Source organism: Clytia hemisphaerica, unplaced genomic scaffold (assembly GCF_902728285.1).
Source record: "Clytia hemisphaerica strain Z4C2 unplaced genomic scaffold, Clytia hemisphaerica genome assembly, whole genome shotgun sequence".
NCBI classification, from domain to species: Eukaryota; Metazoa; Cnidaria; class Hydrozoa; order Leptothecata; family Clytiidae; genus Clytia; species Clytia hemisphaerica.
The window spans coordinates 825,773-894,176 of NW_027104233.1; the positions used below are offsets into that span (position 1 = coordinate 825,773).

At 34.4% G+C, this 68,404-nt stretch overlaps 3 protein-coding genes across 3 annotated transcripts; 2 read left to right on the forward strand and 1 right to left on the reverse strand.

Moving 5' to 3' along the window:
- Window positions 1-486: 486 nt before the first annotated feature.
- LOC136815973 (ras-related protein Rab-11B-like) lies at window positions 487-9,288 on the reverse strand. Its single transcript, XM_067072394.1, has 6 exons — window positions 8,983-9,288; window positions 3,350-3,511; window positions 2,512-2,545; window positions 2,108-2,301; window positions 1,792-1,872; window positions 487-1,625 (listed from the first exon to the last, which is right to left on the reverse strand). The coding sequence occupies exons 1-6, from the start codon at window positions 9,020-9,022 to the stop codon at window positions 1,486-1,488; spliced, it is 651 nt and encodes a 216-aa protein (XP_066928495.1). The 5' UTR covers window positions 9,023-9,288; the 3' UTR covers window positions 487-1,485.
- A 177-nt stretch (window positions 9,289-9,465) lies between these two features.
- On the forward strand, window positions 9,466-42,550 carry LOC136815970 (CCAAT/enhancer-binding protein zeta-like). The gene is made up of 32 exons (XM_067072392.1): window positions 9,466-9,657; window positions 15,580-15,669; window positions 18,285-18,593; window positions 18,770-18,878; window positions 19,099-19,191; window positions 19,486-19,573; window positions 19,850-19,914; window positions 20,061-20,183; window positions 21,355-21,400; window positions 22,421-22,464; window positions 22,743-22,827; window positions 23,195-23,279; window positions 23,404-23,500; window positions 23,814-23,913; window positions 24,119-24,198; window positions 26,641-26,675; window positions 29,066-29,144; window positions 29,282-29,344; window positions 29,754-29,834; window positions 30,468-30,515; window positions 30,929-31,048; window positions 31,616-31,792; window positions 32,204-32,256; window positions 32,608-32,677; window positions 32,830-33,013; window positions 33,449-33,482; window positions 34,019-34,113; window positions 35,372-35,422; window positions 39,329-39,381; window positions 39,911-40,089; window positions 40,377-40,410; window positions 42,143-42,550. Exons 5-32 carry the CDS (start codon window positions 19,180-19,182, stop codon window positions 42,374-42,376), a joined length of 2,415 nt encoding a protein of 804 aa, XP_066928493.1. The 5' UTR covers window positions 9,466-9,657; window positions 15,580-15,669; window positions 18,285-18,593; window positions 18,770-18,878; window positions 19,099-19,179; the 3' UTR covers window positions 42,377-42,550.
- Window positions 42,551-45,005: 2,455 nt separating this feature from the next.
- Window positions 45,006-48,475, forward strand: LOC136815975 (uncharacterized). Its single transcript, XM_067072396.1, has 3 exons — window positions 45,006-45,949; window positions 46,762-46,896; window positions 47,612-48,475. The coding sequence occupies exons 1-3, from the start codon at window positions 45,586-45,588 to the stop codon at window positions 47,998-48,000; spliced, it is 888 nt and encodes a 295-aa protein (XP_066928497.1). The 5' UTR covers window positions 45,006-45,585; the 3' UTR covers window positions 48,001-48,475.
- The last annotated feature ends 19,929 nt before the right edge of the window (window positions 48,476-68,404 follow it).

Sequence of the window (68,404 nt, forward strand, 5' to 3'; positions counted from 1 at the left end):
AATAATTTTTTTTACAGAGAAAATGTTTTTCATATTTTTCATCGATTGCAAGACATATTTCAGTCACATTAACATTAACTTTCACAACAAAATAATAACATCAAATATGAATGTTTCTATGATAAGTCATTATTAAACTTGGTCGCCGTCTTCTTCCTCCAAAAAAATCGAATTTCGCGATTTAGCCATTTTGGTGAGTTCTGTAACTTTAGGCGTACAAACTTTCGCGAGTTCAGAGAAGTGTAATGTGATGGAAAAACAGCTTCTTGAAAACAGGGCTCTTCATGTACCAGGTCCTTTGCCCTTGAGAATGGTATGTAAAATTTGTTACTTCACAAAATCTTAAGGCTTCACTTTTTCTTGCTTGAGAAAGGTTGAAAATTCATCTTTAGCCCTTCGGGGCTCAATTTCAAAGTTATCAAGAAGATAGGCGTGCAAAGTGGAGTGATTTGGTAACTAAAAGCCTCGAAAAGATGACAAAATACATTTTCATCGTATCAACACGGGTGTTTTAAAAATCAAAGATATTTCATGAACATTCATCAGACAATTAATCAATAACAATAATAATAGCAATAATAATAGTACAAGTATAACAATATAAAAAACAAAAGGCAATACCCAGGATTCAATAATAATTATAAACTAATTTCTAGAAATAGGAATAATTTCCGCTTGTCGAATTTTGGGTCAAGCTGGAGTTTTTACAAGTTCTTTGATGACTCTGTTGGTCGTTAAATGTTGAGACAAACGATTTTATTACTTTTTCTAAAGAACGCGTCATCCCTTTTGTTTAAAAATAACCAATCAGTTAAGCATCTTGTAAAAACTCCAAGGCATCTCCGAATTTTAAATTACATTTTGAGAAGGGTGTGGTTTAATTGATGAATGAGCAGATTTTCAACGCTTCGACAGACGAAATAAAGAATCAAGTACCTGAAATTAACATAAATTAGTAAAACGGAACAAAACTTAAAATAATACAGCGAATATGTGGAGATTTCTATTAGTCAGTACTTGATTCAATTTGCTTACTTTATCTAAAAGAAAAGGGAAAAAATAGCCTAAATTACTACTGTACTAGAAATAATAATTTCTATTAGATATTCACAACTAACGTAAGCAATTCTTTTTGTTTCTTATAAAAAGTGACGTGTAAAAAATTCGATTGAAAAAAAGGAAAGAAACAAAAACAGAAAAAAACTTTGCGAATCACGAAGTATTTAAAATTAAACGATAGGTGTTTTGCTTGATGGAAGAGTAGTTTCCCAATATTTTGCAGCCCTCTTCAGTCTACCAGTCGCTACAGCTTTCAAATGGAAAAATGTGTAAGAATTTCAAGCAATTCTTTTTTCAAATGGTAAAATTGAATTTACGATCGCTCAAAATTGCACCAAAGCAACCTTTGGAACCTAAAAGTTTAAAGATTGACTGATTGAATTTAGGTCCAAACAGAATCACGAGGAATTGTATTCAAGTCTTTTATTATTGGCAACATTTGACTTGTTTTTTAGTGTCTGATTCGGTAGGAGCAACTTGGATGGTTTGAGTGTACTCGTTCGGTTGTGGTCCAGAAGAACTGTTAGCGTCACGAATTTGCTTTTGTGAGACGATGTGATAAATTTCTAGAAAAATGAAAATGTCAAGGTTTTAAAATGGTTATGATATCAGAATTATTCTTAAAGAAGTCGAGATTAGGTCACGACCAAATATGTATTCACAACTTCATATTATACGAGTACCCGTCAGAACATAACTGTATTTTACGTATTTTCGAGATAAATCTCTTACCTTCCAGAATATTCCTAAAAGCTACTTCGACATTAGTGGAATCCAACGCAGAGGTTTCGATAAAGGATAATTCATTTCGTTCTAAAAAGGAAAAACAAATAAATAAAATTCAACATAAAATGTGCCATAAAAAGATGCAATATCTTTCCGATAAAAAAACTTGGTTGCTAAAGTTGTTGAGAAGCTACTGAAAAAGCGAAGAAATCAAGTTGTAAATCCAACATAACAGTTTTAGACAGTCTTTCCTCGTTTTGCCATTGATTTAATTTTAAAACAAAAGCTTAGGAGCTGAATTTCCAAAAGAAAATATACATACCGGCGAAAGCTTTGGCTTCTTCTGTTGGTACTGCCCTTAAATGTCTCAAATCAGATTTGTTTCCGACCAGCATAATAACTATATTTGCATCAGCGTGATCTCGCAATTCTTTTAGCCACCTTTCGACATTTTCGTAAGTTATGTGTTTTGCGATGTCGTAAACTAATAGAGCTCCAACAGCTCCTCTGTAATATCTGAAAATAATAAAGAAAGTTAGTCAGTATCTGCTTTAATTAGCATACGGATAAAGGTTCGGGAAAGTGACACAGTCAGCGACAGCAGGTGTGCAACAAGCTTTTGGCAAGGTGACCAAAAGTTTCTCCACGAGGAAAAGGTCTGAGTTGGTAATAAATTATTGTTTTAAAATACAATGCTACTAAAAACAAAGTAGATAATTTACTTACGCACTAGTAATGGCTCTGTATCTTTCTTGACCAGCTGAAATTGAAAGACATACAACGTTTAAAAAGACGCCAAAAGAAAACTAGCCAAATTTGAAAATATGAAAATTCTAAGACCGGAAAAAAATAAAACAGGTAATCCTTTTTCAAGAATGGGAGCAGAGAAATGTAAAGAGATGGAAAAACAGCTTCTTCAGAACAATAGACAAACAGCTTGTCATATACCAGGTCCTTTGCCCTTAAGGGAGTTTGTTTCGAGCTAATGGATTTCTTTTGTTGTTGTTTAAAAAAAGTTGTATAATTAGCGTGGCATGACGAAATTCTTTTGTTTCAGGTCAAATTATGCGCAAACTTTAGGGGCTTATATTTTGGGGAGACCTCTTTTATACCAAAAGATACCTATATTTTCTTGCTCAGAATTTTCTAGCGATTCTAATGATATAACGGCATCATGACCGCATAATTAGATTAAAAGCTAAAGTGCACGAAAATAAGAAATCAAATCTGTCTTTGATGAATTTCTATCAAATTTTTTAGAAATAATTTGGTATCATTGTGATGAGAATTTTTCAGACTATAAGTTAGTGTAAAATTTGTTACTGGATACTGAAAGTTTAAAAGTAATGGATCAAAAACGAAAAACATAAAACCACTTTTATAAACACAGCATATAGAAACCAGCCCTCTTCGCATGGCGAGCCGTTTTTTTCTGAACTTTTTGTAACGACCAAATTATAGCTAAAACAAAGAAGTTTTCAATAGACACGATCAGTACACTTCAGTACATTTCTGAAATACTAATGCTCCTCTAATAGTGCTACAAAAAAAACAACAATAGTACCTGTATCCCAAATTTGTGCTTTTATAACTTTTCCACCAACTTGGATACTCCTTGTGGCGAATTCAACACCGATTGTTGACTTGGATTCCAGATTGAATTCATTTCGTGTGAATCGCGAGAGAAGGTTAGATTTACCAACACCAGAATCTCCAATCAGAACAACTGAAAGATGAAAAACTAAATTTAGCTTAAACTCCAAATCACACACAATATCAAAAGTTTTAACGGTTGAAATTATAAGATCGATTTTAATGGTAAAATAAGTTCATTGCCAAGATGAATTCATACTTTCCTAAAATTGTCAATGTAAAGAAAAAGTACACACTTTCTTAAGAACAATTCTATAAGAACACAAGAACGTTTTTAAAAAAATAGCTCAGTCAAAATTTATTTGTTCTTATTCAAAAAGTTTGTAACCTAAGGAACTGTTTAAATGAGTTTAAATCACAATTTAGCCTACCATATAAAACATAGTACTAGGCAGTAAAAGAATAAAATGTCTAAACATTACAATGACAAAACTCACCACCTCATGAATTTTTTTTTCAAGGATAAGAAAAAGAAATGAAATGCGGGTGACAAAAAAAAACTACCACACTACCCTACCACAAAATATATTTTTTTACGTTCTTAGATTTTTCCAATTTTTTCTTAAACTTTTAATTTTTCGTTATAATGTTTGTTTTACTTGGTGGTTCATTGATTTTCTTTGTAGGAAAATATTTTTTTTAAGTTTAAAAGAATTTAATAAGCGTAAGACAGTGTAAAACAGGCTGCATCATTTGATGAGGCGAGTGATAGCACAAGCACACCTCCACACACCTAAAATGTCTGTGGAGTGCAATCAATCACACTCTATAAGTTAGTTTCACAACTAAAAGTTGTGTATAGTACTCCTTATCACACACCTAAATCACTGAAATTAAGGTCTTGTCTTACCTCATTTTGCTATGAAAGTTCAATTTGTGTGTTTTGAGATTTTTGAAGAATTCTTTGGTTCAGACCCAAATTATTTTTCAGATCATTGTCTCTCTTCAAAAGGGCCTTCAAAGTTAACACATGGCTATATTTAGAGGACTCAGGGTGTCTACAGATTTTTTTTCTTGAGATTTTCAAGGTTTTCAAGGTTTTTTTGGTCATTTTTAAGTGTTTTTTCAAGGTTTTTTGGCAAAAACTTTGGCACTTTTCAAGGTTTTTTGATACTCAGTTGATATGGCTCTTTACAGGATTTTTTTTTTCAGAGTGGTAGGTGAAAGAAAAATAGAGGACAGCAAATACAATTTATTTACTTTGGGTGCCCGGGGAATTACTTCCACAGTTAAATTCCTAACTCCCTCTCGAGAACAATACCAGAAAAAGAAGAACTCCAGCTCCCTAGTCTTCCAACTGTAGAAATAAAGAATTAGAAGCAAAACCAATTGTTTACAGTGACCGAAGAGGTGCAACCATGGTTTGCGCAGACGAGAGAAAATCTTGATTTTGACTCTTTCAAATGGCCAAAAAACGCCTTGTTTTTGATTTTGTTTTTTACAAAAATCAATTGCCAAACGAGTTGTTTTAAGGAATCCTCAAAATTTTATTGATGAACGGCCATTATTCCACAGACGCCCTGAAGCGATTTGAAAATTGGGGAACAATTTCTTAGGGCTCATGCGAACGAAAAATTAGTGACAAAAACTCAGCTAATGGTAAAAGAATATGTTGCATTCGTTGCAACAGAATCGCAACAGAATCGGGAAATATGGAATTCTCTAAATGTTATAAAGGTTTAGCGCCGCAGGTGGTTTTTTACTTATTCTTACTTTTCGAATGACTGGATAGCGCTTTTCAAGGTTTTTAACGATTTTTCAATGTTTTCAAGGTTTTTCTCAGAAAATTGATAGTTTTCAAGGTTTTCAAGGTTAGGTGGTTCATTTTCAAGGTTTTCAAGGTCCCGTAGACACCCTGGGACTTGTAAGTGGTCCAACAAAAATAAAATAACAAACAAAATACAAAAAAAACAAACAGTTCTGTCTTCTTTTTGACAAAGACTATTCTAACAGAAAACTAAATTTCATAACAGTGCTTGAAAATAATCTACAATGTATATGTATGTATGCCCCCTCTTTATAAAGTATCCCCCCTTTTTCATGAAAATTTCTGATACCCCTTCTTCATTTTTTAGGAAGGTGTCATCCCCCCATTGATTTTGGATGTGAAAGAACTTGTAAAAATAAGTCTCTGCTGCAAATGTCAAAGATCAATGATGTCAAGCAACTATTTCAAGAGAATTTTTCTACCTTTCAGCAAACAATTTTTTACAATAGAGAGAGGGAAGAGAGGATGCAAGCCATTTTGAGTGGGGGACCAAGATTTTTGAAAAAAATGTCGCCCACCATGGTTGGGAGACGAAGAAAATGTTTTCACTTTTTACACCCTCAAAACACCTTAATAAAACACTATCTAATCAGGGGGGGGGGTCGAAAGTAAAATCTCAGACATAACTTTAAAACACTTAGACACCTTCCTCACAACTGTTCCGGACGAACCTCTGCTAGCCCACTATTTTAACCTTAGGCAAGCTGACTCCAACAGCCTCAAGGAAATGTCGAAGCATCGGACTCAACGAGTTGGATGAGCTGTTCAAGCAAAAGCCAAAAAGAGGTACAAAGAGGTATAATTAGCAAATTTTAGCTATTTTTGTAATTCTTTTAACTTTTTGGATGACTTTTCTCAAAAAATCTAAAAAATTTATAATTTGAAAAAATTTTCTGTTGGAAAGTTGTTTGCTGCAAACAAGAAATTCTCAAAATTTTTTGTCAACATAAAAAAGACTTTAATTTTGCATTAAGTGAAAAATGTGTCACAGAAATAATCTTTCACAGAAATAATCATTTTAATACTACTTTTTATACTACTTTTTACTACATTTTATACTTTAATACTATTTCTTAATTTTATGGTTTGGTTTGGTCTGTTAAAAGTTGTTCTAATATGCACATGGTTTCAGCCCACTTTTCAGGTGCCCCCATTGAGCATGGTGCCCCCAGCAATTTAGGTCCCCTTGAAAAATTGCTTTGAGTTAGGTACCCGAATTCAGCAGATAATTTCTTTGAATTGACACATGTTCTTTTGTCATTCCTAAAATCATGCTCACGCATGAACGCCTGCTAATAAGCTTTGTTGTTATGCTATAAAGATGGCGGCTGTAAATCAAAACAATCACATTAGAAAAATATAGCAAAAGATGGCGTGATGGGAAACGAAAGAAAAATTGGATGGGAAACTAGGTGCTGGGGTAAAAAAATTCAATAATTTGAAATATTTTGAAATATTAGATTCAGAAAATATAACCAGCCCCCAGAGCCTCCATCAAGACAGCTAGGTACCCTTAATGAATAGGTAACCCCAAAGAATTGCAAGGCATTAGCCCCCCCTCTACTAACCTGGCCTAGGTGCCCTTCAGATTTCTGGGGGGGGGGCTGATACCATGATGCATAAGTTTCAATATAGCATGGTCTGCAAAAAAGTGGGCATGAGATTGTGAGCACAAAAATGTGAAAGAAGATATTATCAAATCAAGAAAATTATTGCAATAAAACCAAAGACATAACATCTGAAATTCAATCAACAATTTTCAAATTTTAGTCCCCCTTCTTTTCATTCTTGCAGCCCTTGATAAAGGATCCCCCTTATTTAAAAAAAATTACAAATATCCCCCCTTTTTAAAAAGGTAATTTTTTTGCTTCCCCCTTTTTAAGGGGAGGGGGCAGAAACCATGCTGAAACCCATTGATCGAACTTAATTGAACACTCAACAATCTTTTAAAAAATCTCAGAGTTCGATTCGTTCGACAAGTTCGATTGATCAGGCCTGGAATAGACCTTTTCGCCTTTCCATCTGCCATCTTGAATTGTATGCAAAAATAGAGGAACACAAAAAGCTGTGGTTGGATTTAGTTGGAATGTATGCAAAACATATGCAAGTTTACGCAAAGATTAAAAAGACAATAAAGCATCTTATAAATAAATATTATAACAGATTATAATCATTAGAACAATAAAAGATGGAATTCCTTAATCCAAAAAGAAATATTTACAGAACAATAAAAGCCTTTTAGAAATTTGTTCTTAAAGACATAGCATATTCTGTTTTCATGCCATTAAGAAATTCCACGAAGACGGAGTACACACATCAAACTTTCACAACACCCAAACTGAAAAGCAGTAATTATGATGTCACATATTATCAATGTTTTGATTTGATCATTTGGCGGCTCTATTCCCAGGAGAATAATTTACCGTCAGCCGAATAAGGATTAATTTTTACCTTCGCTGGTGATTTTTCAGTTTGAGTTTATGTCTAATGTTATGGATTTTTGAAGGGCTTAAGTTCTAAGAGATGAGCGAATATAATTAGTTTTAGTTTTCAAGAGAAGCAAATTTAATCTTTCTTTTACAAAATTACACTTTAATATAATGCCAATTATGCATGTAAGTTTTATATTAATACTTATTAATACTTAATATGTTTTGCATACTTTCTAAGGGAATTACACCACGGCAATACACCTTTCCCGTAATTCTTAAAACTAATGCGCGCGCATTATTTTGATGCTCTCCACCGTTTAGTCTCTGGAGGTAAACAAACCCGTTTTTACCTGTGTTCCCTTAGGGAAAGTTGGTTTTTTTAGCTTTTCTTAAGTTCTGTCAAACAAAATCCCCTCAAAATTTTAGTATGTTCATGATCTATTCATGATATTATACCACCCTGAAAATATTTTGCCAAAAGAAGGTCGCTGTCAAAAGTTAGAGGCTCAAATCCCACTTTCCCTAACCCCCGCAGGTAAAAAACGCAAAAACAATTTTATACACAACGGTGGAGCGCACATTTTCCCAGGCCATTTCTGAGAAATTTGAATTACGGGAAAGGTGTATTCAGCCACTAATTCCACTCAATTTTTAATTTAACCTTTGGAAATTCCATAGAATTTGTTAGAAATTCCAAAAAATCTATTTTATGTGGGAAATCCAAGAGTTCCAATTGCTTTTGTTAATATTGGAAATCCAGGAATTTCATGAAACATTTTACCTCGGAATTCTGCTGTTGTCCACCCCCTGTAATAGACTTTCACTGGAAGAGCTCATTAAAGAGGGAATATTAATATTTTAAATTTCTTTCCTTTTAGGAACTAGAACCCACTGACTTTTTTGGAAATTTATTTTCGGCTACTGTAATTTTTTCCTTGATATCTGACAGACATGGTTCGGAAAGGATTTTTACAAGAGAAGAGGTACAAAAAAATCTTGTGTTGACTACGGTTGAAAAAATTTCAACTACCCAAAGTTTTGGTCTTTTTCTGCTAGAAAAGTGGCAGTTGAATCTTTGTCCTCCTGTTCAGTGCAATCTTTTACCATGGCGGTACACAAAGGATTCTTTTATTACAGTCTAGCAGTCCTAGCAATGACCAAACTTAAAGTTAACTTGAGGAATGTCTCAGACTTCATACTGCCAGACAAAAACTTTTTCAAACATCAAAACAGTAAGTTGCAACCCTTTGTAATATGCTGCTGAAGGTGAGCACAGGTTTTCTAACTTGCAAATGGTGGAGAGTCACAGATATGATACAGTCACAGATGGATAAGTCCAATTACCTTTAAACAAATAATCATATTCATCATCTTTGCTTGCCATTGTGGCCAAAAATATCGTACAATAATCTTCAAAAACAAAGTCCTTTTAAATCGAACAGTGGGATATCACCCTCTTTTTATTTACAAAATAATGTCTTGAGTGTTTCAACGGTTAAAAATCATAGCCCTGCTAGAATGTCCAATGTTCGATGATCAATTTTTTGTCCCAAGATTTACCAGTAAAATAGAGATAGCGATGATGTAAATAGATTTAAAGTGTCAACAATATTTATTTAAAAATTCGCCATTTTGTTACACTGACGAAACAAGACGCCCAAGTAAAATCAATTACGTCAGGGTACACTTCCGAGTACGATCTATTGGTTTGTTTTGAATTTTTGTAGTTCAAGCAGAGATCATCATTCACACTAAAATAATTTCTTCTATAATTTTAGTAACTAGCAAATTGCGGTTTAAATGCTACCCTGGTACAACACTTATTTTCCCGATCCGATTTAGTGTTCACTAAAACTCAGCGTGCTTTTCAAAATGGCGGATGTAGAACATAAACAAAAGTCCAAATCCTCTAAGAAACCAATAAAGAATATTATAACAAAGCCAAAAAACAACTTACCAAAAGAAGAATTGATTGAAAAGTTCAGTCTTCAAGAAGTCTTAACACTGGGTGGTGATAAAGTAATTTTTCATTGAATTATTTGGTTTGTTTGGATTTTTTTATATGTATTTGAAAAAATTTCATTAACCCTCGTTTTGGCCAGACACCCGCGCTCGATAGGATCGATCATCGGAACTGCTCAATGACGGATCGATATGTGATCGATGGATTACTTAACGATCCGGATAGGAGATCGATGGAAGATTCAGCCATTAAAAAGTCTTGAGTATCGATCCTGACTTCGTTGATCCCATTATCGAGCTAGTATTTCAATAGTCAGAAAGATCGTAAATCGAGTATGAGTCGATAGGGTCGATAAGATCGATAAAAGATCGATGATAGATCGATAAATAATCGATAACTATATCATAAGCTTAAAAAAATATTGAGTATCGATCCTCTCTATCGATCTCCTATCCGGATCGTTAAGTAATCCATCGATCACATATCGATCCGTCATTGAGCCGTTCTGATGATCGATCCTATCGAGCACGGGCGTCTGGTTTTGGGTAAGACCTCTTGGACCAAAGTTTAAGCAAATTTTCCAGAAATTCTTCTGTTGTCATTTGGTTGGCAACCAGTCGGACAGCTGAAGATTTAGACAGGTTCTGATTTACAGTCAGGCACATCCTGGCAAATGAACGGGGTATTTTTCACTTGTGATTGGTGGCAAATGCAAGGGGTCGAAAACAAAAGTGATGTAATAGTCCAGACCCGATCAATCGAACTTGTCGAACCAATCGAACAATCGAACTAATCGAACTCCATCGAACGATTAAAGTTCGATTAAAAAAATTAATCGAACCTAATCGAACACTCACAATTTTTGAAGCAACAGCAGTTCGATTAGTTCGGTCAGTAAAAAGTTCGATTAGTTCGATGATATTAAAATCCTCATATCTTCCCTCGCTTGCAAAAACTTTGTCCTGGCACGCGATTGCCAATTTCGACAGTTCCCGGACTTAACAGCTTGATGTTTGTTGTACCCGGATATTTGTCTATCCGGAAAAAAAGTCCGTAGCCCCTCTGTTGCGATTTCGCGCGCGGCCGAGTGCGGAATACTACGCCCGCCCCAACAAAACCGCTTCTTTCTGGCGCTAAAAGCTACAGAAAAGGTGTGTTAATCCGTTATCGGAAGTAATTTCCCGATTTACATTCCGAATTTGGCTTTGAAAAGAAGCTAATATACGGTGGCGGAGCAGCACAAACTTGTCGAACAAAATTGGTTTATCGAACTGATCGAACCGAAACCCATTGATCGAACTTAATCGAACACTCACAATCTTTTAAAAGATCTTAGAGTTCGATTAATTTATTTAATCGAACTTTAATCGTTCGATGGAGTTCGATTAGTTCGATTGTTCGATTGGTTCGACAAGTTCGATTGATCGGGTCTGGAATAGTGCTGAAAACCCCACACAATTGAACCGGGTTTGAAATATTTTGCTTCATTTTTGAAGAACTGCATAGATGAAATTTTTTTCCATGGGTCAATTTTGTCTTCGAAAATTGAAGAAACTTTTAACGAAAAAATAAAGTTCCCAGTTTTCTTCTTTTTTTTCCCATTTTCAGTTTGAAGTTCATTTTTATTCATTTTCACGCTTTTAGCCTGAGATGTCCTATCTCATTTAAACTGGGTGACGAATACCCCATGCAAATGCTCACCCCGTTCATTTGCAGTCTGGGAAATCCTCTCAATTGCACGCTTATGTTCCGAGGACGTAAGCGCGTAATTGCATGGTTATAATAGACCTTTTCGCCTTTCCATCCGCCATATTGAATTGTATGCAAAAATTATGGTGGCAGAATTGCCGTGGTGAAATTCCCTTAGAAAGTATGCAAAACATATGCAAAAATAAAGTATTAATATAAAACTTACATTAAAGGGGAATTAACGTTTCAAAATTGTCAACAAATAAATTACAGATTCAAATAGAGCTCATTGAGACAATTTCAAATATATATGGTTTATAGGGCTTTACTCTTCTACATCCGGAATAAGAGTTGATTGAAAATTCCCTTGCGTTGCTATGGATACGAAAAATGTGACGTAGCACACGCCCTGTGTTTCTCTTTTTTATAAGGGAAGAGTGGTGAATGATGATTTAAAATGCAGTTTTTGAGTTTCTTTTTACCGTTAGAAAGTTCACTGCACCTTTGGAATACTGGAATACTAACTAGACTCTCCTAGTATTATTTCTTCAACGTTTTGCTATAACTACTCTAAAAAAGATTAATTTTTATGTTTTTTTATCTCTTTTACAACCAAATATAGTGTAACAGTAAGAATAGTTGGAGCACACGTGACTTCACAAAATCAACAGAGGGGGAGTTTTTCTCCATTGTAGAGTCAAAATCGTGAGAAATTAAAGATTGAATAACTCAATGAATAAAAGACATTATGAAGTGGTTCTTTTTTTGTTCGATCACATTTTTCTTCCTCTTTAATGTTTCGAAAAAAAATCTTAGGGTTAATTCCAAACGTTAATTCCCCTTTAAAGTGTAATCTTGTAGAAGAAAGATTAAATTTGCTTCTCTTGAAAACTAAAAATAATTATATTCGCTCATCTCTCAGAACAAGCACCTCAAAAATCCATAACATTATACATGAACTCAAACTGAAGAATCACCAGCGAAGGTAAAAAATAATCCTTATTCGGCTGACGGTAAATTATTCTCCTGGGAATACAGCCGCCAAATGATCAAATCGAAACAATGATAATGTGTGACTTCATAATTACTGCTTTTCAGTTTGCGTGTTTTGAAAGTTTGATGTGTGTACTCTGTCTTCGTGGAATTTCTTAATGGCATGAAAACAGAATATGCTATGTCTTTAAGAACAAATTTATAAAAGGCTTTTGTTGTTCTGTGAATATTTCTTTTTGGATTAAGAAATTTCATCTTTTATTGTTCTAATGATTATAATATTTATTTATAAGATGCTTTGTTGTCTTTTTAATCTTTGTGTAAACTTGCATATGTTTTGCATACTTTCCAACTAAATCCAACCACGGCTTTTCGTTCCTCTATTTTTGCATACAATTCAAGATGGTGGATGGAAAGGCGAAAAGGTCTATTTACGCCCGCTCCCGCCCCGGTTGAAATTGCTTAGGGATTTCAAGGGGTTCAGAATTCTCTAATTCGGGTGAAGGCATGGTTTAACGGGCAATCCATTTTTACGGAATCTTCTTCTACGATAAATTTTGAGTAAAACTGCCCTAGGCTTTTGAAATTCAACAGAGCTTTCGGAAGGAATTACGTGTCAAAAATATAGGAAATTTTAAATTGACGCTTACCGCAAAAGCCGTCACCCGTCAATCTTGCTTAACGCTTACCGCCCGTTTCAGAACAATTTCGATAAGCGTGTAATTACACGCTTAAAAATTCTGCTGAGATTCTCTGAGGATTTCCCAGACTGATTTGCCAGGATGTGCCTGACTGATTTAGACAGGAGAACCTGTCTTTTTGTATAAATCTGATCAGGGGGGGGGTCGGTACTAAAATCTCAGACATCATGACTTTTAGTGACGTGGTGGTACTGCAAAAAAGCTCAAAAATAATTTTAGTACCATGTGTACTAAAATACCAAAAAGGGTGGTCCCTTAAAGAAATTTTTTGAAAATCTAGTCTTTTGTTCTAAAATCAGCAAAATGAGCTTTTTCAATTTGGAAAAAATTGATTTTTTTTTCAGGAATTTTCAAAAATCTTCAGATCTTTCAGAATTTTTCCAATTTTTTACCTATTTTTTAACAGTTTCGTAATATTATTTTTGCAGATTGCTGCACTACATCGCTAGGTTGTAACATGACCCATTTGTAATTTAAAGCGTAACAAAGGCAAAAATGGGTGGTATCTCTGTTAAATTGCTCAAATAATTTTCGTACCTGTGTACTAAATAACATTTGCGAACAATGGTGGTGGTATGTCAAAACTAGCGAAATCCTTTTAGTACTCATGTATTCTTACATTTTAAGACTTACCCCCCTGCTTGATGTTTACTTGCGGGTCAGCGTAGTGCTTTTCAGACTCAAAAACAAAATAGCTTATTTTCTCACTGGACTCACTTACCTTAAAAGTTTTACCGTCTAACTTGGGCTATCTGACAAAACATTGGACGGCAATTCCAACCTTTTCACCAAACCTCCCTTTGATTTGACCGGCCCAAATTTGTTTTCGAAGAGATTTAATAGTAAGTGAAAATACAGACCAGATATACCAGTCCCATTCGACCAATTGTCCCAAGTTAGAGCAGTTGACGGTATATACATTTTATAAATTTTGTTCTGAAAGTACAAGTGAGTGTGACCCAAGACAATTAATTAAAAGTTTTAAAACTTGAAATGATCAATTAGCAACGTGCAGCAGCCAGTTGGATGTTTAAGATAAAAATGGCAGTTATTGCACTTTTTGGAAATTGGGCAGTTCTAGTGGGGAAATCCCACTTGTTCGACAGTTTACTTGTTCGACGGTACATTTGTTCGACAAATCTTTAAAAATATTGAACTGATGTATTGTCGATCAACTGATCGCTTAGTTGTTCGACAGACCAGTTGTTCGACAGTTATTAGTCCTTGCTACAAAATCCTTTACGCGGTCTTGCAGAATTCCAGCTTTCAGATGTGAAAATCTTTCCGAAGATAGCTAACTCGAAAACTTGTGCGCGAAAAATAAATTCCTAGTTAACTAACTCAAAAAAAGGTTTTGTGAAAAAAAATCCGAGTTAGCCAACTCTAAAATTTTTTTTGCGAAAAAAAAGATTCCAGTTAAAGGGACATAACAGTACTTGCAAAATTTGTAAACAAACTGTATGCAGCGAATACAAAATCAAAACAAATGACACATGTCAAAATAAAAAATCAAACCAAACATGGCTAATTTTGATTGTTCAATTGTTTTACAAGTTTGTTTTGGACACGTGATTTTAATTGTTCTCTTTAATGACACGTGGTTCGCGCAATGTTTACATTTTACTACTTTAATGTCCCTTTAATTCTAACTCGAAAAATCTTTTTTGGAAAAGAAAATCCAGTTAGAATTGAGTATACGTCATAATTTACATTTTTATGACGTCATAATTTAGCTAGCTCGAAAATTGCTAACTCAAACTTTTCTAACTCAAACTTTTCTAACTCAAATATACGGGCCTCCCTTCAGAGCTTTACCGTGTCGGAAGAAAATTTCTGCATCTGGGAGCCAGATATGGGCAAACCATAGGCTACGATTTTATGTGAAATACACTTTGGTACAGGGTAATATACAAAGGGCCTACAAACTGTCGACCATCTACATTGTCGAACAACTGGGCTGTCTATTTTGTGAACAATCACTTGATCGACGCCCACTTGTTCGACAATCAATGTATCGTTCACTTGACTCTCAAGCAAAATAATGCGGCGCAAAACTTCTAAAGGGATTCATGAAAAAATAACCCGGCGCTTTTTAATGAAATTAACATTTTCAAAAACTTTTAGAAATTGCCTAAAATTTGAGCCATAGATGAACAAATTTGAGCCAAGCCAACCTTGAAAACTAATTTGAAGATCAATTTCCCAAGAAGAAGATCTACAGGGGAGGCCGAACCCACCTAGATCTGCGCACCACCGGATAGGCTGTTTCCCAGAAATTTTGCCGGACCTCAAATAATGACCCATTTACATATGCGAGATTATTTTTACTTTAGCGTATAAAGCATGACTTAAAAATCAAAGTGCCGTCTCGGGAATTGAATGACAAATTTTGAGAAATTGTGTATTTTTTTAATACGCTCTTCATTAACTCAAATCAAATGACTTTGTATAATGTGTATGGTATGAAACGGGAACACTAATGTAAAAATAAAACCTTTCATTTCAATTTATTTTTAGGCAGTGGTAAAAGTACTTAATGAATACTATAAGTTAATGGAACAGCTACTTTTTCACTGTAATTTCTTTATTCATCAGGATGATTTTGAAAGATTGATGAACATCGATGAAAATGATGACAATATTGTGGATGATAATACTGTCGATATTGAAAATTTACAAAATGAGGTTTGTTAATAGCTGCAGGCATGCATATATACAACAACAGCATTTGTCTTAAAATTCAATTCATCATGTCGGCAAAAATTTTAAAACGTCATGTATACCTGTATATACTGACGTTAGCAATTTTTTAATTGATTTTTTTAGAATCATTGATTTATCTTGGATTCCTTAAATGGTTATAAAGTTATCGGTGTTTTTCGATAGTGAAAATATTGAAACCATTACTTTGAAGTGTTTTTTTTGACAGATTCTTTAGCTTAGATAGTAATGTTTTGCCAATATCTTGGGTTAGGATTATTTTGATTATTTGACACAGCACTTTTCGGAATCCTCTCGTTAATGCGCTTCTGCTCAGCTATACATGAATTATTGAAAACAATAGGAACCACTGAGCGTCACACAAAATATGTTTTGTCACAATTTGGACATACCTTAAAACTCATCCAACATAGGGTCAGCTCAGGTCTAGGTCCCAGGCAAAAAAATAGGTCCCCCCAAATATTTAAGTCCCCCAAATATTAAAAGTTTTTTAAGCAGCCCCCTGTCCTATACCTAGTATGAAATATTTGTTGATTTGATATCGTTTTTAGGAAAATCACATCTCTATTCTTTTGCCATTCTCAAAATTTTAACGGTTTTTAAGATGTATAAAGCCCTTTATTTCGTGGATGAAAATCACTGTAGTATAATGCGCAGTAGCGTGGTGGCTTGACTAAAATTCGGCCAAACTGGCTGTAGGCAATTTCAGAAGATTTTGATTTTTGGGCCTACTAATAAGTTAATAAGTAGTAAAAATCTCTTAAAAATAACATAAGCAAAACAAGCACAAATATTTTGGGGTGTTTTCTCTTTTTTGGCCAAAAACTGCCATATCTAGTAATCAGTGGCATCTTTTTGCGCCCTTTGTTTTTCAGCATCCCTTTGAAAACCTCCGCTTGGGGGCATTTGCCCCGCCCCCCTGCCACCACGGTACTGTATAATGGTAAGATAGTGTAAGATGGTAGACACATGTAAAGAGAAACAGAATCAATGGAAGGTTTTTGGATAAAAATGTGGTGATATAAAGAAAAATAATAGAAGAGATACACAGCCCCAAGCTTTGCCATTGAAATTCCAGGCCCCCCCCCAAAAAAAAATATCAGGTCCCCCAAATATTTGGCTGTATTTTACCTCCCGGTTTTCATTTGTATTTTTTTGGTGTAACCTTCCCCCCAAAAGTTGGGGGGTTAACGCTATGGTCCGAGACCAAATATAATTGACTTCTAGTCTTGAAGTATAGTTCTATTTACATTACAACAGTTTAGAAGTAGAGCAAATTGTTGCTTCTGCTAGTTTTTTGCTGTTGTTTTTTTATGTATAATCATATTATTATTGTGGAATGTGATTTTTGGACCTACCTTGGAGGTCCTATAAATTAACCAACGTTCGTTCGTTCGTTCGTTCGTTCGTTCGTTCGTTCGTTCGTTCGTTCGTTCGTTCGTTCGTTCGTTCGTTCGTTCGTTCGTTCGTTCGTTCGTTCGTTCGTTCGTTCGTTCGTTCGTTCGTTACCAGCTTTTCTAGAGATTGGCTCATTAGTTTTTTCTGATTTTTGGCACAATGATGCAAATTGGTAATGCCCAAAATGTGACGGAGCCCAATTTTCAAAAAAAAATAATTTCCGGCCGAAAATGCCAGAAATATGCTGGAAAAACCAGTTTTTTGGCATTTTCACGAGATTGGCTAATCAGTTTTTTCAGATTTTTTGCACAAAGATGCGTATTAGCAATGTCCAAAACATGGCAGAGTCCGATTATTTAGAAAAATTCATTTCTGGCTGAAAATGCCGGAAATATGCCGGAAATCGCAGTTTTAGCAGATTTTCATCAGACTTTTTCCTTATAATTCGTTGGTTTTTCACACAAAAACATTGTTAATAGCAATGTCCACGATCAAGCATGGTTCAATAGTCAATAAAACTGATTTTTGAAGCCGGAATGTTCTAAAAATCGTCGGAACAGCCGATTTTCGCCTGAAAAACGGTATTCCTTGAATTTCTCGAGCTGTACTTTATTTTATGAAATTTTGCACACTGATGTAAAATGACAATACCTAAAAAGTGACGGAGTTCGATTTTCGAAAAACATTTTTTTTTCAGCTGAAAATGCCGGAAATATGCCGGAAAAAGTATTTTTTGGCATTTTCTCGAGATTTTATCATTAGTTTTTTCTGATTTTTTGCTCAAAGATGCGTATTAATATTGTTCAAAACATGACCGAGTTCGAATTTTGAGAAATTTTTTTTTTCGGTTGAAAATGCCGGAAATCGCCGTCTTTGCAGATTTTCATTAGATTTTTTCCTTGTATTTCTATGTTTTTCACACAAAAACATTATTGATAACGATGCTCGCCATCAAGCATGATTCAATTGTCAATAAAACTGATTTTTGCGACCAGAACTTTCTATTTATTTTTCCCTTACAACCCTTCCTTCTCCCCCCATCAACAATCAATGATGAATTTATTGCGCTATGCATTTTCGCTAAACGCTATATTTTTTGACTGATTTTTTTTCTCCTCGCATTGCTATCCAACTTTCATCATCAGGTAGGTCCATTCAGCATCTAGCTTGTTACTTTATAGATTGGTTCATTGATCAAAGAATTGGGATTTGAAAAAATTATAAAAGAGGAATCAAACCAACAAAATGATACAAATGAAACAAACAACAACACTATTGACAAAACTTTGGAAAAAGAATCCTCAAAGGAATCAACAAAGAAAAAAGACAAAAAGAAAAAGGAAAATGATAAAGAATCAAAAGAAGAGGATGAAACAGTTTCAATAAAAGAAGAAGAAATAAACTTTGATATTGAAGAAATTCTTAAAAAGTACCCTTTGGTTGCTTATGATAAAATACTACTCAAAGACTGTGTACCTTGGCATGACCAGGTAAAAATGAACGAAAATTTAAATTTTAGCAATTTTCTAAATTAAAAATCTCACAAATGAATCTTACTTTTCATCATGAAAATGCTACGTTTTAAAATTTATTAAAAAGCTTTTTTGCTGGAATATTTGTTCTTAAAACATCAATTTTTTTACTTTTATAATTTTTCTTTTTCAAGGTTTCTAAGATTCCAAAGCAGCAATCAAAGCTACCTGGTGACCAAATTAATTCAATATCAAATAGAATTGAAGATTACTGGAATAAGGAGGTTGAATTATACCAAAAAGGTTCGTTATTAGATGAAGCTGATATTGCCAATTATTTTTGTGGTATGCAATGTTTCTTCAAAATATACTGCAAAAATATGACAAAAAATGCAATGCCGTGATGTTCTTGATATTATACACAAAATATAGTCCTGTTATATATGATGTCAACTTTAAGTTGTTTTTTACAGACTTTTTTGGTATTTTGGATAACAAAGTAATACGTTTCTGTTATTTAAAGTGAAAGATAAAGATACTTCATCAGACGCACAATGGTTGAGCACTGTTCTCAAATCAGGAACACTTTCGGACAAAACTCACCATGCTTACCCAGGTATATTTTATAAATTCTCGATTTAGGAAAGGAAATAAACAATTTTGGTTGTAAAAATTTTCCTAGGCCTTATTAACGTCCTCAGAAAACGAGTTTTCAACTACAATCAATTTTCTAGTGAATATCATTGGCTATTTGTGGAAATATCTTAAATTTTTTTCTGAAATTGATGGCACTTCTTATACTATTTTTTTAAATGAAGAAAGATGTATTGGAATATTGTGATTGAACAGGCTAATATGTATGCAAAATACTAGTTGAACTATTCCTTTTGTATCCCATTGTTGTTTTTAGGAATCACCTATTCATTGTATGAGAAGTTTGGATGCTCTAATGTCCCTGGCAAAGAAGAAAGCAAGAAGAGAAGCATTGATTGCTGTTGGTAAGAATCTTTTTTCTGTGCGAGTATACTTTCTTTCTGACAGGTTAATACATAGTATGTAGGTAGAAATTTGCCTAGTTGAATAAATTTCTACCCTAAAAACAAGGAATTGCGAAAAAAGGAATCAAGGAATTTCTTTTATTAACGGAAGTCTACCTTGACATATCTGCCCAGATTCACAAAGCTGGTTGCAATTCAAATATATATAATATAAGTATATAATATAAGTATATCACAAATAATTTTATTGATGATTTTATTATCTTTATTATTTAGATTCACTTAGACATTTATGGATCTCTGATCTCCTACCTCCAGTGAAACTACGCAAATTCCAACAGGTTCGACAAGACATTCTTTAAAATTCTGACTTTGTCTGTTTTCTTTTAAATTAGGCCAAGTTTAATATGATAATATAAAGACATGATAAACTTATTACGTGCAAACTATTTCAAATTTTCAATTTCTTTTTGATTTTTCTTTTCAGTTTCCTGTAGAGAATATCACTTCATATGCAGAGGGATCCAAATCAGAGCTAAAAATGTTGATTGTCATGTTCTATGAAGATAAATTGAAAAAAGTTTATCAAGAGTTTCTTGAGATTATCAAGGTAATCAATTTTCTTCATATAAAAAAAGATGCAGCTGAGTAAATTATCTACCTACATTAAGGCTCTCCTGGATATTTTCACTTTAATTAACTTTTCAATAAAACTTCAATTGATGTAATGATGAAAGCTCCTCAACCTGATATTGCCAAGTTAACCCTTCGAGCATCTTCCCTTTTTTTACTAGAGGGGAAACATCTTGGGGGGGGGGGCGGGTCTTAAACTCTCAAGATTGACAAAAGCAATGACCTTGAAATTTTAACCAGTGGTAGATATGGATAATTGCAGATGATTTACAAAATTTTGGTTTGGCTACCTGTTTGGTTGGTATTTTACAGACCAGAATGTAAGCTTGACCAAAATCATGACTGATTGACTCGTTTGATTTGACTGAAATCTGTTCTTAAAGGCTAATTTGTCAAATAAAAGAGACTAGTAACAGAAAAAAATTGTTCCCATGAGTATTTGGTATTTCACAGACCAGTCTGTAAAATAAACATTGACACCACCTGCAGAAACTCAGGAACTACTGGAGATTTTGACTTGAAATTGACTTGAATTTTCACAAGTGGTAGATATTAACCATCTAAGACATTGTGCACAAAATTTCAATTTGTCACGTGAGTGGTTGGTATTTCACAGACCGGACCCAAAATGCTCACTTTCAGAATAAGCACTTGTCTGATCTTGCTGAAATTTTGGCTGCAAACTTTTATCATCAATACCTAACACTTATACCAATACCAATCACTAGATACAGTATCCTATGCCTGTTTAACCAGGGTCTGTAAAATACACGTTGCCAACAGGTTGTGAAAAATTGACCCTCTTCCCCAAAAATACATGTCATGTGGAGTTTGATTAAGAAAAATAAAGTGAAAAAAAGTTTGAGGGGGTCCTATTTTCGGTATATTCAAAGAATTATGACTTCATCAATGATACCGAAATTTTCACCAAAGATGCCAATTCATATATTTTGCAAGTGTGCACAAATTTCAGGTAAATTTGATAAAAATATTTAAAAGTTATCAAAAAAATTGTTTTGGCCTCTTTGCCCCCCCAAGATGCTTTAAGGGTTAATCAGTTTGAAAACTCTCTTTGACTGTTCAAATTTTCTTTGTTAATAAAGTACTGTGTAACACCTTGACAGCAATTTGTATTTTCATTGTTTCAGACACTTTCCAAAGATCCCCTTGTCAATATCAGAACTAAAATATTAGGTATGAAAGTTCTTCTTATCAAGACATTTTAGGAGTCATATATAGATAACTTTATTTGATGCATTGTACCAGGTGCGCCACAAAAAAGTTTCTCCCTTTAAAACTAATTTTCTCGAAATCTAAAAATTGTTAAAGAACCATTCCTATCCCATTGGAAAGAAGAAAAATAAACTTAAATTTTGATGGGTCATTTATTGAATTTGGTTCATTAGATCGAAAGTTATGCTCAATCGAATAAAAAAGTTACTTTCTGAAAGTACTCAAAAACGTTAAAAATTGACCTATCAAATTAAACAGAAGCATAATTACATGATGCATCAGTATTTTCGTTTTAGTCATAAAAAATGATAATTAGTTGTCTAAATGACCTTTTGTTATATAAAGGAAGGTTGAATTACATTAAAAGGAAGAAAATTTGTCGAAAAAAGCCAAAAAATCTTGTAAATTTCAGAAAAATACATCAAATATGGGTTTCGAGCAGGTACATCCAGCCTTACATAGACTTTATCCAGTCTACAACCAAAAAGCTGAAGAAAATCTCGGTAAAAGTAAAATAATAAATGATTTTGATGAAGATTCTAAACCCTTAACTTGACCCATCATTTTCAAAATTTATGTGTTTGATTACTGAAAAATGTTCTTAATCATGTAAAGCCTATTGCGATTGCTAGTTTTCAAATAAATTTTGAAAGGTCGATTTTTAACGTTTTCGGGCACTTTCTGAAAGCAACTTTTTTAATCAATTGAGAATAACTTTTGATCTAATGAACCGAATTTATTAAATGACCCATGAAAATTTAAGTTTATCTTTCTTCTTTCCAATGGAATAGGAGAAATTCTTTTAAAAATTTTCGATTTCGAGAAAATCAGTTTCAAAGAGAGAAACTTTTTTGTGGCGCACCCGGTATTAAATTGATACAAAAAAAGTTTTCTTGTGTATTTTAACATTACAACACAAACTTTTAACATTTTTTATCTTATCATCATTATTATTCTGTATAATTGATAACTGTTTTTCAGGAATTATATTTGAACTTTTGATAATGAAACCAGAACAGGAACAGGTTTGTTGTTTGTTGTTAATTTTTTTCTGCAGTTGAGTTTATGTTGTTCAATGTTGTCAACAAAAAAACCTTAAAATTAAAGCCTGTTAAAGTTAAACATAAATTATATTTTTTAAGTACTTTTAAACCTTTTAGTAAATTCTACAAAAAAACAAATTTTAGTTAAATGTAACACTGCTTTTTATGGACTCCTCTTTTAACTGCGACATACAATATTCAAAATTTCTCTCAAAAGTTCTACTCAAAATACTGATTAGCATTATATCCTTTTTTTGTAGACATTATTGGGCATGTTGATTAATAAACTTGGTGATCCAGAAAAAGCTGTTGCATCCAAAGCATCATATCTTCTCTTACAATTAGGTAAATGCATGGTTGTTATGCTGTAACAAAAAAGAGTCATTTTTTTACCGTATCATTTCCTGTTTGCTTCTCTTTGTCTCCAGGATTTAGTGGAGCGAGTCAGAGTTTTGAAAAAGTTTGCGTGGATTTAATTTCACGGCCTGAAAACAGCTGAAAAATAGCCATTTTTTGCCACAAATGGAAACTTTGGAGTGGTTTCTCCGCTGAAAATGCGATTTAAAAAATTTTGTGGTGGATTTAATTTCTCGAGTTGGGAATCTCAGGTGTTTTCGTGAAAGTAATCTTCTGAAAGTTAATCCGATTAAAGTATGTCTTTATTACGCCTGCTTTCCTTACACATCTCATTTACATTCTGCTTTATCCACAGTAATGAAACACCCAAATATGAAAAATATTGTTATCACAGAAGTCGAGAGAATGATGTTCAGACCCAATATTGGATTGAAAGCACAGTAAGAAAATACTATTATGATAATATTTTTTCTCGCCCTTAAAAGACTGTCTGAAGACAGGAGTCACAAATAGGGTTACTAAAAAGTTATTTCCAGTATGTATAATATTTTTTTGTCTCTTCAGATATTATGCATGCTGTTTTCTGAATCAAATACCACTTTCTCGTGAAATAAAAACATTGGCATCGAAATTGGTCTCGCTCTACTTTTCTTTCTTTAAAGTAAGTTTTATTTTATTTTACTCTTCCCACTATTTTCCACCAGCGAAGGATGAAATCAACAATAGAGAGAAACTAAATTTTTCCCAGGGAAAGGGCTTTTCTTGAAAGACGTCTTCAAAATATACTCTTTTTGAGTTGCTTTAAATAATATGTGGATAAGTGATTTTTCTCTCACTTTTTGTTCATTCTGTATTTTTCTTAATCAGCTGTATTTTTTGTAAAACATTGGCTAAGTTCAATGTAATGCAATGCATACATCCTGGTATAGTTTTTTTTTTACATAAAACGATTTCTATTATAACCCTTTTTTCAGATCCTAGTAAATAAACAAGGCCAGTCGACAGATATCCAAATTACAAAATTAATCAGTGCATTATTAACTGGTGTCAATCGTGCATTTCCTTATACTGAAGGTAAGTTAATTTGATTTTGTAATCCGAGAATCTAAGATGTTTATTCTGTGGAAATATTTTTCTCCGATGGAAAACTATGCAAAGATCACTGAAATTTAGGAATGCCCTTTCCTATTTCAGAAAATACTATTTTCCCCAAGGTATTTGAAATGAAATATAATGAGAATATAATGAGAATAATGCTTATCATTTGTTACATTTCCAGGAGCAGAAGACACATATGAGGAACAGTTGAATACACTTTTCAAACTTGCACACAGTAAGCATTTGGGCACAAGTATACAGGTAAATAATTGACTAACGACTCTTTAGAGTGTTAATTTATTCTAGCCTGTTAGAGTATTGATTAGAAGCTAGTGTGCATGAGTCTACTCTCTATTTCCAGGCCACTCGACTTAGCTAAGGGGCCGGAAAACCGTGGTCTGCAAAATAGCTGGTTTTTCGGGAATTGAAAAATTGGTGTCTTCATTCTTTAATTTCGATCAATTTTCGATTCTTATTCATTCAGTTTCAACTATGAATAAAATTTCAACTTTTTCTTTTTCATATAAAAGAAAAATTAGCATCATAAATGCAAACGAAAGGCTGTGGGATGCATTTAAAGTTATGTACTAAAATCATCGTTTTTCCAAAACTGCACGGGTTTGAGCAACTTTTGAAAGTTTATTTTTCTTGAAATAACTCAACATTACTTCGCGTGAGGTCCTCCGAGGTAGGGGCTAATTCCAGATGAAAAAGGAAAGCGGAAAAATCCTAAGAAGTGTCACAAAAATCTCAACTTCCAACTTTGAAGCCGCATAGGTCAAGTTTGTGACGTCGTAGATTTTGCCCCGACCTATGGTTGGGTCCGCAATTTATCTGGCTTTCAGGAAAACCCAAATAGGAATTTCCCTATCTAATATAATTGGTGCAGTTTTGAATTTAGTGATACCCCCTACCTGGCCAACCAATAGAAGCTTTGTTCGAATAATTTGTTAAAATTACAGACCAGACCAAAATTGCTGATAACTTGCCGTGATTGGCTTATTCGCGATAAATCGACGATTCTGATTGGCTTAGAAAAAATCGATCTCGTAAAAAAAAGGAGGCGGTGGATTTTGAAAGAATCTCTCCACTTTTTGATAAAAAATCCCCTCAAAATCCTTTTTCCAAGCAAAGAAATATTCAGCTTAGGACTCAGACTAAGACTGAAAATTATCAAAGATATGCAATAGTAATTGTGGTAAGGGATGGAGACAAAATTAAAATAAAACAAACAATTTCATGAAATATATTTATCAAAAATCATAAAGGTGGGTTCAAAGCTCAACAAGTCACATCGTGTCACATCTCAGTTTGTAAGCCTAATAATATTTCAATAAGCAGTGTCCTAAAAATGAAATAAAAGAAAATCAATCCAAGAATGTTCAGCTTGACAGATCTCTTCCTGTGAACAGTTATGAGCGCTGAGAAAGACTTAAGTGATAAGAACTCTACAAAGAGGAGGGTAACCAGAGATGAGACAGGGCTGGTTGGTTGGTTTCTAGCAATATTTCTGGAAGGAAGTTTTCCCATTGAAATATTGTCAATTTTTAAAGGAGGATTTTGATATGAACTGGACAGCAATCAATCGGTTTTTCCTTTTTCCACCTCAAAGATTTTATTGAAAAGGAAGTAGGAGTACTGAGCGAGAAAAACAATAGAACAAAAAATGCAAAGAAACTGAGACTATATATTTTATAAAGCATTGCTTACCTTCTGGTACATCTGTATCGACAAAATAATTTCTGAACCAAAGGGCACCATTACAATCATTTCTTCCTTCTCCAACAGTCTTGATTAGTTGACATTAAATTTCTTCTTTTACTTCTTTTTTCCTTGCTTGAGTAGCCAACCAAATATCGAAAAATCTATATCGAGCTGCTGAGATCCACCTAAAACTTATTTGAACCAATAACAAAAATTTGAACACAGAAAACTGAGGTTAACGAAGCCTTTCTCCTCTCATTATTGAGAGATATTTTGAATGAAATATTACAGCAGAAATGCTCTTGGTTTATTAAGGTGAAGAACATATCCATAGATTGAATGATAAACCATAACTTCGATTAAATACAAAGGCATCTTTCAAACAAAGAAACTTTGAGTGACCTGCTAAGAAAAGTCTCCTTCCCCTTCGCTTTTTTGAAAAAATGAAGTGGACTTCGAGAAATTTCCATACAAAATATTTCCAAGACCGTCCAGATTGCTCACACATACCAAATTAAAATCGAATAAAAACATTCGAAAAAGAGTCACGCGCGTGTGTTCGATGATAAACATTCGAATCTTAAAAAGCTAGTTTACACGGCGAAAAAAGAGAAAAATTGAAACAAGGCTCTATTTATACTCACGCGCGGAGAAAAACAAAAATTTTCGAAAAATCACGTCCTTAGACAACTCGAGCAAGAAATTTACGGCCACCTATTGTACCACACTCCTAACAACCAATTTTTAACACAAAAGTGAATTCTCATACACTATTCAGGAAATTTAATACCTTATTATATGAATATTAAGAGACGTGTAATTAACACAAATTGAGAAATTTCGTGTTAATTAAAACCCCTTTAATCAAAACCAGCCGTGGTGTCCTTGAAAAAGCAATGAAATTTGTGTTAATTTTTTGCGTGTTGATTTTAAGGCCGTTAAATAATTTATACCTTGTCAACACATGGCTAGGTTGACCTGTTTACATTTTCTCTTCAGGCATTCATGTTGATATATCACGTCATGGAATCTAAGTGAGTATCATTTCTCGATTAGAATTTAGTAATATCCACAACACTTGTCCACAATCTTTAATTTTGAAAATGATTACAAAATGGTATCGTAATTGTGTGAAATCAAGTGCGTATTACTTATAGGTAATGAATCAACGGATCCTGCACTAATGTACTTCCCAGTTTTCTCAAAGGTAACGAATCGAGTGGGAATTGAACCCACGACCTCTCGCTTGCGCAGTTGGGAGAGCAATCGCCCGGCAAGCGAGAAGTCGTGGGTTCAATTCCCACTCGATTCGTTACCTTTGAGAAAACTGGGCAGTACATTAGTGCAGGATCCGTTGATTCGGTATCGTAATTATTTACAGTGTTTTTAATTTCGTCTAGCGAAAGTATTACGATAGCCTTTCGCGGCGGCGGCGGCGGTGTAATAAAAAAATTAGAAAACGAAAGTACTCGATACGGTGGACAAACTCACTAAATTCAATTTACAAATTACACGCTCGTATAACCACGGACGATTTTCGCGGGTTTTCTTTGGATTACGTCATATATCTTTGTGTCTTTAGCTTCACAGTTTTGATTTGTTCTTTATTTTCTTATAAGCATATACTTTATAAGAATCAAATCGATAACTCTTGATAAACGGTGATATACCCTTCGGTAATTAGTTCTTACAAAGTAAACAAGGGGTGGCGCGCAATGTGAGCATATTTATTTTTCTTTTAAGCATATACTTTATAAGAATCAAATCAATAACTCTCGATAGACGGTGATATACCTTTCGGTAATTAGTTCTTACAAAGTAAACAAGGGATGGCGCACAATATGAGCATATTTATTTTTCTTATAAGCATATACTTTATAAGAATCAAATCGATAACTCTTGATAAACGGTGATATACTCTTCGGTAATTAGTTCTTACAAAGTAAACAAGGGATGGCGCGCAACGTGAGCATATTTTTTTTTCTTATAAGCATATACTTTATAAGAATCAAGTCAATAACTCTCGATAGAAGGTGATATAGCCTTCGGTAATTAGTTCTTACAAAGTAAACAAGGGATGGCGCACAATATGAGCATATTTATTTTTCTTATAAGCATATACTTTATAAGAATCAAATCGATAACTCTTGATAAACGGTGATATACCCTTTATTTAGTCTGGCAGAAATAAAAGTTGACCTGGAAAAAAATTCCGCGTAAACATTCTTGGTATCGTTGGAAGCGGAATTTTACGAGGTTTAACATACTCAGAGCCTCATGTTGAGGCCCTTTGGGAAAAAATTGGTGAAATAAAACACTTAGGACCCATTTTCGATATAAAATGCCTTGAAAAGTGCTATCCTTGCAATGGTAGGTGTCTTTCAAAACACTCAAATATGTATACCCCTGTCTCAAAAATCTGGGGGAGGGGGATTTCCCAACAAACACATTTCTGGAAACCACAAGCAATTAAACAGGGTCATCCATGATATCAAATGGGTCAAGTGCAAGGCGAAAGCACATGGGGATAGTGCTAACTTTCAAAGACTTTGAATAGCTTTGATAGGTTTTTAGTGTAGCTGATGACCAGTACACTGCTAAAAACGTATCTGTTTTGGGGCGAAGAAGTACACTTCAGTCTTGATTTTACCAAAAGTTTTCCCCAAGGGCCTCATCATGAGGCTCTGAGTATAATAATCTACATAAAATTTCGCTTCCAACGGTACCAAGAAAGTTTACGCGGAATTTTTTCTACGTTCACCCCTGTTTTATTGTATTTCGGCCAGACTACTTCGGTAATTAGTTCTTACAAAGTAAACAAGGGATGGCGCACAATATGAGCATATTTATTTTTCTTATAAGCATATACTTTATAAGAATCAAATCAATAATTCTCGATAGAAGGTGATATAGCTTTCGGTAAGTAGCTCTTAAAAAGTAATCAAGGGATGGCGCGCAATATGAACATATTTACCTTATCGGGGGAAACTTCGTCGCGGAAAAACATTCGTCACTTGCTGGTAGTTGGTAAACGCATTTAGCCAGGGTAAATTTTCGTCGGGGAAAAATATTCCTCACTTGGCCAAAACTTCGTCACTTTTCCCCGACGAAGTTTTCCCTGATAAGGTATTTTTCTTATAAGCATATACTCTATAAGAATCAAACTAATATCTCTTTATAGTTGGTGATATGCCCTTCAGTTATTAGTTCTTAAGAATTAACCAACCATTGTTCGTAAATTGATCTTATCTTTTTAGCGATTTTGAGCCTCGTTGTTCATATAAATTTGTTTCGTCAAGGCTCGATGTAAAGTAGACTTCAGATTAGCTTCCATCTCTACTTCTTGTTTTTTCCCATGCAGTTTAAACTTTAGGCGAAATTTTCGACTTTAAGTCGTCTTGTTTGTATTTTTTTTTACTTTTAGACAAACTGTATCAGATCGTTTTTATCAAGCATTATATGAAAAATTGGTTGATCCAGAATTGAAAACTTCTTCAAAACAGGCGAGTCCTCAATCTTTGAATCATTAAATAAATTAAAATGAGTCCACAGCAAGTCAGAAAGGCGATGACCTTTTTCATAAAAGCCATATAATATCAACACAACCTATAGTTAATGTTTGATTTTGTTTTCTATTTAGGCGATGCTATTAAACTTGATATTCAAAGCTGTTAGGGACGATCCAATACTTAAGAGAGTCAAGGTAAGACATTTTTTTTAGAAGATGAGTCTATGGATGTCCACAATAGTATAGGTAATCATTTTGGGTGGGAAAAGTAGTACTTTAAGTAATGATAGTACCTAAGCAAAGAAGTGAACTCTCTAAATCAATTTCTTGTTTGGGTAGAAGTGTATATGTATAAGAATTGTGAAGCGATCCAGGTAAGTCACTCGATTCGCAAGTTAATCTCTAAAGGGGGTCGAGTTCCTGGACGCTAGCAGTTGTGGGGGTTTACAAAATTTCAACTAGTGATTTCTAGTGCGTGACCCTATAAATATTTTGCTTGCAACTTGCGAATCAGGGGTCTCGTTGAATTGATCTTTCTTTTTGAGATTTTTCTGAATCAGATTCCAATTGAACGTGATCTGAACTGAAGAAACTCTCTTTTTAGACCTTCGTGAAACGATTACTTCAAGTCAGTTCACAATCGCAACCATCTTTCTTGTGTGGCATTCTCTTCTTACTATCTGAAGTAAGTACTAAATCTCATCAAAGTTTTAATTTCCCTTCTAATAATGATTAATATTGGCCATTTAGTTACTGTCTTGACTTGCCATTTCGAAAAGAAATGGTCATTTAGTACCCCCTTTAGTAGTGGGTGTGTCCGAAAAAGCTATCCTCTTTGAAATGAAATTTCAAAGCAAAGACTTTCTCATTTTTTTTCTCATAGCTCGTTTTATCACATTTTGTCTATTAGATGCAAAAGCCATAGTACTGCATGGTAAAATAAAAATAAATCACGAAAATTAGTCCACGTAAGGTACATTACAGAGGGTAGCAAACTTATTTCTGACACATACTCAGTATCTAATGAAAATTATTACGAAAACATGATATTTTTTGACATATGTCTCTTCTTATGCCTGGTGTGCCAGAAATAAGTTACCTTCTTTTAATTGATATTGTAGGCAGTAGAAAAGAGATTTCTCAAAAATTAGTTCGGAATCGTACAGAGGAAAGCCTTTCTTAAAATTTAGTGTATTACTTTTCAATTTTTTCGAAAAATTGGGCAATTTTATAGCAAGATTTCCTAGATTTTCAGTTAACAAGAAAAAGGTTATAAATAAAAGTTATATATTTTCAACGGTTTGATAATTTCTCTTAGGTTGTGAAAAAGAAACAAGGAATTAAAAGCATGTTCAACCAACCTGAGGTAAGATGGCTGTAAGCTTTAGAATGTTTTATATTTTGTTGAGTCTACCATAGACTGAGTAAGGAAATTAATGGTTGATTGCTTGCTTGCCAAAAGTGACGTAAACTTTAGCAATTGTCAGTAGTTTCATCATGAGGCCTGGTTAGGTTATTTGAGTCACTTAGGCTAAATTCCGGAGGCTATTTACTGTGTTTTGACTGGGTGATATCACATAGTCCCTATATTGCAATGACTTTCCAACATCGATTGCTCACACTCTTATGAGAGTTTTGATCAATCGCAATTTCGAACTTTACAGCTACCCGAATTCAAAATTTTGACACAAAGCACGGCTTCAATTTTTAACAGAAATGGCTGTGGATGTGTGTCAGACCAGGTCATAGTATTTCATTTCGTTTTACTTTTCTCTTCAGGATGACGATGAAGATGAAGAAAATTTCAAAGATGTCATTCTCGAAGACGAAGAAGAAGCAGCTGGCGAAGAAACGAAAGAAAAAGATGATGAAAAAGATGTAATTGAAGACTCTAATGAGGTTGGTTATATATCTATCACTTATTCAGTAATGGAATTGAAAGGGACAGAGCTCTAACCTGTATTGGACGTAAGATGTCAAATGCCAGAATAAAACAACTTCTTTAAGATGTTTCGGCAGTTTACGTGTCTTCGTTCGAAGTCTTTTTTGAAAAATTTAACACCTATTATATACATTGTGTCCAGAAAAAACGCGGAAAATATTTATATAAAGTAAAATCTCCTCCTCATGATTTATGCGAAATTTTATGACTTGTATTACGTGATATTTGATATCAAAAACCTAATCAATCGTCTTGGGAATTGGGATATATATTGATCGAACAGAGAATTTTAGTCTTTTTTCAATTATTTTAAGCCCAGTGATGTGATTAGTGATGAGTTTTGAGGATTTCATTTTATATAAAAATTTGCCCATTTTTTTGGGACACTGTATGGATAGTTCTCTGTAGAGGAAATAGTGAATTAGGACACTTGGGATGTTAAAAATGACAAGACAAAAATTTGAGATTGAAATGATCTGATATAATAAAAAATCTGATATAATATAAAACCTTTTCACTTTCAGGAAAAGACTGGACCTTCTTGGACATTTCGTGCAACTAACAAAGACACAACTCATTACAACATTCATGCAAGGAACCCTTTATACGCGGGTGCAGAATACTCATGCGCGTGGGAGTTGACCTCCATTTCAAATCATTTCCATCCGTCAGCTCAACACTTTGCTGACTCCTTACTGAAGGCAAGACTCTTCATTTTGTATTGTTACCGCTTCTGATTTGACAAAAAAAGCTCTTGTCAGATCTTCCAAATCATTAAGAAGCTAGGCTAATTTATACTCTGGTTGTGATACTTAAATCTGTGGAGGACCACCACCACTGGTATCAGGAAAGAGAGGTCTTCTTCCGAACTACTTATAAATCGAACGGCAATTATCTAGAAGTTAAACTGTTCACAACATTTAGGACGATTCCAATGATGCATCGCGAGAAGAAGGCATGAAGGTTATCATCATTTTCCCTGGAACCTACGTTATTTAGTTTCAATCGCCATATACCGAAAAGTGAATTATTTTATTATCTGAATGGACTAAGGTTGTAATCGTGCAAAGTAAATGAACGTAAAAAATAACTATATACGTCATATTTTTCAGGGTGAAGATATCGTTTATAAAGGAGATCCATTGGACGATTTCACTTTGTTAAGGTCTGTTTTTCATTCCCTTCCTTTCGTTGTCAGACCGATTCAAATCAATTTCCCTCATTCCTCAAGGATAGATAACCTGATTTCTAAAACAGTAGTATAGTTTTTAACAAACAATTGAATTTATTTATGTATAGAAAAAAAAGAAAATATTATACTTTCCCAGTAATGTAGATCTTTTAGACGGTTATTCGATTAGTTTTACCAGCTCTACGGCCAGCTGGCTACGTTAAAAATGAATTGAACGAAACTTTTGGAGTAGCAGGGAATTGAATCGAGAACCCGTTGTTTGTAGCCCTAAAGCATTACACCGCTTTAGTCTCTCTCCTTTCTATAATTTCTTATCTCTTTTAGGTTTTTGGATCGTTTTATGTATCGTAACCCGAAGAAACACGATGTTGAGCATGGTCATTCCTTGATGCAGGTAAAATATATTGGGGGAATAAGTGGCTTCGTTTCCGATCCAGGAGTTTCGGATCTAGCCCCTTTGGAGCTTTGAAATCAATGGTAAAAATCACTTTTACGGTGTTCAATTGCACATTTTGAGTTGTTTTGACTTTTATTTACCGTTAACAGCGACAGAAACACTCCGCAAGACTGAAAGAGCAGCCCGTCAACTCTACTCAATTCTTACAACATTCAGAGGACAACGTGCGACAAGACGAGTTGTTTTTCTTGAGGTACTTCAAAATGAAAGATGATGAAAGTTCAAATAAAAAGAAAGTCAAAGAGGAAGAAGAAGATGAAGAGGATGACGAAGGTAGGTTTTCTTTCTTCAATCTGATTGGCTATCACAAGATTTTCTTGTCTTCAGATTGGCTAATACACAATTTCTTGCCTTTGATTGGTTTATACACAATTCTTGTCTATGATTGGCTAACACGATTTCTTACCAGAGTATCCGTTACAGTTGGCAAAGTTTTTTAATGGTTGATTCTCCTAGATATTCTTTTTGTAATGAATTTAACTCACACTGTACTGTATTTATCGACCACCCCATTGTGATGGTGTCCAAGTTTCCCATGGTCGGAATGACGTCATAAAGGCTGAATCCTTCAGAGTGACTTCATACATTTTGACGTGGTAAACTTGGGTCGATACCATTTTATTGTTTGGTACGTGTTGACAGGCGTATTCTGAAGAAGTGTTCCTATTTATCACACTGTCTTATAGCCTTATTTTTTATTTACTTTAGATATTGACCAATTCGGAGACATTGATTTTGCCAGGTAAAATGATATTTTGATACAGTGGACCCTCCATAACTCGAACACCACGGGGAACACAGCTTTGTTCAATTAAAGAAGTTTCGAGTTACGGAGTAAGGCATTGTTAACTGAAGGGATTATAAAACTTGTTCGAGTTAAGGAGACGTTCGAGCTGTAGCGTTAAAACTACTCCACTGTAATTTTATTTGGGTTTTTCCAATCGTCTATTTGATTGGGCAAATATTATATGTTAATAATGGTTTTACGCACATCATTTATCTTATCTCCTACAACGGGCTTTTCCAGAAAATTTTTTTACCCCCATTGTTGAGGATTTTGATTTTTCGAAGTATCGAACCCCCTGGATATCCTATTTTATTAGTAAAGACCCCCTGGATATCCACTCTTAAAAATATGTTCAACCAATCTCCTACCCCCAAGATGCCTCTCCTACTTAATAAAATACACTAGTTGTCCAACTACAACTACAAAAGAAGATACTTACCGACCTTTAGCTAGACGATCTGATAAGCATGTTTAATTTCCCTCTTACGTAGTGAGATGAAGAAGAACAAAGGGAAGAAGCCGACAACTGAAGAAGAAGAAGGAGAAGAAAATGAAGATGATAAGAGTGGTAGTGAAAGTGGTGACGGTATGTTGTTTATTTAGATCATCATTTTGTTTCCTTTGTCCCACGTACCATCTCTTTTTCATCTAATCCCTAATCCCTTCAGCCATTTACTCATCCACTCCGTAACGCTTTCACCAACTGCAATAAAGTATTGGGTGATCCAGAAAAAAGTATAAGGGTTTGATATGGCCAACTGTGTCCGAAATAATGCGAACTTTCAATGAATTCTCTTGTCGTTGTAAAGAGGAAAGGCAAACTTAAAATTTGGTATATGACTTTTTAAATTTGGTTCCATGGTTCTCAAGTTTAAAAATGAAGTTAAACTTGCTTCTGAAAAAGTCCAAAAACTCGTCAAAAATGAGATATCAAATTAACGCAATTCTCATGCAGATAACCTCATATTTTCACTATTTTAATGACTTTTACGACAATTATCCTAACAAAAGTTATGGCGAAAAATAGGAAAACGGTAATTCTGAGCAATTTTTCAAAATAATTTTAGTGAAAAAGTTAGAAAATTCTTGATTAATTCTAAAAAGCTACCGGGTGTCCCAGAAAAAAGTTCCGCTCTTTGAAGTGAATTTTCTCGAGTTCTATGAACTTTTAAATAATGAATCTTTTTGCATTGGAAAGAGGAAGGATAAACTTAAATTTTGAGGGGTCATTTATTAAATTAAGTCAACTTGATCAAAAGTTATAGCCTAAATGCTAAAACATCACTTTTCAAAAAAGTCAAAAAAAGACGAAAAAAGAGGAGATCAAATCATCATAAAGAAAGCACTTCTTTTGCCAATTTATTTACGCTCAAAGTCTTTTCCATGCAGTTCTTTAAGGTGTCTTTATTTTATTGTTAATTCCTTTTCTTTTCTTTGTCTAATTTAACGAGCTCCCATGGGCATAATCAAGGGGCACGATGCTTTTTCGAGCTCCAAACATTCATCAAAATCTTACCAAGAGTTTCCAAAGCTTTTTGTGTCTTTGTCTTACAATGAATTTAATCCCCTCTTTTTTCGTCTTTTTTTGACTTTTTTGAAAAGTGATGTTTTAGCATTTAGGCCATAACTTTTGATCAAGTTTACTTAATTTAATAAATGACCCCTCTAAATTTAAGTTTATCCTTCCTCTTTCCAATGCAAAAAGATTCATTATCTAAAAGTTCATAGAACTCGAGAAAATTCACTTCAAAGAGCGGAACTTTTTTCTGGGACACCCGGTATAAGCCAAATTTTAAGTTTTCCTTTCCTCATTGCTAGCCTTTTTTTAATTTTCTTTGGTTTAGAATTCAATTATGATGATATGATGGAAGAGGAGTCAGACTTCGATGACAGTGGTAAGTAGAATCATTCCGAACATTCAAAAGTTCTCTAAGCTTAACCTTTGATACTGTGTCCTATCATTGGATAAAAGAGAACCTATTTCTTAATCAGTAGTGCAATTTGGGCCATTTATATTACATTCCAGTTTAGGCTTTGTCATAAATATCATTCACTCCTCACTTGAGATATTTTGTTCACTAACCGTCTTGAGAAAAACTGTTGACAAGTTCTATCCAGTTGAAATCTTTCACTATGATTTTGGTGCAAGCTCTGGAAAAACCAAATTTCGCTAAACTTTCCGTCATGATTCGCCGAAGACGGTTGCAACAATGTTTTTATATCATTTACGCTCTACTTCTGCCAGCAAATATCCGGTTGCAACATATAGTATAGGGGAATTAGCCAAAAAATCAACCGAACCTTAAAAAAATTGATATAAAGCTGAAATTTTGCACAGAGTTCAGGGAAGGTGTCAGGAAACCCACATTAAAACCCCCCACCTTCAGCACCTTGGCATCCTCAGTTATGACGTCATAATCAATGATGACTGTCATATATTTTGGTCAAAATTCAAGTTGTCCAAATATGCAAGTTTTATATATCAATCGATTGCAAATTGAAAGCTGAACAACTTTTTAGCTTGTGAAAAATCCTGAAAATGTACTGAATGTGAGTAAATTTAAGGACAAGGTTGATGACGTCATCAGGACAAATATCCTTAAAATTTACATTTGCCAAACATGCAAGTATTATATATCAATCGATCGTAAATTGAAAGCTGAACAACTTTTTTGCTTACGGAAAATCCTGAAAATGTACTGAATGTGAGTAAAATGGGTAGAACCTTCATGTTGCTAATTGCATAATAGACAATAATCGGTAGTTATCATTTTGATTTCATAGTCTAAAAGAGCTTAAATTTGATTCTGTCAAACCGACTGAAACAATATCAGCTGCAGAAATGACTCTTGATTTTCTTTGGCACTCAGCATGGTTCTTTGCGTCATCTAAAAGTACTCGTCCAAACTGGTCCGGTTTCATGATGCATGCCACATCACAAAGCACAACTGTATACGATGTAGCTTCCGTTGACTTTCTTCCTATCATCGATTTGAATTCTTCAAACGAAAGTTGTATCTATTCAACACTTCTTTTTGTGATCGAAGAAGTAAAAAAATCTATAATTCCAGTACCTGTTATCACATTTGATCAGCCATTATGGCAGAAAGCTTTGGGTATCATCAAGCTCAAGAAACTACGCATTGTTTGTCGATTAGGAGGATTTCACACCCTAATGAGTTTTCTTGGAAGTATCGGGAATCTTATGAAGGGGTCAGGTTTAAATGAGTTGTTTGAAGAGGTTTATGCTGAGGATACCGTCAAGCATATTAATTCTGGTCATGCCGTTGCAAGAGCAATAAGGGCACATCTTCTGGTACAAAGTGCTCTTATCAACCATATTACGTGCACTTTAGTCGACGAAAACAAGTTGGTTATTGAAGATCTCGAGTCATCGTATAAGAAGGCAATGGATGAAGGCTTCACGAACGACAATCTTGTGACACTTAGTGAATCCAAGGCCATCAGAGATATGGAGGAGAGCATTGCAACGTTTTCAAACACAATGTCGGAAAAATCGTGAACTGCAAAGATTTGGTTATCCTACATCAATTATATCAAAGTGGTAAAAGAATTCATCGTTGCTGAGAGAAGCTGTAATTGGCACCTTCATATCCAATCAATCACCAAGATGCAAAACCTATTCGCAGCTACTGGTCATGAACATATGTCCAAGAGATGGAGAGTTGGACATCTTCTAATGGATGGCTTCAAGAACAGTTCGAGGCCGGACGACACGCAGTGAGACGATCAAACTGATTTTGGGCTGGTATTTGGTCAGATTTGGTAATAGAACAAACGTTGATGAGGTCATTAAAATGTGCTGGTGGTTTGACGAGAGGTATTTTAATTTATATCGTGAAGACCAAATCGAAGTTTTCTTTGACTGTGCTTTTTAGACATAATTCCAATCGTATGTAAAATTCAAATAATGCAAAGGTATTTAAATCATTAAAGGTATGGCTGCTGACCCAGACATACGATCTCTGAAATTAAATTCCGGTCAAAATTTCTTTCTTTAAAGGTAGAGGATTCAGTGAAAATGTCCGTAATCTATGGACAATGAGTGTTGGTTTCACCGCAACAGTCCATGAATCAATGATACAACTTTCAGGCGTTCAAAGTGGACCAAGTGATCAAAACGTTGAGATGGGCAAGAATCGATGCATCAAGGATACAGAAGATGTCAGAAATCTTTTGATTGGATCGAAGTAAGAAATCCCTTCAACATGGTCGACAACAACTTACATTCTCTTTCAACCGGTTGTATATCAGTGATAAGGAGATAAAGTTAATAGTGACGATGCAGAAAGTGTTGGGGCAAAAATACAAGGTCAATTGGATGATGTCATTTTCACCGAAGCTAAGATATTGAAAAAAGATCTTATTGTTTCTCTCGAAGCCCTCACGAATGAGTCCCTCGATATTGGTTGTAAAGATCCTGCGATTTTTAATCCAACTTTGTTGTTCACCAGACTGGCGGCCATCGCAGAGAGGGAAGAAAACGTCGAGCAATATTTTGATTACGAGCTCAACCACCAAGCTCTGTCTCTCTTCAAAAATGGACTGATGAGAAAGCCTGATAAAGCAGCTTTGAAAAGAAGTCTCCTTCAAGATAAAGATTCAACATCAACTAATATAACACAAATGCAACATGTTCTTGATGGAGGAGCGTTACTTCATAGGGTTCCGTGGTCAAAAGGGATGAAGTTCAACGAAATTGCTGCAGCTTATGTTGGTTTCGTAAGAAGACACTATGGTCAAGCAAGAATTGTTTTTGATGGTTACGAAGACCCCATGTCTATCAAAGGAAATGAACACATCAGGAGGTAATAATAATAACTATTATTTATAGCGGGATGTAATAAGGCCTCAGTTTCTAGATGATTCATCCATTCCCCGGCAACAGAAGACAGAAACAGTAACAAAAAGCAAGAGAAAAGAAATGAAATAAACATTATCTTCAAAAGATGTGACACTTAGGAGAATTTTGAATAATAATACTAATTCGTAATTGTTTCTTTTTTTGCATCGCAACAGGTCATCAAAAGGATCCTCGCGAAACATCACAGTGATACCTGAAAATCAACACCGTGAAGATAGATTTGACGAACCCAACCATCAAGAGGACGATGATGTACACAGAAATGTTTTTAATGATATTTTTGAATGAAAAAAATCTTGTTAAATTTAAAGCAAATCTTGTCTCAATTTTATGTAACTTGTTAACCTAGTCTTTAAAATTAGCTAAACTAATTTGTTTTTGACAACAAATAAACTAAATTTAACTGCCCTTAGTATTTTTACCCTGATGACGTCAGAGGGAATATTCCATTTTACTCACATTCAGTACATTTTCAGGATTTTCCGTAAGCAAAAAAGTTTTTCAGCTTTCAATTTACGATCGATTGATATATAATACTTGTATATTTGGCAAACTTTAATTTCTAGGATTTTTGTCCTGATGACGTCATTGACTTTGTCCTTGATTTTACTCACATTCAGTACATTTTCAGGATTTTTCACAAGCTAAAAAGTTGTTCATCTTTCAATTTGCGATCGATTGATATATAAAACTTGCATATTTGGACAACTTGAATTTTGACCAAAATATGTGACAGTCATCATTGATTATGACGTCATAACTGGGGATGCCAAGGTGCTGAAGGTGGGGGGTTTTAATGTGGGTTTCCTGACACCTTTCCTGAACTCTGTGCAAAATTTCAGCTTTATATCAATTTTTTTAAGGTTATGACCAAATTCCCCTATACTAATACTATAATCACATGTATTTTTTCCAGACCTGGAAAATGGAGGTGGAAAGAAGAATTTCACAGACAAAGATTATGAAGACGTAAGTCTGTCCCTTTCCATTCATCTTTTCTGGATAAAAAAAATTTTATACTGTGGGCTCTCTTTATCTGGAGCTTGTAAGAGTTCAGTCCTTTTTAACCGAAGTCGAAAGAAAGAGAGTTTCCAGGGTAAGTTGGTTTCTGGAACAAGGCCAGTCTTGTTAGTTATGATAACTGATTATGATTGAAGATTTAAAGGTTTGTATTTATCAGGCAGATAAAAGCATTGAAATGTCATGTGGTGAGTTTTAAAGCACTTGTCCTACTAATATCAAGGTTGACTTTGTTTGGCTTATAATTCTAGTTTATTGGAAGTTTCTTTACACGACTAGAAACTAACCTACTTTGACTATCGAGGACGAGATGGAGTTTTTGCAAGCTCTTATTTGATTTGGTTGGTCGTTAACCAGTAATAAAACAATTTTCTTACTCTTTCTGAAGAACGCGTCATTTTTATTACTTCAAATGACCAATTATTAAAGTATCTTATAAAAACTCCATGTCATTTGGACTATCGTTCGTACTTTACAGGCCTTATTTTCGCAATTGAATTCGGATGGTGAATCTATTGATGGAGAAGATGGTGATGGTGATGATTTTGATGAAGAAGAACGAATGAACGAAATGCTTCTCGGTGATGCAGCTGCTGATGATGATGGTGATGAAGGCTCCGGTTTTGCTGGTGGAAAGTCAAGGAACAAGAAACGAAAGTAAGTTCCTAAGTTCAGACGGTTTGTTTTCTAAAATCCATGTTTGGTCTTCTTCTTTATACACATCAATGCAATGATGTCGTTTAATCTTTCTCAGACAAAGATTTTGACTGGAAACATTTTGTCAACTCTTAAAAATTACAATAGGCAGGGTAAAGAGGCGAATGTCGACTAGAGAAAAGTGCATGCTCACTCATTATGATTATGTTATTGGTCATTTCACGGTCAAAATGAATCATAGGTAATCAGGATCAGGTTATTATAATTTGATATTTATTTCATTTTAGGCGAGACGAGCCAATGTTTGCCTCAGCAGAAGAGGTAAGGAGATCTAAATGAGTTTAATATATTTTTAAGTCTGATGTCACGAACATCGCTTGCCTCATATTCAAACAATTACCATGGTTATTATGTCCCGTGAGATATTAAATGATTTTTTAATGAATAGAAAGTAGTTTTAATAAAATCTTCTGGGAGGTAATCACCATGGCAATAATTCCAAAACGAGGCAAGTGATGTTCGTGACGTAATTTATGAAAGGGTCAATCACATTCAAAGCGAGATGACTAGTTTAATCTTTAGGTTAAATCAACCCACAGCATTGGTAACGTATTTCGTCCCCCATGGTATTTTCCAAAATACCATGAAATGTTTAAATACTCTTTTTTGCCCAATTAGCTTATCAGTGCAACCATAACCGCCATCTTTGATTGGAGTTCTCTTGAGAGTAGTACGGGAGTAGTACCCGCAAAGAAGTCATTACAGTGCTCAACTAGGCTACATCATAAATATTCAAAAAAAGTACATCTAGCGCTCTCGATGTATTCTACTTCTACCTTTAGGGTACCATTTTCTAAAAAATCTCCGATCAAAAGATTTTGTATGGCTGGGATTTAGAAACTAAACCTCCAGGGTCGGTTGTTGAAACACGTTTCAATGTTTACAAAGCCTGAAACATATTAACTGAAAAACTAGGCTACGGCATATCTTCCTTCGTTTTGAGCGTAAAACTCCTATTCTTCGAGCAAGAGGGAGACCTAAAAGCCTAGAGCTGTCTATGGTGTAGACTACTGAAAAAAGGATTATGAAAAACCGTTGTCTTAATGACCGCAAATATTTGTGTAGCCAATCTCATACGATGTTTGTTGATATTTTGGATAAGCACCTCAATGTCAGTCGACTTAAAAAGAAATTTAATTAGCTTTTTGAACAAGAAAGATTCACTTTGCTGACCTGAAACTGCATAACCAAGCCGTGCAGCTTGACCATTATTTTCGCTCATTCATTTAATTTTTACGTTAAATAAGTTTAATAATGATATCCCTAGATCAGAAAATTTTGTATTGCAAATTCACGTCATTTTCCCTTTTAAAAACTTTCCGAAACTAAAGTCCTTTTCAAATTGGCTGTCAGTAAAATTTTGACTTTATAGTGAGGTCTGTTAGCACAAAGTTACTTCAAATGGTCATCCAATTTGACCATCAAAAGCAGAAACAGCATTGAATTTTGATATGTATAAAAATTTTCATCAAAAGTTCATGCTAATTCCGCTCGTCTTTTAAAAGATTAAAAATATTTTCAAAAAAATAGTTTTTTGCCCAGTCCCCTTGAGGACGTCATTTAGTAGGTGGCCAGGTGGCATAATTTGTTGCTTCTGCTTAAAATCGAGTTTTGGACCCTCCAGGGGTCATCTGTACCAAATTTCATGTTTTCATCGCCATCTGAAGTATTCTTAGGCTTTTATGTACTGGCAGACCTCAATATTTCGACTTTGCCTTATTGGGGTCAATCCTTGGTTCTTGTGCCTACCTTAAGGGAAGAAATTTTTTGACAAATCCGCGAAATTGAATTCCGCAAAACAAGAATATTAACATGATTTAAAAAATCATCTATAGAATTGGTATTTTTGGTGCAAAATAAGCACCATATTTTAAACAAAAATTCCTCTCAACCACGAAATAAAATTCTGCGAAAATTTCTACACCTTTACGGTATATACATGCTTAATGAGACAAAGTTAAACTGATAATGTTTTTTTTCTTTTGTATGTCAGTTTGCACATTTATTGGAGAAGGGTGAAGAGAATACCGGTGATTATGCGGAATCGGTACATCCTAAACAACGGAAATGGGAAGAGAAACAACAAACCAAACGATCATGGAATAATAAAAAGCCAAGAGGCGGTCACGCTGGTGGCGGTAGAGGTGGCCACAAGGGTGGAAACGAAAGAGGTCCAAAGAAATCATTCGGCAACAAGGACAGGAGAGGCGGAAAAGTCAAACGTTAATATGAAAATTACAATAACAGTCAGGTATCCTTTATATTTTTGTTATGTAGAATTTTTATATTACATAAGTTAGTCACTGATTGGCTCAAATTAGGGTTTGTTTTTAGGATTCTCTTTTTTTATAGCAAGATTTATATACTGTAAACGAAAGACATTTTTCAATTTAATAATCTAGATCACTAAGACAAATGATATTACCATTTTTCAAAATCTATCTGCCTGGAAGATCTGAATGTCAAAAAGTTTTCTTCGCAGTGAATTCTGGGCATTTTATCTATCTTCCATTGGTTACAATAAGTACGAGACCCGATCTGGAGAAATTGTTTACCCGTCCTTAATTTTGACGCTTCTTATGCGATGCATTTTTGTCAATTTTATCATTTAAGGGTTTAATCATTATTACATCTATTAGCCTATTTTTGAAGCATTGATCACTCTTACCGTACTAAAAAAGGGCCAATCCCGTCACACCGTAAAAGTACAACCCCCCCCCCCCCTCTAAAGGATCCCCCCCCGTAATAAAGGATTTAGTATAATTTCCAAGCCTAAAAGGGAGGATCTTATTGTACTTTCTCACGTATGCGGAAGTACTTTTCAGTTTTGGGATATTTTGTAAGAGGAAGTGTGGATTAGATGACTGCATGAATAATTGATTGTATGAAAGTTGTTGACTTCCCTTTAGTGTCGCCTGGTATCATGCAGGGAGTTGGATCCTTCACCTAAAGTTCTTTTCAAATTAGCTGTCAGTAGAAATACGAATGTGAATGACTTTTGATAGAGTTTGAAGTAGAATTTTCGCATCAAAACAATTTTAAGAAAATATTTAGTACACGCGTTTACTAATCATGCTTTCTTGTCTAATTGTTTTGCTTCTGGAGTTTTTAATCATTCAACATGACGTCGCATCTAGCAAAAGGTTTACAGGAATGCGATTTTATATTTGTTGGAAAGATAATCGTGAGTGAGATATTATCATGTGATAAACTCGTGCTAAAAACAATAATACACCCCTTTCTCACAGCCTCGGTGGGACTTTTTCCCAGAATGGGGACGAAAATGTCTATTGAAATCCCAATGGGGATAAAAATTCTATATCCAGTTGGGATGGTTTTTGAGTGCATTTTTTTTGCATTGAATTTCAAATGGGGATAAAAACAAAGTCAATTTCCCATTGGGGCTGAAATTGTAGGGTATTTTGTACACTGGGGACAAAATTTAGGCCAATTTTGCCGGTGGGGCTGGGGTCACAGCGGGTCTATGATACAGGGGTGTAAAAATGAAGACAAAAAATAAAGAAGACTTTTGTATTAAGCCTTGTGTTCTTATTAAATAGTGTGTACTTTACTTGGCCCATCACCATCACGAACCATTTAGTGAGTGAAACAAAATAACTGATGATGATACAGTCGTTCGATGTTTATAAAGTCAACATATCAGTGTTAAAAATAAGTCCCTGTCAAATGGAAATTTGAATAAGTGAACAAGTTTTCTTTTAGTTTTATAGACTTCTTGTTTTGAAGTGTTTAGATAAAGTCAACAGACAGTCAGTTCATATCAATAATCGAGTTTAAAGTCCTTCCGAAAAGATTTCAAGTACGTTTACACCATAACTTTACACCATAACTGATATGTGTGCAAAGGTTGATTTTATTTGCAAAGGGTTTTTTTACAATTTATTGTCAATCTGATTTTTAAATCGTGTGTTTTAAAGAAGGTCTAATATTTGAAACGATTTGAACATGGTACGTTTACAGCATAACTGATTTGTATACAAAGCTAGGTAAAAACTTGGTTTTATTTACAAAGGGTTTCTTTGTATTGTCAAGCTGATTTTAAATCGTGTGTTTTAAGGAGTTAAGGCTTGAGATTTTTTGCGGTGGTGAGATTTCGTTAGAGTTGAATAAAGTTTTATTTTTTAAGTTTGACAAACCGCTAAAGAGCTGGTTGTAATGTTTGTTCTAAAAATATATTTGGTTTACTTAAGCTAAGCTTGTATTTGATTAGATTTTTTGATAGAAAGTTTTTTCGGGAAAGCTAGTTTAATCCACCTACACTATCGAACAGAATGTCTAAGAAACAGAAATTTTTCTTGAGAGAATAAAACTAAAGTTTGAGTGGTTTGTTTCTGGTGGTTAGTGAAGTCTTCCTTATTTTAGCCAACCCTTTTGTCTTGTAGTCTATATTTTTTTCCTGATAAAACTCTTGGTTAACTGTCTTCATGGTTAGAGCAAAGGAAAGCTGTCTGACGAAACTTGGTCGGACGTTTTTAAAGATAACTTTGAACTTGGAAGCTTTCGTATTGATATTTTCTTCGTTTTTGTCTGAAGTGATGGTTATCTAGGAAGTTTCAAATTTTCATACATTTTGTTTTCTTTTGACTGCTCTTACCTACATTGTGGAATATATTCTGCTAGACTTTAAGCGGTTCAGTCTAGTTATATCCTATTTGGTATCTCAAAGTCTGACAGTTTTTGGAAGTTACAAAACAAACTGTGAATCCTTTTTGAGTTAGTCTTAGTCTTAGAAAATGAACGTCAAGTTGTGCTCTATTTTCTAATCCCTTGCTTAAGACATCGTTGCTTTATCTTTTGAAAGCCGTTTTCGTTGAACAAACGTATCCTGTTAGGAGTAAGACCTGACAAAACAAAAACTTACGCTCCATTAATATTTTGTCATATAAGGAAAAGCCTTCTTATGATAGACTATTAGGTAATTTGAGACCATGTTAAAATGCTACCATTGAAAGGTATACCCATTTTTAAGATGTTATATAGAGCATATATTACGATGCGACATTTTTCACTCGAACTTATGTTGCTCTCACATTACCATTTTTTATGGAACGGTGAATTTTTTTCATAATTTTTGAGAGATTTCTCAGTTAATTTTACTAAATATACATTTTAATCGTTCTTTTTAAAGGGTGAAGTAATTGATTGATCGCCTTTTTTTTTTAAAATTGAGAGTTTTTTAAGTCTCTTTCGAGTGTTCATTTGAAAATCTGTTCTTGGATTAATTTGCTGTTGAGTGAGCGTATATATTAATCGCCAGCCTGCTTTATGAAAATAATTTACAAGTAATTTTCTTTTATTTTTCATAATTTTCTTCTCTTTCATTTTTTTAACGACTTGAAGATATAGGAAGAAAAATTTAGAATCGAGTGTTAAAAATTTGCTTGGGAAAACGTCAAAAAACAACACAACAGCATCATGAAGAGTATGCCGAAACATCACAAATGTATTATCCTTGTATTTTGTCTCATAACCGCCATATTCATCACACAAATTTTAGCGTTAGTTGAGCAAACATGGTGGGCGTGTGATATCAACGCCAAAGCGCCCCTCCATAATTTAACCTTGGGTTCAAAAGATATTGTGACCGTTTCAATCCGCATGAGGACTGGACTATCAGATGCTTGTTGGTATGTCGAAGAAGTGGACTCGACGTCTGTGTTCAGTAATATTTTAATGTCATCTTCGCCCATTAAGAAATGCTTATATGAAGATCTGATTGGTCGATTTAATGATACACAATGGATTGCAATTGAAAATGAAATTGAAACATCTAGATCAGGTATTTACAAAGACATTTTGATTCTAGCTGATAATTTATAACTATTAGACTATATATTCATTCTGTACACTATGGTTGCTCTCATATATTGAAAATGAAAGTCACTTCTGTGCTGTTCTATGAACAGGTATTTATAAAGATCTTTTCAATTCCAGTCAATATGTTTTTTTTGCATTTCATAGGCACAGATTTATAAAGCGCGAAGGGCTTGATATCGTATATGAAGCTTTTCCCCCAAGTAGAAAAAAAATAAACATCGCAAAAAATATTGTTGCTATTGTTTCCAAGAATCCTGGAAGCTTCTTACATTCAAGTGCCGAAACTCTATTGTAATTGCAACGGCACACTCTCAGCCAAATCATAATGTCAATTCCTTGGGGCCGTCCATATAGTACGTACTCAAAGATTTTCCAAAAATTTGATACCCCCTCCCCCCTTGTACGCAGAGAACAATAGAAATTATATCATTTAAACAATAGATACTTTTCCGACTCTTCATATTCTTAATGAGTTGTCATGAATTTCAAAAACTTCAAAGAAAATTGAAACGATAGGGTCAAAGCAATTGTGCTACATAAACCCTTAAATTCCAGATGAGATGGAGTTTTTATAAGATACTTTAATAATTGGTTAGCATTTGAAGTAATAAAAATGACGCATTCTTTAGAAAAAGTAACACAATTGTTTTAACTGGTTAACGATCAACCAAATCAAATAAGACTCTCATCCCTTAAATTCTTCCGACTTCTTGTCACGACACGATACCTTATACGAAAATATCACATCAGGATTTTTGTCTCCTTTCTTTTCAGCTTTTGACAGCATTCGTTCTGCACTATTAGCCAGTATCATCTTCTGTGGGTTATCATGGTTGATAGGAGCTGTCAATATATTCTTATGTAATGGCTATCTCGTTATGGTGAATGCATTTATCATTTTCCCCGCTTGTAAGTAGATCTTTGTTACCTACTTTGTTAGAAATTAGTGGTTTTGAGATATTTATACTGAAACCTGGCTAACAACAGTTCTTCACAGCTACTCGAGTTTTCTGGGCAGGCAAAAGATATATAGATGGCGAATCCAAATGTTTCCTGTTTTCTGTCTATCATTGGAATTGGTCTGTAAGATTTTTAGTTTTTGTCCTTTTATCTCCTCACTGATAGTGCTTTTTCCAAATGCACGAGGATCGAACCTTACACGGATTACGTCATTGTGAATCTCCGCCTCGTCTTGAACCGATCATTAATAAGACGATTGAGTTCTATTGAGACACTCACAAACATTTGTGAAAAGAGTGCACCTCTAGGTAATTCATGATGTTCATGACGTAATGTTTTCTACGGAAAGACCCCGGCTTTTGGCAGGAGTGGCAAATTTTATACAAGTTTTGTCTAGTTTAAATTTGCCACTACTGGCTAAAACCGGGGTATTTCCGTAGAAAACATTACGTCATGAATTTCATGAATTCCGTTGGGAATGAGCTGTGTTCTAAAATGAGGCATGGGTTATTCGTGACACAATTTATGCCTATGGTCCGCTGATAAAGCGGAAGAAGACATGAATCAAAATGTACAATTTCGTGTTTCAATATTTTATAAAATAACAATATTATTCTTATGACGTTTGTCTGAACAACTTCCACGTTTTTTCATATATTTTCAGCTCTTTCAACTATGACGTCATTCATTTACTCTACAACCAGACTCGACCAATACGCGTCATTTATCGGTACTGAGAAGAATTATCTACCTGACGCCATAACGTCTAGTGATTTCTTAACAGAAAAAGGATATACCCTTATCCGCATACTGTACAATAAACTTCAAAAATCTCCACAGATTTTCTACGATAATTGTGACAAAGGACGTGCTCACACCTATACTTGGGTATGCTTGATTCTGTTGATTCTTTCGTTTTTCATATGTATTGTTGGACATATTTTGGGTATTAGATCGGGTGACCGTGATTATTATAAACCGCCCTCGGGTGTCAATGGTGGAAATGGAATGGGCGTTTCGTCCTTTGATGATTTGGATGATAGTTTAGAGTGATTTCTCATATAGTTTTATATGGTGTAAATGATAAGGGGACGGCGTATTTGAACGACAATGCTTTTTCAGCTACCATTTTAGACACACCCTAATTGACTGACACAAAATTGTAGCGAAAATCGAGGCAATAATCTAACGATTGACTTCATTCGTCAACCAACGTTTTCCTATTGCATGGCTTCAAAAAGAATTTCACTTGGCCCTCCCATTGTGAATATTTTGGTTTGGAAGGCTAACTCGAGGGAAGGACTGCGTAATGTTTCCTAGTTGGATTGTGGTACAAATATTTCAACCAATCGAAAGGTCTGCCTGTGTAAGTTGACCCCTTTCCAATATTTTGGAAGCTCTCCCAGACAACAGGGTGGGGAACAAATGTTATCCCTAATTTATAAAATGTACACTATCACAAATAATTCTTGTTGAGTATTAATTGATGTATTCATAAGTAAAATAAAATATGAAATCATAAAATTTACATCGATTTTTTACTAGTTATTTATTTACAGTAAAAAGAATATTTTTTTGATTTAAAGTTCCTGACAGACCGAATTCAAAGTAATTATGCTATTAAGGTGGGGATCTTCCAGAAAAGAAATATATAATTGTTTATTGAGGCTTGGAGGTTAATTCATAAATCGACTATACAGCCTTTACTTCTTGTGTTTGTGTTAAAATGTGATTATCACTTGTTAAAACGTAAATATAGGGGTCAAATAGTAGGTCCTTTGACTCAGGGGAGGGGTTTCTTTTCTTCAATTTTTTCGAGTATTAAATATTTCCAAATATTGGATACCCCCTCCCCTCTTGTACGTAGAGAACAATAGAAATGACGTCACTTAATCAATAGACCTACGCTTTTGTCAGGTCCCCCTCTCCGCCTTCACTGCGTACGTACTATGTGGATGGCCCCTAAGAGAGTATCTAAACTATTGGAAAAAAGCATATTTATTCAAGGTCATTTAAACTTTTGATCAAATCACATAAGTTTTGAAATTTCGCTCCAAAGACATCACCAAATTCTTTTTGTTTTGAGAACGCTTTGAATGTTGGGTAATATTGAATGTTGTAGATTGCATTGAGCTCTTCACCGTTCGTCATATCCACCATACCGAATACTATCTTATCCTTGTATTTCGTAGATGCGTCCTAAATTTGAGAGAAAAGGGGATTTATTTCACGACATTTACTTTCGCGAATTTAACGGAAAAATATTTTTCGCGACCTTAATCTTTCGCGAATCAAGAAGTAAAATTGAGAATTTCCACATGAAAAAATAGCTTAGAGACACAAATACTTCTTGGGTTATTGGCTTGAAACATTTGTCCTTTGACTTATTAGTCTTTTAGCAGGCTAAAAAGTGCCATAAAATTTACATTTTATTCAAAGTTTGAAGTTTTACAGATTTTCTATATTGTCAAGAATTTTTCGCGAATGGCCTTTTCTAGAATTTTTAAAGACATTTACTTTCGCGAAAAGGGCCAAAATTCGCGAAAATCGCGAAAGTTTCTGCTCGCGAAAGTTTCTACGCCTAAAGTAATCGAAATATTTCTTTAATTCGAACACTAAAACGTTGTTCCCTTCTACTTTGGCTGAAAAGTGTGCTGAGATCAGGTGGGAAATCCTACCTAGGATCAAGTGACATTACAATAATCCTACCTAGGTCACGTGACATTACAATAGAATATCAGCGCTTGACCAGTAAGAAGCTTCGTAGGTTTTCGAAAACAATAGCAGCAATATTTTTTGTGATATTCACTTTTTTTTGCTTAGAAGAACTTAAAGCACGACATCTAGCCCTTCGTGCTTTACAAAAATCTTCTAACTCGAATATGATTCTTTTGAAAGTCGAATTAGAGAGAATCGACTGTAGACTGTCTAACTTTCGAACAGTTCTTCCCTTCAACTCGGCATGAGGGAGCAGCATGAAGCTTACTCTGATATCACCTTTAATTTCTTTTCAACCTCTTTTATGAATATGATAATTGCCTAAAGAGTAAATTCCGATTCTTTACGAATTACAATTTTTAAGTTTTTTACGCTTTAAAATTTGAAATAATAATTATCGATTAAAGATTTTTTGTAATTTTTCGGTTTTAAATATTTGAAACATTTTACTTTTTGAAGTCGGTAAAAATCGGCTTATGATGGAAATATTTTGAAAGTTGTGTATTTATTTTAACACTCAAAGTATAGGTTAGACTTTTTTTCTGTACTATGCAAGAATTTGTTTCACTAAGAGGGTAAAGAAACGCAAGGTCAGTACTAAATGCTATTTTCACAGCCCGTTACGTTTTTATCTGAGGGTTACAACACTCTGAAAAAGGCAAGAAAATCCCCACCTCTTATGGTCAAAATTTTCAAAGATTAGCTGCAGAAAATCGCTGTAAGGGGTCTCAAAAACGTCGACCTTTCCTTTTCTCCAAGGGTCAACTTACAGCGATTTTCTGCAACTTATCTTTGAAATTCAATCAAAAGATATTCCATTCCTAAGACGATTGAATAGGTTTTGGAGATTGTAATATATAGTAAACAAGTTATAAAATTTGGCATGAATTATGAAGATTTTACTATTTTTGGGACACACTGTATATTGGTCCAGTCACATCGCACTGCTTGAATAAAGAAGATAACAGTTGACTCCTTCTAATTCGATCTTCAAGGGGGCAAGAATTTATTCTTCGAATTAAAGAAAGATTCGAAGTACAGAGACTTAATTAGAAAAAAGCCATGAGCCTTGGTTTGCGTGCAGCCCTAAAATTAATTTTTCTTTATAACAAAACAAATCTAAAATAACCTAACTTTAAGTTTGATGAAACTAATCCCCCCCCCTTATTCATATGTTTTATTCGCACTCTTTTGCGGTCGATATGCGACTTTGAACAACTGCACCCTCTGAACAAATATATTTCAATTACATGTTTATTTATAAGCATTGCACTTGTAAGAATATCTAGGCTCAGATATGGAGAAAAATTAAGCATATTCTAAGCATTACCTCGAGCCTATGAAAAAAGTATAAGCTACTTTGTAGTATGCATATAAGCAATATTATAGTAGTAAAGCAGTATATAAGCAGTATTAAGTATTAGGATATAAGTATCCCTCAAGCATTTTTTCAGCCTTATTAAGCTTTCGACCTAAGCATCTCTGAGCCTGTTTTCGGATTTTTATATGCTTATGAAAAAATATGTATATAACTTTGCATTTTTAGATTTTACATTACCTAATCTTCGATATTTGGAAATTTTCTTACCTGATAATAATCTGCCATCCTTCTGCAAGGTGCACACCATTCGGCTGAAAATTTGATGATACATTTTTGGTGTTTTTGAATGAATGCATCTACATCGCTCTTGCTGTTTAAAATTTTGATCTCACTCATATTATTGTATTACTTTTTTCGAAATATTTTGAAATAATACAACTCTCTCTAATTCGAACCTCTGTTATTCGAATCTTTCTGTAATTCGTTTTTTTAAGAAAATGGAAAAAGTTACTCCTAAAATACTGAAAAAATAGAACACGTCGAGACCATTTTTAGGCTCAAAAAGTTTAGAACATTCACAGGCTTCAAAAATTTTAGATATTCTTATAAAAAGAAGTGTAATATTAATGGAAAATATTGGGGAAAAAACTCCAAAGTAGTAGATTCTCTGCCCCACCCCCTTCCTTGAAAATCGGATTAGAGAGAGAGACAATTGTATCTAAAAAGGAAAATAAATCGTCACAGCTTCTATCAGTCGAAATTCTTTACCTAAATTTGTCAAAAAACATCCACCATTCTTGTGCCTTCAAATGCTTAAGGGTCAGATTTTTGGTTAATATTTAGGATTTTCTTTGCTTAAACTGGATTAGGCATAGGATCAGTGGTAATTAAGTATCACAAGTAAACCCCCTTCTCACAGACCCACTGAAAACTCTTCCCACTGGAAAAATTGGTCAAAATATCGTCCCCAGTGGAAAATAATACTCTATTTTTTGTCTCCGCCGAAAATAATCAGATAAGTAAATCCTCACTGCAAAATATTGTGCCTTTTTTCCATCCCAACTGAATTTTCTGGCTAGAAAACAGTGGAATTCAAATCACCAGCCATAAAAAAACAAGAATATTAATCCCGGTCCGTTATTTTTACCCCCACTGGCAGAAAAAATTCCACCGGGTCTGTGAGAAGGGGGTGTACAACTGATTCCAATTTTGGCGAAAAACAAACACCCTGTTCCCCTGTACTGACCATCAATTATAGAAAGATTTACAAGAATAAACACTTTTCGAACGTAACAACCCAAACTTTTGTTTCTTATGGCTATAACGTTGATGGTATGGAGGAAGGACCATCCTCCTTATCTTAACAAACAAAAACTGAAGAACAGATTGTGATCAAACATGATCTCCGAATTCTTTTTTCCCTTGAATTCTTCCTTCACTCCTTACACAAAAAAGACAAGAGAAAAACATTTACACTAACAATTTGAGAAACAAATATGGGAAATTGGATACTTTTCTGCGAAAATTAAAGTCTTTAATTTATACGTAGAAGCCTAGTTGCAAATATCATATCTTCACAAGAAAAAAAAGAAAAATCAAATTTGTTTATTCCTAGGTCGTAGCAGACTCCTTTTATACTCTATTTCTTTCATATTAGAAAAGAAGTTGCAATATAGTGTCAGAAAATGAAATAGGGGAGAGAATTACATATTGAAAAAGAAAAATTGAACCATACAAAAAAAACACACAAATAGATGCGAAATTTGACTTTTTTCCAGATGGCAACTAGCCATGTTTGAAGACTTTTTCTCGCAAAAAAACTTAACCATTGTTGACATATGAAATCAGAAAGCCTCCCAATTTTAGGGTAAAAAGTCTTGAGGAATGGAAAACACATACTTTTAAACTACGATAGCAAACATAAGATTTTAACACATAAATACAGCGTGTCCCAAAATAGGGGGATACATAGCATTTATACAAATAAGAAGAGATAAATTAGAATTTTTTCAACAGGTCTTTTCCTTAGAGTGGTTATAATCTTTTATAATAAATCTCTCTAATTCGATCTGCAAAGACCAAAGAATTTTTTTTCGAATTAAAGAAGGTTGGAATTATAGAGATTATTTTACTTTGCTGAGAATTATACCCGGGGGGGGGGGTACTAGGGTTGGTGAATGAGGGGTATGTGCGGACGGGACCTCCGAAAACTGACCCTTAGAGAGACCAAATTTTAGTGAAAAAGTGACCCTTAGAGAGACTTTTTCGAAAAATTTTCTCTGATTTTCAAAAATTTCTTACCCTTAGTGAGACTTTTTTGTAATTTTTTCTCTCAAAATCAAATTTTTTTTCTAAAAATCGTGATTTTTCCCACCCTTAAAGAGACTACTTTAAAATTTCCTGATTTTTGTAACCCTTAGAGAGACTTTGAAAGTTGAAAAACCCGACCCTTACCGTCCGCACATACCCAGCACCTATCCCCCCCCGGGGAATTATAAAACGATTTAAATATCAGGGTTGCGTATTAGAGAAAGACTACTTAAAATGAAGCCAAGCTAAGAAATCAGTACTCTAAATCTTGATTTGAAAGAAAATTCCATCTTCAGAAAAATATTCTTCAAACCACCAATCAACATCTTCATCATTAGTGAGAAAAATTCAAAAATTCAAGAAAAACAAAAAAATATATACTGATTGGATTTTAATCAATTACTTTTTCAAACATTTTATTCACCAGATTTCAAAGTTTCGATAGACAACCTTCTAATTCTCTTCACACCCTTTTAAAACATCAGCACAGTCCTTCCTTTTTTGTTTCTTTATAATTTATATTCTCTTTGGATTTTACTTCAACATAGCATCGATAGCACAGTCAATCTTATCTTTTATCCACACCAAGGTTTATATTATATACGTTCCCCGTGGTCAGTGTCTTATCGATAAAAGCAAAAAAAGAGATGTTTTTTTTCTTTTTTTTACTCGTTTTCCAGGCAAAATATTCACAGCAAGGTATGTGCTAAAAGATAAGAGGTGGTTTTTGTACTAACGCACTTTGTGATAAACGCTACATCTTGAGATTTTTGCTACTAAAGCTGAGAATGCCATTTTTAGAGCATTTTCAATTATATAAATTGTCAATTACCCCTAAGTAAGGCTCATTCCTTTCAAAAAAATGACATTTTATGCTTGAGACGCATGTATGTACTAAATGTTAAATCTAGTCTGAAATAGGACCCTAACCTAAGAATATGCTGTAAGAATATTTTAGGATGATTTTCCCAAAAAAGTTAAAAATATCCATGATGAAATGGTGTCGCGCAGGAAGAGGTTGCGCGGTTCTCTCCTGGCGCGATAATCGAATATTTATTTTTATGCCCCAGGCGTTTGTGATCTGAACCGCCGTTAGAAGACGGGGAGGACTAGAATATACAGTGGAATTCAGAGTGACAGTAGAGCAAAGTAGACATTAGTTTTTCCTTAATACATGTTTTACATAAAAAGTTCAATTAAGATAAATAACATTCAGCTTACGATAAATTGATACTTCACTATATACATATGTCTGCGTCCAGACCACAGATATCTGTAAAGCCCGAAGGGCTAGATTTGCGGCTTTTATCGAAAAGTGAAGCCTAGGTTTGGAAGGATTTCCTACCAAAGTCACGTGACTAAAATATGCAATTTCACCGGTTTGAGAGATGTGAAATAGCGTTTGCCGCCTACGTTTTTTGATCTCGCGCTCTGAAAAAAATTAAAATGCTAGATCCTATCCATCGGCACGAAATTTAAAAAGTCAAATTTTTGCTTCACTTTTTTTTGCTGGAGAAAGCTTAAAGTTGCCTATCTAGCCCTTCGGGCTTAGATATCTGTGGTCCAGACGTCGTCGATATCTCGAGATAGCGACTTGGCTCCTAGTAATTACCTTCCGACCTACGGTTCGGGCATCTTCTAAAAAGGCATCCTCTGGGCTTCCGTGGTCCCTCCACAGGCATCCTCTACGCGGGCATCTGCTAAACACATGGTTCGCGCATCACCAAACGGTGGGAAATTGCGATCGATCGCGGAAGTAGGTTTTGGCAGACCTGGTCCTTAGGACGGGATCCGCAGAAGTCTATGTTCGCGCGACTCTTGATTCTCCAAGTGACTCTGGGTGATATTCGTCCCAGGTCTTGCTCGGCCGAGCGCTAGTTGAGAATCCCTCGAGTTTTCCATTTCGTTGAAATATATTGATCTCATCCATAATTGACTTTTATTCACATTCAACTACGTATTTTTTTCTACACATAAATCCCTCATGACAATGGATTTACACTATTCTTATAAAAAAGTGTGTAACACACTTTGTAACTCAAAAACCTGAAAATTACCATAATTTTTGAAGGCCATTAGCCGGCAGAAAATGAGGAAACCAATGATTTACTACGAAGGAAACCATGATGAAGTTTCGCTGTAGGGGTGTTACCTATTTGTTTACGCCCTTATTTTCGCGAAAAACCGCAAAAACCAAAAAGTGCTGACGTCAGCAAAACTTGTTTTTTAAATATCTCCAGTTTGGCTAATGGTAGAAACATGAAATTTGGACCATCATTAAAAGAATCATTTTGCAAAAAAAAAAATTCGAAATTTTGCTGTCGTCAGCAGAAATCAGCAAAATACGAAATTTTGCAAAAAAGTGCTGATGTCAGCAAAATTTCAAATTTTTTTTTCGCAAAATGAACTGTCTAGGGTCAATGGCCCAGAAGGCTCAAGTGACACTGCGCACTTCTCACTTTTTGTTGCTGCGGGAAATTTCCAAGCGAGCGGCCCGCGCAATGAATTTTTTTTTGGTCTTTAAAAATGAATGTCAAGTTGCGCAAAACGAGTTAATATTTCCGAGTTGTTCATATCAAGAGTTACAGGTTAAAATTTCCGAGTTAAGTGCTAATCAGCAAAATTTCCTCTCAGTGGCAAAAATCGGGGAATTTTCGGGCTTAAATTGGGGAAGAAAAAAGTGACCAAATATCAACTTTGTGAAAACTAGAAGTGCGTGTTTTTGAGCCTTCTGCTGGGAACTCCAAAATAACTTGAGTCGAGAATCTACTACAGGAAGGAAAATAACTCGAAAATTCAAAAGAACGAAAATAAACCGAGTTAAAAAACGAGAAATAACTCGAGAATTCAAAGGGAGGAAAAACACTCGAATTAAAATACCAGAAATAACTCGAAATTTTAAAGTCAAGGAAAAAACCGAGTTACGAAATTGAGAATGACTTCATAGAAGGTACAAAATGAAGTCAATATTTATTTCCGAAAATAACGTCATAACTCGTTTTTTTGGTAACTCGGTTCTTTAACTGGAGAAAAATAACTCGGGATTTCCGAGCCTCTTCGCTATATTATCGTCAACTCATTTATTAAAACTTGGTATCTATTTTTTGCTGACCAGAGAACGGCTATCTTTCGAGACGAGAGGGACTTTTGCGTCTTTAAAATACTTTTAGAAGTGCGCAATGTCGTCACAAAAAAGTCGGAAATGCGCAGTGTCTCGTGTGAGCCTTCTGGGCCATGACCCTAGTAGACAGTTTTAGCTCACAAATTTTATAAGAACTGGAAGTGCGTTGTGCGGTGAGTCTTAGGGGCGGGCCATCGTAATTGTGTCGCCGTGGTTTGTGTGGTGTGTTTGGGGTATTATAAGGCTTATTATAGTTATAAGATCCTGTCTCTTGTGGGGTTTTATCAGAGTGGCTCTTCTTATTTTCCTAGCAGCTTGCGAATTGAGGTGGAGTCTGGATCGCTTCGCAATACTGTGGCTAATATGGGCTTCCCTGTGCCTATCTTGCCGCGGCGGTTTAAGTTGGACGGCCGCCTATCTTTTCGGGCGGACGCCTAACTTAACGATGGATTAACTCGGGCGGCCGCCTATCTTGTCTTAGGCGGCCGCCTACGATGGCCCAGAAGGCTCAAAAGACGCACTTCTAGTTTTTACGCACTTCCAGTTCTTATAAAATTTGTGAACTAGAATTGCCTAGGGTCAATGGCCCAGAAGGCTCAAGTGACACTGCGCACTTCTGGCTTTTTGTCAGGGTGGGAAATTTCCAAGCGAGCGGCCCGCGCGATGATTTTTTTTTGGTCTTTAAAATGAATGTCGAGTTACGCAAAATGAGTTAACATTTCCGAGTTGTTCATATCAAAAGTTACAGGTTAAAATTTCTAAGTTAAGTGCTGGTCAGCAACCCCAGTGGCAAAAATCGGGGAAGCAAAAAGTGAACAAATGTCAACTTTGTTTTTTTGCCTGCACGCCGCTGCGTATTTTTTTTCCGTCAGCGGTCTAAACCCAACTTCAGCGGTCGAAACCCAGCTTAGCGGTCGAAGCCCAACCTAACGGCCGAAACCCATTTTACCGGTTGAAACCCATGTTGGAAATGGAAGGGGGAATTTTTAGCGGCCGAAACCTAACGCAGGTGAGTAAACAAACTCACAGTTGAATGATTCTTTTGTTTTGATAGCCCACGAGCGAAAGAAGTCAATCTCAAGCTTTTTCGTCGGGATTTATCTATAGGAATATTCTGACAATTAGGCTAGGTGATAATTAGACAACTCATATTTCATCAGTGTAAAGATTCTGGCCTTATTATCAAATTGTTTTTGTTTGACAAATCTATCAAAACTTGATAATAAAGCTTAATTTTCGATTTTCTAAATGAAAATCAACGTTTGTTATATTCTTATAAGAATACTTTTTTTTCTTAAAAGCTTATGCGCAAAAATGCGAGTGTGAACAATAATACGTAGCCAATTTCTTTCGTTTCATTGATAATTTTGTTACTGGCCCAGTTATCTATGAATCCTTCGACTTTCCTTATGAGAAATTGGTGCTTCTCTAATGGAATAAATTCACCAACAATATCTTCTAGATTCGACATTGTTACTTCAAATCACCGTCCTTTTAAATAATATATATTATCAAAGTTTTCAAGTAAAATAATCAAACTCAAACTCATGGGGGGGTTTCACGTTTGGCGGAGGAGCGGAATCGGCCCTTTTTTCGGACGGAGTGGCGGAATTTGGCGAAAATTTAGACGGAATTACGGAAATTTGGTTCTCTGACGGAGACGGAAAATTAGACATTTTTAGTGCGGAAAAACGGAATTTAGCCAAAAAATTTGCGGAATTCCGGAATTGGTAAAAGATATCAAATCAATAACTTTTGATAGACGGTGAAATACCTTACGGTTATTAGTTCTTACAAAGTAAACAAGGGATGGCACACGATATGAGCTTACTTATTTTTCTTATAAGCATATACTTTATAAGAATCAAATCAATAACTCTTGATAGACGGTGATATACCTTTTGGTAATTAGTTCTTACAAAGTAAACAAGGGATGGCGCACAATATGAGCTTACATATTTTTCTTATAAGCATATACTTTATAAGAATCAAATCAATAACTCTTGATAGACGGTGATATACCTTTCGGTAATTAGTTGTTCCAAAGTAAACAAGGGATGGCGCACAATATGAGCTTACTTATTTTTCTTATAAGCATATACTTTATAAGAATCAAATCAATAACTCTTGATAGACGGTGATATAGCTTTCGGTAATTAGTTGTTCCAAAGTAAACGAGGAACGGCGCACAATATGAGCTCATTTATTTTTCTTATAAGCATTTACTTTATAAGAATCAAATCAATAACTCTTTATAGACGGTAATATACCTTTCGGTAATTGGTTCTTACAAAGTAAACAAGGGATGGCGCACAATATGCTTTCTTTTTTCTTATAAGCATATCTTTAAAGAAATCAAATCATAACTCTGATAGACGTGCATACCTTTCGTAATTAGTTCTTATAAGTAAACAATGGATGGCGCACAATGAGCTTACATATTTTTTTATAAGCATATACTTTATAAGATCAAATCAATAACTCTTGATAGACGGGATATACCTTTCGGTATTAGTGTGTTCCAAGAAACAAGGAACGGCGCACATATGAGCTCATTTATTTTTTATAAGCATTCTTTATAAGAATCAAATCAATAACTGTTTATAGACGGTAATAACCTTTCGTAATTGGTTCTTACAAGTAAACAAGGGAAGGCGCACAATATGAGCTTACTTATTTCTTATAAGCATATATACTTTATAAGAATCAAATCATAACTCTTGATAGACGGTGATATACTTTCGGTAATTAGTTCTTATAAGGTAAACAATGGAGGAGCACAATATGAGCTTATTATTTTCTTATGCATATACTTTATAAGAATCAAATCAAACTCTTGATAACGGTGATATAGCTTTCGGAATAGTTGTCCAAAGTAAAAAGGAACGGCGCACAATATGACTCATTTATTTTCTTATAAGCATTGCTTTATAAGAATCAAATCAATACTCTTTAAGACGGTAATATACCTTTCGGTAATTGGTTCTTACAAGTAAACAGGGATGGCGCACAATATGAGCTTAGTATTTTTCTTATAAGCATATACTTTATAGATCAAATCAATAACTCTGATAGATGATATACTTTCGGTAATTAGTTGTTTCCAAAGTAAACAAGGAACCGCACATATGAGCTCAATTTATTTTTTCTTATACAGCAGTTACTTGATAAGAATCAAATAACTCTTTTGACGGTATATACCTTCGGTAAAAAGGTTCTTAAAGTAAACAAGGGATGGCGCACATATGAGCTTACATTTTTTCTTATAAGCATATACTTTATAAGAATCAAATCAATAACTCTTGATAGACGGTGGGTAATTAGTGTAAACAAGGATAAGCTAGAAGCAAATTCAAAGCAAGACGTAAACAAGGGGATGGCGCCAAATGAGTTATTATTTTTCTTATAAGCATATATTATAGAATCAAATCAATAACTCTTGTAGACGGTATATACCTTTCGGTGTTATAAAGTACCGCATATCGGCATATACTTTATAAGAATATGTTCCAAAGTAACATAGGAACTTATAAAGGGCGCACAATATGAGCTTAATATTTCTTCTTATAAGCATTACTTTTAGAATAAATCAATAACTCTTGATAGACGGTGATCTTTCGTAATAGTTGTTCCAAAGTAAACAAGGAACGGCGCACAATATGAGCTCATTTATTTTTCTTATAAGCATTTACTTTATAAGAATCAAATCAATAACTCTTTATAGACGGTAATATACCTTTCGGTAATTGGTTCTTACAAAGTAAACAAGGGATGGCGCACAATATGAGCTTACTTATTTTTCTTATAAGCATATACTTTATAAGAATCAAATCAATAACTCTTGATAGACGGTGATATACCTTTCGGTAATTAGTTCTTATAAGGTAAACAATGGATGGAGCACAATATGAGCTTACTTATTTTTCTTATAAGCATATACTTTATAAGAATCAAATCAATAACTCTTGATAGACGGTGATATAGCTTTCGGTAATTAGTTGTTCCAAAGTAAACAAGGAACGGCGCACAATATGAGCTCATTTATTTTTCTTATAAGCATTTGCTTTATAGAATCAAATCAATAACTCTTTATAGACGGTATATACCTTTCGTAATGGTTTTCAAAGTAAACAAGGGATGGCGCACAATATAGCTTACTTATTTTTCTAAGATATACTTTTTAAGAATCAAATCAATAACTCTTGATAGAAGGTGATATAGCTTTCGGTAATTAGTTGTTCAAGTAAACAAGGAAACGGCGCAATATGAGCTCATTTATTTTTCTTAAGCATTTACTTTATAGAATCAAATCAATCTCTTTATAGACGGTAATATACCTTTCGGTAATTGGTTCTTTCAAAGTAAACAAGGGATGGCGCACAATATGAGCTTACATATTTTTCTTATAAGCATATACTTTATAAGAATCAAATCAATAACTCTTGATAGACGGTGATATACCTTTCGGTAATTAGTACTAGTAATCTCATGGTTATAAGGGAAATTCGGGATAAATTTCCCGAGGTCAATTTTGAAATTTTTTGAAATTTCCCGAGTGCAACGAGGGAAATTTAAAACATTTCGAAATTTGACAAGGGTAATTTATCCAAATTTCACGAAACAAGCATGGGATCCTGGTTAATCTCATGGTTGGATTGAAATTTAACAATTCTGAAAGACGCAATTTAAATGGAAATCACTGGAAATTTAAAAAGGTCTCAAAAAGTCTTAGAAACGCGAATCGAGTTTTGATTGGATAGTATTCCATTTACTTAAGCCTTTGAAGTTGTAAGAAAGCGAAAAAGGTAGAATTTCCAAACGATGAAAATTTCACTTTTGCGGGAAATTACAAAATCTAAGGGGAAATTCTAGGAGGGAAATTACAAAAGCTAGGAGGGAATTACAAGTTCGCGGGAAATTACAATTTAACGTAAGCAAAAACGTCAATCGAATTTCAATCAACCATGAGATTAGTTCTTATAAGGTAAACAATGGATGGCGCACAATATGAGCTTACCTTATTTTTCTATAAGCATTACTTTTATAAGAATCAAATCAATAACTCTTTATAGCGGTAATAACCTTTCGGTAATTAGTTCTTACAAAGTAAAAGGGATGCGCACAATATGAGCTACTTATTTTTCTTATAAGCATATACTTTATAAGAATCAAATCAATAACTCTGATAGACGGTAATAACCTTTCGGTAATTAGGTCTTACAAAGTTCCCCACTCGATTCGTTACCTTTGAGAAAACTGGGAAGTACATTAGTGCAGGATCCGGTTGTTCATTACCATAAGTAATACGCACTTGATTTCATCACACAGTTCTACAAAGTAACAAGGGATGGCACACATAAGAGCTATTATTTTTCTTATAGCATATACTTTATAAAATCAAAAATACTTTTGATAGACGGTGATATACCTTTGTTTTATTAGTTTCTTAAAAATTAACAACAGTGTTCTTAAATTGGTCTCTTTTTTTTAGCGATTTAAGCCTCGTTGTTCTTGTAAAATTGTTTCATCAAGGGTCGATGTAAAGTAGATTTTAAATTGGCTTCAATCTCTACTTCTTGTTTTTCCTATGTAGTTTAAATTCTAGGCGAAATTTTCGACTTTAAGTCGTCTTGTTTACTTTATTACCACGTGCAACAGAAGATAGGAGGCCAACTCAGGCGGCCGCCTAAGATTAAACATAAGTTAGGCGGTTATCAACCTCGTGCCCGTGTATCCCAGGCTTTATTTACACTACTGATGGACGCCCAATGGTAATGGGCCCGATGACGTAACGTTTGACCAGACAATGCCAGGGTATTATCTAGCGCCATATAGTTAAAGCATAAAAAAGCTGATGATGCGCAGGGAACGAGGTTGGGCGGTTATCTGGTACTCGATGTAGAAATTTTCTTCCAACACGCTAAAGCTCTGAACTGAAGGTCGGGAAGATTTTAACATCTGGAACCTTTGGGTTACCATTTTTCTTTTTTTCTGTGTAACTGTAAGGTTTCTCAAGCAGCAGAGATTTTCATGCTAAATTCAGTCGGGTGCAACCGACTAAAACTAGGGTGCAACTAGTAAACAAAGAAAAATGGTAGCGCAGTAGTGTTACATAAGATTTTCTTGGAGAGAGTTATATCGGATCACCCAAAGTTACCTTCATTTTTTTATTTTTCATTTTTTTATTGTTTTATCCACGGATCGCTGATAGTCACCTTTCCGGGGGTTTTGTTGTTTGGAATTGATTAACTAACAGTTAGGTAGGGTCAGGGTTGCTAGTAACGGCTTGTCACTGTGCCGGGTGCATACTCGGCGCCTTGGGCCCCGCAGGGTTGCTAGTAACGGCTCGAATTTCAGTCAGGTTAAAAAAGGGGTACTTTTACCCATATTATAATAACATTACCCCGTCTTTTGCCAGTTCGGTATAATATGTTATGAATTGCGTGGATTTGCTGTGCGGTGATGGCTCAATGGATAGAGCGCTGGCTTCCGAATCTGGATGTCTTTCTTTGGTGGTGGTTCGAATCCCACTCGGTGCGAATAATAGGTTGATCGAAATTGATGGACAAATGATTGACAGGTATGAAAACTCAGTCAGAAATGAGAAACTAAGTCTCAGAAACTCAGAAACTCAGACAGTCAGAAAAGAGAAAGACAGGATCAGAGATAAGAAAATAAAATAAAAACATGAAGGTACTTTGGGTGATCCGATGTAACTCTTTCCGATTTTCTTCGTTCACAGTCGGAAAGATCTAGTTTCAATCACCAATTCCGCCCTTCTCTTCTTTTTCTTTATTTCCTATCTCTAACTCTGTTTTTTCTAATTCTGAAACTACACTCCCACACCTCGGTTCGAACCACCAAATGCAAGCAACCTTGGTTTCCAATTTTTTTTTTTCACTAGTTATACACTATGTATATTATTAACAAAAACTACACTACATAATAAAAATAAAACGTAAACACAAAAGGGCACCCTCGCGAGCCAGGGCCGATAAACGATTCTGCGACTTAAAGAGGCCAGTACCGTATAATTGGAGGAATCGTTTAGGGCCCTGGTACTTTAGAAGAGAAAATATCAAGAATCTTGATATTTTTTGACCTTTGGACTCTGGCAGCTTGAGTGTGGGCAATATGTTGCGAAGACAAGTACAGCCGAGCTGCGAGCACACTTACTAAAATAATTTATATCAAAATGCTGTAAATAGTTTTTCTCCGTATGACCATTTGGCATGGGAAAAGAAATTAATGTTTGAACATTTGGAAGGGAAATGCAAGTAGAAAATGACTGTGTTTGTTGTTTGGAATAGAGAATGACTTTCCTCTGTCTTTTAATGGTTTTTTACTGGCTCAAAATAAATTAGTAGCTTGCAATAAGTCTCAACTTCCAATTACTGTTTTTAAATTTGGCTCTCTGATATGGATATTTTTTGTGGTGAAGTTTTAGGGTTGGTGCAGAAAACTGCTGTGAAAGAAATTTCAACCTTGAAATTATTGCTTTCTTTCTCACTTTTAGATTATATATGTGAAAAATAAATAAAACATTTTCAACAGCTCTAATGCTTTGCTGCTGACTCTGCTGATGCTGCTCATCCAAAAAGTAGCCGATCAGAATTTTTATATCCAGCCTCAAGAACGTGAACTCCAATTGTCTACCCATATCATGTCACCACAGCTGGGAACAATGAACGACAGTGACACTAGCAGTAGGATGAATTCAATCAGATTTTTGTACAACAACATATATAATTTTTGTGTGTAAAAACATGAAAAGTATAATGTCCTCAACATCATCATTGCATCTTGCTTTTGTGACTAATTGGCTGATTGGAATAAGCATGAGCTATAAAACTCTGAGAATTGCATTTGTTAGCCCTGGTTTTCCAGGATGCTAATAACTAAATTCATTGCTCAGTCAAGTGTCAGTTGAAGTTAATTTTAAACAGTGGCCACTGTTATGAGTTTAACTGGTTTAAAAATAACAAAGAAAAGATTGATGGACACTTTAATGGACTGTGTAACAATAGAGTGAAAATCTGATCTTTGTTACTTTCCTTCACTGAAAAAATTATTTAACGAAAAGGGACAATGTATAAAAAGTGAAATCAGCAGAGGCAAAAATTCAAAAAATAAGAATTTGGGGAATACAATTACTTTGGAGAGAACTTATTTTGGCAAGGAGCTAAATAAAATAGAATTTTTTATAAATGTGGTTTTGAAGAGAAATGCAATTTTTAATTTTGGCAAAAACTAATTTGGGCAAATAGCACAGTATATAAAGTGGTTCTTTTATGCTAAAAAATTAGTGTTTCAAATAGAACTTTGGGGTTACTTAGGGGCCGTCCACATAGTACGTACGCACTAAAATGTCAAAAATTGAGTATATATATACCCCTCCCCCTATAGGCAAGCAGATGCAAAGTGATATAGTGGTAGTCGACCTTGGCTTCTGTGAAGGAGGCCAGGGTTCGATTCCCACTCACGGCAGTTCACTTGGCAAGTGAACGTTCCTTCGCCCGGGTCAACCCATGCCATGTGAGGGGAATTGGGTAGTCAGTTCAAGGTGCTGACGGGACGCTCAGTAGTAAGTGTCTATAGTTGCGAGAATAGGCCTCTAAAGCCTCCTGCAACTCAACCAAATAGAAATAGAAAATAGAAAAAAAAGCAAATAGCTATACCCCCTGGTGAGTACGTACTTTTTTCATTCACCCCCCCCCTGGCTGAAAAAAAAATCAAATTCAAAAGGTTTTCCCCTTTTTCTATCAGAGAGAAACAGCTGATATTTTGTAAGGAACAAGTGAATAATAATAATTTTACAAGCAAAAAAAGGGCTGTGAATTTTTTTTTCTGCGTACTTAATTTTTATTCCGACCCCTACCCTTCCCCTCTGTACGCAAGCATATGCTTTTGAGAAGACACCCCCTCTCCCCCTTAGTGCGTACGGATATTGGACGGCCTTAGGAAATCACTGGAAATTTAATTCTGACAAGAACTTATTAGGGCCCTTATTATGGAGAGGGTGAGGAAGCAATTTCTTCAATTTTGGCGATAATAATTTTGGAATTTTTGTTTGTTACTATATCATCATTCATTAAGAATTTATTTATTTATTTAGAACACATTGAATTATGTAAATACCCATTCGAAATTTTATGAAAATTTTAATTCTACTATGAATCATTGTATAGTTTGGAGTTAATTCTAATTAATAAGAGTTTCTGACTAGTAAAATGAATTTGATATTCTTGTGTGAATCTTTATACGTGCCATTTTAAGATTTTTCTTGTGAATCTTTAAAAAGTTTTCAACTCAGGGTTGTGATATAAAAACATGGTGTATAAGTTTTTTAGAGATTTGGAGAGGATCAAAAGAATCTGCAGGAATACATTTTACTGAAACTTTAATAAACTTGGAATTTCGTTTATTCAACAACAAAAAAAGTTAGAATTTACTGGTCCATAGAAAATGTTCATGGAAAGCTTGAAAATATATTAGATTTTTGGAATTTCAATATTAAAAGAGGTCGGGGAATCAAGGACTACCTTAAAGGAATAAATATGACGGAAATAAATTTGGCGGATTACCAGGAATCGCCAAATTAAGTTTCCACCAAAGTTTCTTTTTTCCGCCATAACGTCAAATTAAATCCCGCAATTTAATTTATCTCGTGTATTCTCCAATTGTGCTATTTCAGGCTTTAAACAGGTTTTTGCTTATTGGTAACAATTTTTGCCAAATTTCCTTCAACCGCCAAGTTAAATTTCCCGCCTAATTCTTTTTTCTAGCAATCCGCCAAATTAAATTTCTCTGAAAAAACTTTTTCAACCCCGCCAAATAAATTCCTGCCAAAATTTCTTCCTTCAAGGTATTATTATCATTTGTCAGTCTCGAGAAGTGAAGGTAAAGTACAAATCCAAATTTTATTTTGCCTTAATGGTTCCTACTTTTGATTGAACAAAGTTCCAAAAAATCTTGTTTTCAGTCCTTCAGCTTTAAAGTATCAGACGCTTTAAAATGAAACAGCTTTGCTCGGAAACAAAATGTGACATTTACAAAAAAAAAGCAGAGATATGTATTCAATTTTTTGTAGTAAATTTCTCAATCATTTTGTATCAAAATAACAGAACTAAAAAGACAAATGTATATAATCTTAAAGTTCTATTCTTGAATTTTGACCCAAATAAAACCCAAATGTAGTTGATTGCTATCTTTTGAAACAATGTCTTTTTCTATTTCTATTTGATAATTCATAGAAGGGTTTACAAAACCTATTCTCTTGAATAAAAAAAAAAGTAATACAAAAATAAAGAAATATATTTTGTCCCTTCAATTCACGAATATGTTTTTTTCAAAGATAATTCTATTAGTTTGCTCTTAAAATTTCAGATAAATGAAAAAAGTGTGACAAATATAATTTTTAAAATTTAAACCTTTAATTGGCACTTTTATTACAACGAGCTTTGTCCAATTTTAAGCAATACTAAAAATTTTCCATTTTTCATTTTTCAAATTTTGAAATTTGAAAATTTTTACTTCATTTTAAATTTCAAAATTTGAAAATCATTTGGCACTTTCGTTACTTCGATTAATACAGCTTATGAAAAAAAATCTGTTAATGTTACTTTAGATGACTGTACTCCTATTTGATTTTATCCTCCAAATAGGTGAAAAACTGAAGACTCTATGGAAAATTTTCCAAAAATTTTGTTATTTAGCAAATCAGAACATGATGACGACAGTGAAACATAATCTTTAGGTCAGAATAAATTCAACTGAAATCTTAAAAAGTCTAACATGTCATAATTGATAATCTAGATGACAGATTTGTTATTATGTTTGCATAAATTTTATCCTGATAAAAAAACTTCTTCCAGCTTCAACATTTTTTGTCAAATTTAGTCCAATATACACACTGTACCATGCAATAATGTAGATTTTTTTCACCCATATGTTATCAACAATTGTTCGGAATTTCATTTCTCACAATGGTATACTACTCTCGGGTACTTAATAGCCGTCCCCCCCCGCTAATTAATTTTTCGAAAATTTTCCACCCAGGACATTCTTATTCCAACCCCCCCCGCTTATTAATTTTTGGGAAAATGTTTTTGAAAGTTCCCTTTTTTGTCCTAATTCAGCTGTATTAGCCTCCTTTTCAAAAAATTTCCACCCAGGACATTTTTATTCCAACCCCCCGCTTATTAAGTTTTGAGATTTTTTCCAACCCCCCCGCTTTTTCCAACCCCCCCGGCTATTAGGTACCCGAGAGTAATTTGTATACTTTTTGACATTTACGATCATTATAAATAAATTTTCAGTCTGGTAATACAGTAGGATATGTTTAAAGAATTGTTTCATGGTAAAAATTTATTTCTTTTTCAATACTTGAAGTTTCTTGCTTTTACACATTCATCAGTTGATTAGAATTGTCCACATAATTGCCAAGCTTTTAATTGTATAAACCATAACCAGAACATTTTTGCAGTGAGTTTGTATTGTACGTAATCTCAAGTTTTTCTGAAAAAGCTTCTTCACCGATCAGTTCATTTTGACTACCAGTCAAGCAATCACTGGAGATGTATGCTTTTTTCTTTTTCATACTCCTTATGCCCATGGTCATGGACAAGATAGATGTCAAAATGTATAAACATCAGTCAGTCATTCATCAAGAGTGATCATATCATAAAGAAACATGCAAGATTGCTGTTGGAAATCAGTTCAAGCAAAACAATTGTATGTGGACAGCAGAGGGTCTTTTCGAGTGAATCTTTAAACTATTTTCCATAGTCCTTTTGTCTTTCTGTAAAAAATCGTTTTACAAGCAGTTCCAGTTCGCTCAGTGCAGGGATAGACTACTTATCAAGGTCTCGTAGTATCTTTCTCTGCCAATCAAGTTTCATTTAAATGACATTTTGCAATTTTGTCAATTGATTGGTTTGCCAAGATACTTCAACTTCTTCATGTTGAGAATCTGTCTTTGACTTTTA

Bases quoted from the DNA above. Each gene is read 5' to 3' on its own strand.
- LOC136815973 (XM_067072394.1), bottom strand. From the start codon at position 9,022: ATGGCAAGCAAAGATGATGAATATGATTATTTGTTTAAAG. The intron at 3,512-8,982 runs GTAATTGGACTT...TTCATCTTTCAG, and splicing joins ATATGATTATTTGTTTAAAG to TTGTTCTGATTGGAGATTCT. The intron at 2,302-2,511 runs GTAAGTAAATTA...TATTATTTTCAG, and splicing joins TACAGAGCCATTACTAGTGC to ATATTACAGAGGAGCTGTTG.
- LOC136815970 (XM_067072392.1), top strand. The intron at 24,199-26,640 runs GTAAATAATTGA...TTTTCTCTTCAG, and splicing joins ATTTGGGCACAAGTATACAG to GCATTCATGTTGATATATCA. The intron at 31,049-31,615 runs GTTGGTTATATA...TTTCACTTTCAG, and splicing joins TAATTGAAGACTCTAATGAG to GAAAAGACTGGACCTTCTTG.
- LOC136815975 (XM_067072396.1), top strand. From the start codon at position 45,586: ATGAAGAGTATGCCGAAACATCACAAATGTATTATCCTTGTATTTTGT. The intron at 45,950-46,761 runs GTATTTACAAAG...CTTTCTTTTCAG, and splicing joins AATTGAAACATCTAGATCAG to CTTTTGACAGCATTCGTTCT. The intron at 46,897-47,611 runs GTAAGTAGATCT...ATATATTTTCAG, and splicing joins ATTTATCATTTTCCCCGCTT to CTCTTTCAACTATGACGTCA.